The sequence below is a fragment of the Rattus norvegicus genome, chromosome 7 (genome assembly GCF_036323735.1).
Source record: "Rattus norvegicus strain BN/NHsdMcwi chromosome 7, GRCr8, whole genome shotgun sequence".
NCBI classification, from domain to species: Eukaryota; Metazoa; Chordata; class Mammalia; order Rodentia; family Muridae; genus Rattus; species Rattus norvegicus.
The window spans coordinates 48,812,429-48,883,620 of NC_086025.1; the positions used below are offsets into that span (position 1 = coordinate 48,812,429).

The 71,192-nt window shown below is 42.5% G+C and overlaps 2 protein-coding genes and 1 non-coding gene across 8 annotated transcripts; all 3 read left to right on the forward strand.

The window, feature by feature from the left end:
* Positions 1-7,035: 7,035 nt before the first annotated feature.
* Positions 7,036-31,680, forward strand: Nap1l1 (nucleosome assembly protein 1-like 1). Of its 6 annotated transcripts, XM_006241342.2 has the most exons (16): positions 7,036-7,265; positions 14,283-14,319; positions 18,755-18,840; positions 20,017-20,119; positions 23,728-23,869; positions 24,076-24,156; positions 24,777-24,905; positions 25,714-25,785; positions 26,454-26,593; positions 26,908-27,053; positions 27,175-27,194; positions 27,785-27,907; positions 28,381-28,410; positions 28,912-28,962; positions 29,628-29,693; positions 30,292-31,680. In XM_006241342.2, exons 2-15 carry the CDS (start codon positions 14,303-14,305, stop codon positions 29,661-29,663), a joined length of 1,176 nt encoding a protein of 391 aa, XP_006241404.1. In that variant the 5' UTR covers positions 7,036-7,265; positions 14,283-14,302; the 3' UTR covers positions 29,664-29,693; positions 30,292-31,680. The 6 variants fall into 6 exon arrangements, with proteins under 6 accessions (XP_006241404.1, XP_006241405.1, XP_006241406.1 ...); NM_053561.2 differs by having other exon boundaries at positions 7,121-7,265; positions 29,628-30,428; XM_006241343.3 differs by lacking the exons at positions 28,912-28,962; positions 29,628-29,693; positions 30,292-31,680 and adding an exon at positions 28,636-28,731.
* On the forward strand, positions 14,493-14,635 carry LOC120093965 (small nucleolar RNA SNORA48). The gene has a single exon (XR_005487674.1). It is a non-coding gene; the product is annotated as a small nucleolar RNA SNORA48 (small nucleolar RNA).
* Positions 31,681-41,261: 9,581 nt separating the features above from the next.
* Phlda1 (pleckstrin homology-like domain, family A, member 1) lies at positions 41,262-43,466 on the forward strand. The gene is made up of 2 exons (NM_017180.2): positions 41,262-42,509; positions 42,904-43,466. The coding sequence occupies exon 1, from the start codon at positions 41,263-41,265 to the stop codon at positions 42,481-42,483; it is 1,221 nt and encodes a 406-aa protein (NP_058876.2). The 5' UTR covers position 41,262; the 3' UTR covers positions 42,484-42,509; positions 42,904-43,466.
* Positions 43,467-71,192: the final 27,726 nt, after the last annotated feature.

Consider the following 71,192-nt stretch of genomic DNA (forward strand, 5'->3'; position numbering starts at 1 on the left):
TCACGGTGACATGATGACATGTGACACGCAACAGATGTGATGACGTTAACGTGGTGAAGTATGATGGCGTGACGTAACGTGGTGATGTGCTGAGTGAAACAGCAATTATCAACAGCGTTTTAATTTACTGTTTCACAGGTAGCTCTTTGATGTCCTTCAGAAAGCAAGTCAATATTAGCATTTGATAATTAGGGTTGGCCCCATACCTTAGCTGTGCCACGCATGGCGCCTGGCGTGCTTTACGATCTGCCTTCTGATTCTCTCTGCAGCTGTAGTGTGGGAGATGCAGAAAACCCTGTTTTCTATTTTCTTGCCAATTAATTTCGATAATAAAGTAAGTATAGTAACTTATCTGGTGTTTTTAATCCAAATCCACAAAAATTTCAAAAGAAACAGAACGCTTCAAAAGGAATATTACAGAGGAAGGAAGATGGTTCAGTGAAAAGTGTGCAGGTGACTACTTATTTCTCAAGGCAAGACGCCCTTGGTATTTAGGGGTTTGTGCAAGTTGTTGGTGATGTCGTCGTCATTGTCGTCGTCGTTTTCTTCTTCTTCTTCTTCTTCTTCTTCTTCTTCTTCTTCTTCTTCTTCTTCTTCTTCTTCTTCTTCTTCTTCTACCTCCTCCTTTTCCTCCTCCTCTTCATCCTCCTCTTCATCCTCCTCTTCTTCCTCCTCTTCCCCTTCTTACTCCCCCTCTTCTTCTTTTTCTTCTTTGACTGCTCTCTCTATGTGGTCCTTATTGTCCTGGAATCTGCTATGTGGAATAGGCTGGCCTCCAACTTACAGATGTCTACCTATCTTGGTCTCCCACTAGGCTTTCAGCTCTTATTCCTCAAGAAATAATCTCTTCTTGATATATTGGGAATTTTTTTAGGTTTTCTTCCTCCTATTCCTCCTCTTCTTCCTCCTCCTAGAACTCACCAAGAAGCAACAGCAAGGGAGACCCTCTGCTACAACACCTAGCTTTTGTCCCCATTTTCAAAAGCTATACTAGGCAAAAAAAAAAAAAAGGCATTTAGTGCATCTTAAGGATTCCATCCTAAATATAAAACAGTGGAAAAACATGTGTTGTACGAGCTAGTTTTGTGGTAGTTTATAGAGAGCATGGCACATATAATATATACCACAAAAAAGGAAGATATTTCTAAAATCAGTTTGTCTCACCAGAATGGAGTTAAGCAAATTGAAGAGATTGAGGCCAAGCTTAGCTCATCCTTTTAGTCTCTGTCCTCCAGGAACAGAGGTGAGTGGATCTCTGTGAGTTCAAGACCTAATTCCTGCAACTATTCCTGATCCTCTTCTGTGAAACCATTTTCCCACCCAGGCTAAGAACCACTGTGACACCTGGAGGTTTTGCTTCCAAGTCAGGGTCATCCCCGATCTTTGTGAATAACCATTCACCCAGACTCCCATACTCCTATTAGTGACTGTAGGGAGAAACAACAACAACAACAACAACAACAACACAACAACAACAACAACACAACAACAACACAACACTCCTTCACCAAATTGGACTTTGGAGAAATCATTGCCTTGGTTTGTTCTGAGTTCCTTTTCTAAAGTCAGTAGGTGGTGGTGGTGGTGGTGGTGATGGTGGTGGTGGTGGTGGTGGTGATGGTGATGATGGTGGTGATGGTGGTGGTGGCAGTGGTGGTGATGATGACTGATGGTGATGGTGGTGGTGATGATGATGGTGGTGGTGATGATGACTGATGATGATGGTGGTGGTGATGATGATGGTGGTGGTGATGGTGACTGATGGTGATGGTGGTGGTGGTGGTGATGATGATGATGATCTATGTCCCCAGAAAAGTCCGTCATGCCCTGCCTCAGTCCAGTTGTCCGGTTGTTCTGTATGTTTCTTTACCTAGTCTATGGTTGAACACATTCTAGTATTCCCACACACAACTCATAAAGTTATCCCCTTATTTTTTTCTTAAAATATTCATTTTATTTTATGTGCATTGTGTGTTTTGCCTGCATGTATGTCTGTGTGAGGGTGCCCCATCCTCTGGAATTGGAGTTATACAGACAGATGCCCATACACATACAAATAAATAAATAAGCATACGTATGGGTCATAATAATATTGTAAATGTATCTATGGATCATAATAATATTGCAGCCTTCCTCTCCCAGATCTATTTCCCAGCTTGGTTTTTACTTTTTCAGTGTCGATCCAGTTCCATCCCTCAGTCTCACTCACCCTACGTTTCTCCCACTCCCAGTCTCAGCAACTAAAATCCTACGGATGCATCACAGATCCTTGTTCATTTATTGACGTCAAGGGAGCCACTGTCGTTAGTTGGCTAGTGTCCTCTTTGCATAGTGGGCAGATCAAGAAGCTATGGTTGCTTCTCACCATTAACATTCTACTCTTGGAATAACACAGAAGCCAGACCAGGCCCCCTGAGTTCTTGTACTGAGCACATAGTTTCTGAACTGCACAGGTTAACTCTGCTCCAGTCTAACCCCATTTGAACACTTGAAATACTTCTGCAGAAAGAATATAGCTGATTTTTAAAGATCTAAATAATGAAAGAATTCCAGAGACCTAAGTCTCAACATAGGAATAGAAGTCACACGAAAAGCCAAAGCAGTGGAATGCCTCCCGAAGTTACTAATCCCACGGCAGGCATCCTCAGTGGGAGCGAATTAGATAAAAATCCCAGACAAAGAGCTCTAAAGGGCAGTATTATATATTTTTTAAAAAATTAAAGAAAATAAACTCCTGGGTGAATCTCAAAAAAAACAAAAAAAAAAAAAAAAAACAGCGTAGAAGGGAAGAAATCAATACAAAACAAGAAAGAAGAATTCAGTCCAAAAAATGTTGAAAAACCAAACAGTGAACTGGAAAGGAAAAAAATAGTATGCCAGGGATAAAAAACTCCACAGAAGCTTTACCACTCGGAGGATCTGAGAGACGACAGAGTATCTAGGCTTGAAGACCAGGCAGAAAGGTTGGAATGTTGTAACAGAGGAAAATATAAGGAGGCACATCGGAATGAACGTTTGCAGGTAAGCATGTGTGGACGGACGGATGTACCGTGGGACACACACTGACATACACAGTTTCCACGATGAGATGTGTCCTACGCTTGGCTGTGTTTGTGTTCGAGGGTGCGTATGTGGTTTTATTCTGGGAGGGGCATTGCAAAGGCTGATATGAGGGGGCGGGGAGATGAGCCAGACTGGGTTGCATGATGTGCAACTCGCAAAGAATCAATAAAAAGTTTAAAAACTTAGAAGGAGGTAGAACAATGTCAAGGAGTTTGAGCTACTATGAAAGAAACAAATCTAAAAAAGGAAAATAACAATGACGCCACATAAGTCACCATCATGCCTGGGATTTCCCAAAGGCCAAGGGAGCAAATCACCACCAATTCCAGGAATCCTTTAAAAGGGTTGATGCCGATGTGTGATGGAGGCATAATTTACCTTTGGAAGTAATGAAACACATGTAGTGGTTTTTGACATTTTATCAAACCATTTATAGTATCAGCACCACTTTGGGTGGGGGGGGGGCAGAATTCAACAATAAAGAATCGAGTACTGATTGTATAACTCCGTAGAGATCTTCTGTTTTGTTTCGTTTTCATCACTAAGAACTGATTTCAAACCATGTGTGGTAGCTCATGCCTTGAATCCTAGCACTGGGGAGGCTGAGAAAGACTGATCTTTGCTCTTCATAGGAAGTACTAGGCCAGTCGGGGTTCCAGAGAGAGTTCCTGTCTCAGTAAGTAAAAGACATAATTAAACAACAAAGGACAAAACAGAGAGTGATGTTTAGAACAGAGGCCATCTGATATCTGAAAAGAGGGAATTGCGAGTACGTACGAATTTAACTGACGAAATATCAACCTGCATTAGTTACGTTTTTAAGTGGCTGTGACAACATGCCTAACTGAAACAACGGGAGGAAGAAGGATTTATTGTGGCTCAGAGTTTGAGTGTGTGATCTGTCTCTCATGTTGGGGACAGCATGGGGACAGCGTGGGGACAGCATGGTGGCACTGACCATACTGCATCTAGTCAAGAGCTAAATAAAAGGCAGCTCATGTTGACACTCTGCTTGCGTTCTCTTTTCTATTCAGGTCGAGACAGCCTGTGCACTGATGCCACCAACACAAAAGGGGGACTTCCCACTTCAATGAGCACAAGTTAGAGACTTCCTCACAGGCACAGCCAGGCTTTTCTTCTCGGTCCTGTCATGTTGACACAAGCTGCCACACAGCTCATCTCATGATGCCTACCTAGGCTTGAGTGTTATCCTAAACGTGAACTCTATACCTTGGCAAACAGGAGGTGATCATTTGAACAGTTCTAGATTCGATCCTAGATTCCCCATATGACCTTAAACAACTTGACTCATGCTAATTACAGACATTTTGATGTTTCAGGGAAATTAATACTTAGATGTCTCAGGATCTTTCCTTTAAAAAAAAAACACCTGAAGATTCCAAAAGCTTTGTTTAGCTTTACAATAGGGTCTCGCTACGAAGCCAGGCTGGAGTAAAGTTCAAAATCCTCCTGTGGGGTTGGGGATTTAGCTCAGTGGTAGAGCGCTTGCCCAGCAAGCGCAAGGCCCTGGGTTCGGTCCTCAGCTCCGAAAAAACAAAACAAAACAAAACAAAACAACAAAAAAAAACAACAACAAAATCCTCCTGTGTTTATCTCCAGAGTTCTGGTTTAACTGGTGTGTGTGACACCGCACCCAGAGAACTTTATGTGCATTATTCCATATGGCTGCCATTTTGCCAAGAACACTGTGGGTCTTAATGTCACAAAGCATTCTTCTCTCTTGAGATTGTTTTCAGTGTGGATCCTGTAGTCTCACCCTAGGTCTTCTTCCACACGGGAAGTACTCACACTGCAGGGTAGAACTGGTTGCTTGCACACCTGTCTCTCTGGAAGGGAATTCTTAAAGCCACAGAACTACATCCATGCAGTTAACTGGAGAGACTCTGTTTAGGCTCTGATGCTGGGTTACCTGCACAGGGAGTCTGGCTTTGCCTCCAATGGACTGTGCCCTGAGACAGGACTTTGATCAGTGTGAACTCACCGTTTGTTCATCCACTTTATGGATATAATAAGAATACACCATTTTTCAGTCCCAAAGACTCACCTCTGAAGCACCCAAACAAGGGAGCACACTGAAGCATATATAGAGAGCTAGAAAAATAGTCTAACTGTACTAAGGTTCGAGAGTACCAAAGGAAAAAGTTCGAGCCCATGGTGCGTAGCACCAAGCCTGATGACCTCAGTTAGACCCCTGGGACAACGTAGCAGGAGACAGCTGACACCAAGTTGTCCTCCTGCCTGGACACTAACATACTTAGTGGGTGAGCATACACTCAAGGGTACACACATACCATAATAAATGAGTTTGTTTTTTGTTGGTGTTTTTTTTGTTTTGTTTTGTTTTGTTTTTGTTCTGTTTTAGGATTTTGGTAAACGGCTTCATGCATTGGTTAATGTTCCTGAGGACAACTAATAGGATTACAGGCACTTTGAAGTTTCAAGGAAATTAATATTTAGATGTCCTAGGACCTTTCCTTTTTTTTAGAAAACAAACAAAAACAAAAAACCAAAAGAAGCCTGAAGATTCCCAAAGCTTTGTTTAGCTTTAAGATAGTGTCTCCCTATGTAGGCAGGCCACACTAGAATTCAAAATCCTCTGGTATTTATCTGAAGAGTTCTGGCTTAACTACTGGTGTGTGACACACCACACTCCTCTTTCCCCCAGAGAACTTTGTGTGCATTCCAGATACTGATAGTTATCTTGTTGGAAATTAACAGTGACTTTTTTTTTTTTTTGCTATAGAGCCTTAAGTATTCCATGCTGTCCTGGAACCTATGTCTATGAACCTAAATTACTTATCCTTGTGCCTCCAGCTCTGTAGGGCTGCAACTCCAGCAAGTGAGGCCATTCGTGGGTTATGTGATGCCACGGTTTGAACCTGGGGGCTTCATGCATCTTAGGCAGGCGCTCTTTACCAAGTGAGCTGCATCCAAAAACCTCAGAGTAGTTATTCTTTCCCTAAAATAAGAATAGCACGCAGCCTTTTATATGCACATATTACTTTTTACCAAGTTCTTCCATGCCCGATTTCACAACAGATAACCAGATTCTCCTGTCTGTCTGTTTTTATTTCCAATGTTGCCCTATCCTACGATGTGTAATGTGTCTGAAAGACTCCAGTGTAGGCTTGTGGGAGAATGGGAATGTAAAACGTAGACAGCGCCTTAGTATTATAGACAGATTAACCTTCCACCATAAAGGGTATGTGGAAGGCCAGACCACACTTGGAGCATAGCTGTCTTATTTGTAGATCTCTGCGTTGTGGCACATACCCAAAGACTTAAAATTCAATACCTGCCTGGGCTTCACAGTGTGGTCCTGCTTAACAAAACAAAACCCCAAAGCACCAAAGACAAAAGGTTTAACAGAACAGGTGATTCGAAGTCAACTGAAAAATAGCTGCAAGATTTCATAAGCTTAAGGGTTGGTTAACTTTTTTCAGGAAGATGAAAAATTGACGCGCTGATCATTTCCATTACAAAGCTGTAAGAATACGCAAAATAGTTCTTTGCTTCCATTCAAATGAGCTAACGCAGAAACGAAGGGTTGCATATCAAGTAAACATGATGTGGAACACCCTGAAAGTTGTAGAGACACCGCTGCAGTGGTCACAAGGAAAGAGCTGTGGTTCTTAGCCAGGGTGGGAAAATGGTTTCAGAGAGGAGGGAGAAAGGAGTGCGGGGATTAGGCCTGGATGCGGATGGGAATCCCAGCCAGGCAACTGCAAGCCTAATACTAGGCTTCTGTCCCTAACCCAAGGGCAAGGAGAGCCAGAGGCGGGACGTAAGCGTCGCTGCAGTGAGATTGGGATTCCACCCTAGCTGGGAGGGAAGAAGAGGTGGGGAGCAGAAGACCGCCTCTGGCGGGAAGCCTAAGGAGCCGGGGAAGAAAGACGGCTCTGTTACCAGGCAACAAGGCCCAGGCCCGCCTCCCGCTCCCGTTGCTAAGCAACGCCGAGGCCAGGGGGAGGGCGGCGGAGCAGCCCTACGTGCTGACGCTAATTGTATATGAGCGCGAGCCGCGGGCTCTCGGGTCTTTTTTAGCGCCATCTGCTCGCGGCGCCGCCTCCCGCTCCTCCCGCCGCCGCCGCCGCCGCCGCCGCCGCCGCCGCCGCCGCCGCCCTGAGTCACTGCCTGCGCAGCTCCGGCCGCTCGGCTCCGCGTCCGAGCCTCCTGGAACGGTAACGGCTGGGACTGGGATGGCCGGGGAGCGGGGCCTGCGAGGTGTTGGGCTGAGGCCGTGGGTAAGCGCTCCCGAGGGGCAGTGCGGCCTGAGGGACCCGGAGGAGCGCCGGCGGCTGCGGGGCGCGCGGGACGGCGAGGCCGCGGGAGAGCGGAGGAGGAGGCCACGCCGCGGGGCGCCCCGGCCTCCTCGGCCTCGGTGTACCCCACCACGAGGGGATCCCGGCGAGGCAGGCCGCGGGGATGGGGGACATGGAAGGAACGGTGGCCGCGAGTTCCGCCCGCAGGGAGGGGCTGCGCAGGCCGCGGCCTCCGCGCGGAGGAGCTCGGGCACGTGGGGACCACGCCACAGGCGGCCGGAGACCCCTGCGGGGGCCCACCCGACCTCCCTTGGAGTTGGAGGAGGGGTCGCCAGGAGTACCAGCCCCCCAGACGGTCTCACTGGCTCCCTCGGTCTTCCTGGAGGAAAATGTGCTAGCGGATGGGAGGATGGAGGGACGAGCAGCCTCCACCGCCAGGGTTCTAAGGGGTTAACACGTGCAAAGCGTTCAGCTTAGCTATTTTTTTTTTTTAACAAAAGAATTGTTTTGTGTCTCACAGGTACAGTTAGAACTTCGATGGGTCCCGCGGCCGGGGTATATTTGTGGAAAGATTTGATCCTAGTCTCCTTAAACCTCCAGATGGTTCTGAGACGAAAATGAGAAGGGCTGGCTTGTTGGGGGGGGGGTGGTTTATTAGACCAACAGCGTAGTTCTTCCTTTCAGGAAGCCCCCAGGATTCAAACTAGGAATGGAGTGGAAGGGCCGCGAGACCAAGCTCAGTGCGCCACATTTCTATAAAGCTCTCTGGAGTGGCTTTGAAGAGAGGGTGGAGACGGGTCCTGTCTGGAGGGCAGGACTTCTCAGATTCAAAGGATGCCTCAGGCACCCAGGCTGTCTCCTGACTCCCAACACTTCTAATTTCAGGAGAGCCAACATAAAGTTTGCTAATTTTGAAAGTAGATGCCATCAAAACATCTTTTCAAACTTAATATCCAAAGAATACTTTGAGTTAGGGGAGTACCTAAAATTTAATTTATTTTAAAACTACAAGTAAGCGTGGGGGGGTGTTAGTGGTCTTGGGGAATTCTTATTTCTCAAACTTGTTTTCTGTTGAAGCATACATCCCAGATCTAAACTGTACGACTACTTTAATTCTAAGTCTGGATTGGAGGGATTTAATTTAGCATTAGTAAGGACTTAGACATCTGTCATAAAATCTTGACTTAATACATGTTCTTTTCAAGTCAGCGTTTAGATTATTAAATAGAAGTTAAAGACCCGTGACATCAGCAAGAAAAGTTTTGTTAGACTTATCTGTTGCAAAAAATCTGTTCTTTTTTTGTTTTTATCTTTGGCCCTATAATTGACAATACTTTAATACTGATTGTGGCACCTCACTTGTCCTTTCATCAGATTAAAAATAACACTCTTGGCAAAGCCAATGTGTCTAAAATTCTATAGTTTATCTCCTTATTTCCTTGCTTGTGTTGGCTTCAGGTGACCTAAACCAATAAATACTGGAAAGGGACTAAAAAAGAATTTGATGATGTCAAAATACATTGCTTATTTTGTTCAGTTAAAGTTCTCAAAGGATTAAAGAATCTTATTTTATAGGAATACGTGTGATCATTCTAAAACTAAGCCTTTTCTGATCTGTATCTCATACCATGAGCAGATAAGTGATTTGTCTGGGTATGAAGTGTTAACCTGTGAGGATTGGGAGGAAAGTTGGAAAAGGGTAAGGTAATTATGGTTTGCTTTACAGAAAAACTGTTGAATTGGTTAAATTCAATTCAACCTAGTTTAATTCAAGTAGCAAGTTTTTGTACGTGCTAGAGGTAAGGTCATGGGAGTGGCTGCCTTACACATCCTTTGAGACCACTGGACCATGTTACTGGGTTGACAGGAAGGAACCACTACATCTTGGGTTAGCAAGATTGGTAACCTCATTGGTAAACCTGTACAATTTGGACTTTTTTATATTCCAAAGTTTCACATTGTTATTTGTTTTTAAAGTGGAAAAGGAGCTGTAGCTTATTAATATTGCAGGGGCTGGAGAGCTGGCTTAAGAGCACTCACTGACGGTTCTTCCAGAGGACTTGGGTTCAATTCCCAGCACCCACATGGCAGCTCACAATTGAAACTCTGGTCCTAGGGCATCCAACACCCACATGGTATACAGACACAAATGTAAGCAAAACAAAGTTACAAAACAATTTTTTTAAGGATGATACTACAGGGGAACAGATTACTGAGGCTTTATGACAGGTTTTCTAATGTAGCTCTACTGTCCTGAAACTGTGTACAGACAAGACTGCCCTTGAATTCAGAGATTCTCCTGGCTCTGAAGTGCTGAGATTAAAGGCATGGCATTATTTAAATTCCACATGGATCATTTATTCAATGCTGTCAGATAGCATTAACTTTTCTTTCTTTTTGAAGTTGTCTCAGGGGTTGGGGATTTAGCTCAGTGGTAGAGCGCTTGCCTAGGAAGCGCGAGGCCCTGGGTTCGGTCCCCAGCTCCGAAAAAAAAGAAAAGAAAAAAAAAAAGGTTTGAAGTTGTCTCACTGTATAGAGCTTAGGTAGTAGTATTAACATTTTAAGTAGAAAACAGGTCTGGCGTGGTAAAAAGCTTATTTAGGGTTACTGGGTTTTTGCAGTGAAGATATACAGGTTGATTTTAAATTTTAAAGCTTCATTTTGTGTATGAGGGTGTTACCTACGTGTCTGTACCATGTGCATGCTTGGTACTTGTAAAACTTAGAAGAGGTGTTATCCTCTCAGATTGGAGTTTCCGACAGTTGTGAGCTGCCAAGTGAGTCGGCTTCAGGTTGTGCAGGGAAAACAAGGGTTCTTGAACATTAAGCAATCTCTCTAACCCCTTATATTGAGTTTTAAAAGATGGTGTCTGACTTGAAGTGCTGGACATCGGTGTGAAATTTAAAAGCACTGTCCTGGGATTTGCTGTGCGGAGAAGCTACAGTGTAGTTAGGTGGTTTTGTTTCAATATGGAGTTTGCCTGCATTGTAATTCAGTAGTGGCTGCTTAAGAGCCTTAGTGCATGTCTGAGCTACCTGTGACACATACTTGCATATGGACAAATCGTTACTAGTGAGTGAAGGTAGCTAGTCCTTTCTATGTGTACATTTGCTGTTGGGTTCTTTTTTACATGGAAGGTGGTGGTCTCAGGTAGTCATTTTGCTTGGGAGTTTAATACCTGGCCAGTTGTGACTTGATTTGCTATCACTAGAATGGATAGTGAGTGTTTAAAACAGTGCTGTTTAGGCTTGAATTGGAGCCATGTTTGGTGCTGAGCCCCGAATTAAGGAGACTGTTCCAAAAGAACAGTCAACATCTGAAAGTCTTGGGATGGAATGAGGTCTGGGAGAAAGAAAGGTCCAAGTCATTGAGTTTCTGGTTTCTTTCTCATCATGAAATGACTGCCTGCTTCACCATGCAGTCACTATTTTTCTAAAGAGGAAAAATTTGTCTGCTAATATCTCAGGGAAATTTCCCAGAAAGTGATGATGCATCAGAAGGTGGTAAGTAGTTTTGATACTGGATGCTTGGACATCTGGCTATTAGAAGACCACAAACTGGATTAGAGTGTTTTGTGTCATCAGTTGTTTTGTGGTGTTTTTTCTACTTTCTGTTGAAGATTTTACTTAATTCAGATGAATTGATTTAAGGAAAATTAGAAACTAGCATCCTTTCCCATTGAGGTGGTTTGTGCACTCTTGGGTTCCACACTGAAGTTTTTCTGTCACATACTGGTCTTGAGTTTTCCCCCCATGGTAGTACGGTTTGGTTAGGGTTGTATATTATTTTACTGTTGTAATGATGGTGGGATTCTTATTTACTGGATAGGGTGACACACACCTATCACTAGGTGACACACTAGGGTAAGGGCCAGACGGTCACTTAAGCTCAGCAGCTTGAGTACATCCTGAACAACATAGTGTTGCCATGTAAAAACATTTAGATGTATGCCCAACTCTGTCCCAAGTGTTTTTTAGACTGTACCTGCAGTCACTTCTAGTTAAAGCTATTTGTAAGAGAGCATTTCTAATGACATTGCTTGGAGATATTTTCTGCTTCCAGTTAGCTGCTTCCCCTTCATTTAATTTTCTTTGTTTTTTAAAGGCTTTTGGTTGCAGATGGAATAAACCATTGGTTAATACACTCAAGGGTCAGCATCTAGCAAGCATGGGTACCACTGCCTGTCAATGCTTTGCCATTTCCTGTTGTCTCAGTTGTTTATCTTCATTAGGAGAGTAGGGTTTACTGGATTCCTTTGAACTGTGGATTGGTGTCTTTCATCACTTCTAGACATTTCTTAATGTTCTGTCCTTTATACTTCTTAGCCTGTGTTGTGTCCAGTCTCAGACTTTGTTACTCTAGCCCTCTCCAGGACTTCCTCACTCAGGCCTGGCTTGCTGCAGTGTGGCTTCCCAGCTTCCTCTGAACATGGTCCACTTCTCAGCGAGTCCAGTTTATCCTTAAGCCAACCTATTTAGCTTGATGTCATTATTTTTATTCCGGACGTTCTATTTCGTTATTCCCTATATTTGGTATCTTATAATAGATGGTTGTCTTGTTGTAGAGGATGTTTTCTTCCTTCAACTCCCTTTACTCTTCCTCCCTGAGATCAAACTCAGACCTTTTGAATGCTGTGGGGGAAAGTCTTTGAATTAAATATTTAAACTTTTGTAGTATAGGACCAGTTTTCTGCTTTTATGAATTAGAGACTAAGGAAGAAGGTATCTTTCACTTTTTGATCTGCAAGTGCCTTTGAATACATTATCAGAGCCCACTAAGCTAGAGTTTAAAAATTTAGGGGACCGAATAGTAGATGAATTAGGGCTATTAGTCCAGGAGAGATAGTGTATTTTTTTTTCTGGGATGTAGCATTTGGGATTTCTGTTTAATTTGGTAGGGTTGCTGTAAAGGTTTTATGGGGCTGGGAATTAAACCCAAGGCATTACACATAGTAGGGAAGTTGAGCTGCTAACCTGAGTGCCCAGGATTTTGATAGCTCAGGGCTGTTAAAACTGAGTTTCCATTCTAGGCTGGGTGGCACCCACATAGTCTCATTTAAAGAGGAACTACAAAACATTCAAGGCCATCCTTGGCTCTGAACTGAGTTCTAGGCCAGTTCAAGTCAGTGCTGTGTGAGGTGCTGTCTCATTGCACAGGGAGCTATTGAAATGCTTCAGGTTTAGCCAGTGGCTGTGACTTCCATGCTTGTGCTGTGTCAACTCCTCCCCAGATAAGTGAGGTTTTGGGTTTTTGTTTTTTAAGTCTGATAATGGCAGTTGACCTTTGAGCAAAAGTAGCTTCCAAAGACATCAGCTTTGGCCTTAAGGATTTCTTAACTGTTTTGCTAGGGCTTCTGTGCTTTCACAATTCACAGTTTTAAAATAAAATTTATTCTGTACTTTGGGTTTTCAAAAGTCATCTGAATGAAAGTTTTTCACAAGAATACTGTTTTTATATGTGTCTGTAGGATGTCTCCCTGGGAACCGAGGCTTACTGATTTCCTTTAAGATGAATGGCTACTGGCCCCCAGGATCTGTTGGTCTCAGCTCCTTCCCTAGTGTTAGGATTGATGGCAATCCTGTCTGCATACAGTATTACTTGCTCAGTGATGAGGGGCAGAGCTCAGACTCCTAGTACCCATGGATAGCTGTAACTCCAGAAGCCCTCTTATGGTTTTCCTGCACACACATTGTACTGGTTTGCCTGTACTCACGTTGTACACTATACAATGAGCTGCATGTTTCTTAGTTCTTGTCAATACAGTGATAGCAGAAATCATAAGTGCTGCTTTTAGGCTTCAGTCCTAAGGCATTCCCATGTTCTCACTGTTTTTTGGTGATACAGCATAGCTGTTTTGGTGGCTGGGCTGAGTCTTCAGCAGTGCAAAGAAGCCATGTCCCAAAGGTTTGATAATACGCCACAATGGAAGGCTGAAGTACAGAGAGCAAGGCCGCCCTGCTGGTCTGAACCACCTTTATGATCACGTGACTGAGAAGGAGCCGCCTGTTGAGGTTGCTATAGTGTTGGGTTTCTGTTGTAGTTCTCTTCATCCTAACCCTGATTCAGTAGTCTTCAGACGCTTCCAGATGCTAAGAGGAACCTAAGAGGGTTGCTGTAAGAACTAGGTTTTTAGACAGTTTTCTCTTAGCTCAGGCTGGGTTCCATCTCCGAATGCATTAGCTGTTCTTAAGTACGGGGGCCAGTTTTCATAAAGTAGCTGAAAGAACTTATAGTTACACAATGCTGGAGCTGTTAAAGACTCTAAAAGTCATAGAAAGTTTTGCTTTTTGAAATGAATTTAAGTTAAATTAATGGTTTGGGCTGGCAAGATGGCTTACTAGGTAAAGTCTGCTACCAAGCCTGATGACCTCAGATTATCCCAGGATCCGTATGGAGAGTGAACACCAGCTTTTGTAAATTGGCCTCTGAACTCCTCAAATGGAACACACACAATAAATAAACACCATTTTAAAACAGTGTTAAGAAACAAAGTGGGTTGTCTGGGTGTGGTCGTGCACACCTCTAGTTCCAGTCTTGGAAAACAGGGTCTCTCTTTGGGTTGAGACCAGCCTGGTCCATGTAGTAAGTTTCAAACTAGACAGGGTTACATGAAGAAAACTTGTCTTTTAAAAAAAACATTCTAAGGGGCTAGGTAAAAGTTGACTTTTTACTATCATTAAAAGTATTTGAATAAAGGTCACTGATCTATAAATCTGTTAAATGTGGTTTCTTTGAATTATAAAAGCTAGCTTCTGAAACTTGTTTTCTTTTGTATAATAGACTCTGTTCCATAATTCCTAACACTTGTGATTTTTAAAGGGAATATAAAATGACTAGATTTAGTGTTTTATTGATTCCTATGGTTTCACTTCGAGTGTTTTTCTTTAAGCAGAAGTCATGCTTGTTTTTAACACTGTTCTCTCTTTTTTTTCTTAGATATTTGGAGTTCTTAAAAGATGGCAGACATTGACAAGTAAGTGGGGACTTTGGTCCTTTTTCAGATAATTTGTTGTGATGTAGTTAATAGGGCAGATTGTAGATTATAGAAATGGATGGTGCTTATGTCCTTTGGTACCTATTATACTATTGGAAGTTAGGTGGAATACTCTTAAAATACATTATATAATCATTCAAATAGAGTACACCACCCCCTGGCAATGGGCAAAGAGACCCCTTGTTAATGGAGTTGTTCTTACATCAGTCAGGGGCAGAGCAGACACAGGCCTTTGTTCATCCTAGCTTGATGCCTGGCTTGGTGGCCAAAGCTGTTTCATGCCTAGGGCACAGCCGTGGCCCCCCGCCCCGCCCCGCCCCAAATAGTCAGTACTTGAAAGGCAGAGTTTCTGGGAGTTTGGAAGCTAGCCTGGTCTATCTGGTAAGTTCCAGGACATCCAGAGCTACATAGTGAGACCCTATCTCCGAGAATACCAAAAGGAAAACATACTGTTTGACAGTATTTGTTCTTAGAGAGTACTGACTGTGGTAATAGATCATAAGTACTTGGGAAAGTTTTTATCATGTATATATATAATCTCAAACCATACTCTTATTAACACTGTGTGTAAACATGTAGAATTGAAACAGCAACTATGCACGTACTTGGGAAAGTTTTTATCGTGTATATAATCTCAAACCATTCTCTTATTAACACTGTGTGTAAACATGTAGAATTGAAACAGCAACTATGCACATGAAGAGTGGACCCCTCTCGGGTGTATTTTGGTTCACTTCACTTTTCTTTAGAATGTTGATGCTGGCTTGGGGAGGCGGGTGGGGCACTACTGGCAATAGAACCGAGGGAACACATACTAAGTAAAATCTCTGCCCCTGAGCTGTCTCCAGCTGAGTAGGTTTTGAAGAACTGAATAGGAAACACTGACTTGAAGCAGTGTTGGCTTTTAGTGGCTTGAACTTGATTTTCTACAAGGGTTCTTGATAGCTTGGAACATAGGTGTAAGCAAGTTTTCACAGTGTGTGTTTCAAGTGTGGATGGATGTCATACAGAATTATGGTCTGGGAGAGTGGAAAGGCTGCCCAAGATTTGTCACATTTAATTTGACAGTCTTAAAATTAAAATACAGCACATTAATTAAGGTCGGCAGTAGCTTTTTAGATACCAAGGGCATGTATTGGGAGACAGGAATTTACCGTAAGGCCAGCAAATAGGAAGTATGTATACCAGTTCTTACCTGTCTTCATACATGCTTGCTCTCTTTGGAAGAGGACAGGAAATTATAGAACATTGACATGGCATGACTGAAAGATTGTTTATGCTTGATAGTTACGAAGTAGAATTCTGAATGAACATTTTTATTCAGAATTTTGAAGGCACTGTTCCTACTTTGCCTCTAGTGTGATACTGAAATTCAAAGCCACAGTTCTGATCACTTATGCATTGTTTCTTTTGGTAAATTTCACTAATTTGGCTTTAGTTTTTAAAATGTCTAGTTTTGTCTAACTTATCACTTGATAAATAACCTTACAGTGGTGGGCCCTTTGATTCGGCCGAGTTGGGCGACTTTCAGTTGTACTTGTCCATTGGCTTGTGTCTTCTTCTGTAGCTCTTGTTAGGTGCCTTGTGCTCCTTTGTCTCCTAGCTGGTCCTCATCCTTGTCTCCGTGCTCTTCTTTCTGGACAGATATATAGAAACTTTTCTGTCTGTGTTCTCAAATCTATAGCTTTAGTCTCTCTTGCTTTTCGTTTCTCTTTCTGATTTCATTGCTTGTCCTGTCTTTGAGTGTTTCTTTCCTATTTAGTCTTATTTACTCTTAAGTTTTCTTTTCTCCTTTTGTTTTAGACTTAGTTTGTAATAGACTTTCCTAATGAGATAGGATCATCTGCTTGTTAAGACTGCTGTTGAGGGATCTGGATGAGAGAGAGCATTGAGAGACATTAGCAGTAGTTGATGAGAAAATAAGGCTTGGTAGAGGGTCTTATTATTGTGGGACTCTGCCGACGGCTCAGGAGTGTTTGTTTTCTGTAAGAACTCCCTAATGTCAGTGGTTTTCCTGGATGAGCAGTGTTGGATGTACAACTGCCTTCTAGTGTTGTAGGAATCAGCTTAGAATAAGGCAGCTAGGGAGGCCTTCAGCATACATATATATGTGTAAAACTAGTCATAGTAGGTACTCAATGTCTCCTTCCTCAGGCCAAGTTGTGAGCTCCATTTCCAGAGTAGAAACTGCCATGTTTCTGAAAGGACTTAGGGACTAAATTACTTAGTATTTTAGCTCAGTCATCCCCAGTTTGCCCACTTTCATCCTTTGGCCCTACTTAGACGTGCTGTCACTACCGTTATTTTATACTGTCCATCATGCCAAACATTCACGTTTCCAACTCAGATTTCAGTTCTTTGAATAAAGTTGATTGCTGCTTATGTTTTCTGGCTTCACAATTTTGCTGTTCTCCTTGCCTTGACACTTAGTCCTAATTCTTTATCTTAAGTAACACTTAAAGACTCTTTCTGTTTTTGTTTTGTTTTAAATTGATTGTAGAATTATTTTATGTATGAGTGCTCTATTGGCATGTACACCTACGCACCAGAAGAGGGCATCAACCCCATTATAAATAATTGTGAGCTACCATGTGGTTGCTGTGACTTGAACTCTGAACCTCTGGAAGATCTGAGCCATCTCTCTAGCTCCTTGATTTTAGAAGTATTAAGTTAGATACTATCTCGTCATCTTAGCTTAATAGCCATCATTTTGTAAACAGAAAAACTTCAAATTGATTCTAACAGCTTGATTGCTCTCCCCTGCTATTTAATTTTATATGGCAGTTAGGCTTGAGAGAAGTGACTCTTCAAAGAGCCAGGGAATGAGAAAGGCTTAGAAGTGAGTGTTCTAGGTATTTTGAGTATTAAAAACTACTCAAGTAGTTATCTCAGCTGTTTCTTATGTCTTATGTTCTAATGCTAAATTTGTAGTATTTATAGAAACAGAAGTAGGCTAGATTTGACCATATGATAATAGGTTGTGAAATTTTTTAAAGACTTAAGATAGAGTTCAGAAAATATTTGAAGATACTAAAGGAGCAACTGATGCATGCAACCTCCGTCTCTGTGTGCATGCACAGAAGATCATAAGGAGTCAAAGAAACCGAGTTTCTAGGACCATAGATTTCTATTAGCCTAGTAAGTTTACACACAAAAGCAATTTAACATATTAAATCTAGATGGTAAATAGGGCCTGTGTCTATCTATAGTCCCAGTAAGCACTCTGAAAATTGAAGCTGGAGAATAGTTGGCTTTGTAGGGTGCCCTGTTAAACATGGCAAAACCTTGTCAAGCAAGCAAACAAACAAAACCCAAAGGAAAATTGTCCTTAATCTCACCCCTTCCAGTGCTAGATGGAATCTCATATAGACAAAGTAGGTGATTCTCCAAGATGATGAGAAAGATATTACCTTTCACCTAATGGAACCATCCTGGTTAAACTTTAAGCAAGATGTTAGGTCAAAGATCTTAACATTTCTTCTCCATCGTTACTATGAAGTTTTTGAAAAAATGTCCAAAGATAGTACAGTCCTGTAAGTAGTCATAACCCTCAGTGTTTAACAGGGTATCTTGGTTTTTGTTTGTTTGCTTGGTGTTTTTAGACATGGTTTCTCTCTGTAGCCCTGGTTGTCCTGCACTATAGATAGACTAGGCTGGCCTCTAACTCACAGAGATCCACTTGCCTCTGCTTCCTGACCACCAGCCAGGATCCTCTGTTTTAGATCTAACATCATTATTCTTAGATTTAGTTACTTAACATTTTCTGGGATATCTCATGGTCTAATGTGGCTGCTAAAGCTATAGTTGTCTTATGCAGAATGGAAGCTATCTACCATTTTGCAAGGATTCCTAAAGTTTTAAATTATTTGTGTTGTATATGATCTCACTGCCACAGCCAGGGCTGCATGGTAACAACACATCCTATCAAAAACAAACAGGATAAAAGAACTCAATAAACTCACTGTTGAAAATAAAATCAGGCCAGGTAGTGTAGACCTGTAACCCAGCACGAGGTAGGAGTGTCAGAAGACGTTGAAGCCTATCTCCTGCCATGTAGGATGGATACATGAAACAGATGTACAAAACCAGCAGCAAATAAAATACCACTGTCAAAACTCTAGTCCTAGATAAAAAAGAGGCAAGGTATTTCGCTGCCCTATTTATTGAAATGAAGGTTCTTTATTACAAGGATACAAGAATGTAGTCTTTGGATACGTAAAGAAGGTTACAGCTTTACAGGTTGAAGAATATACACTGTTGTTGGCTAGATGGTTTTAAGTAGTGGTGTTAAACACTTGAGTTAATAGAAGACTGAATTTCGGTCCTGAAAGAAGCATATTTATTTAGCCAGTTTCTCTAATCTTGTTTTGTAATTCATACATTTAAACTATGGTGTGATGCTATGACATTGTAGCAAAGAACAGTCTGAACTTGATCAAGATTTGGAAGATGTTGAAGAAGTAGAAGAAGAAGAAACGGGTGAAGAAACAAAAATCAAAGGTATTCTTTTAAATTACTTCAGGAGCCAGTGACGTGCTGGCATTTGTGTTCTAGTGGAGAATAATGAGAACATCCCCCTTTCCTGGACTCTGCCCTTTGTCCTCCACCTCCTGGTCCTTTCCTTAGGTCAGTAACTGTTTGTATACAGAGGAAGCAGTAAGCAAGGACGATGGGAGTATGTGCAGTCAGTCACTCAGCGTTTTCCCACTACTGCTGGAGTTAAGAGCATCTAGCCGTGTCAGTAACTGACTTTACTCTTTAAGTGAGACATACCGGAAGGTCTGGAAGTAGGCTTTACTTGGCAATGCTTCTAAGCTGTGTTTACTATTTAATTGTTAGAAAGCATTGTATATGTCCTTCAAAGTGCATCCTCTTAAACACCAAAAGGGCGCTTGATCGTGTACACAGCAATAATTTGTACAAGGAGTAGTACTGATGGAGGAGATGTGGTCCAGGAGTACCAAGGTAACCAAGTGACTCACTTTCATTTCTAGCCAGATGGATTTTAATTGTGAAAATAAGAGTTTCTAATTGATGTTGCTAAATGCCTATTGTTATAATTGTATATCATGTAGTTACTAAACTATCACTAAAAGCTGATTGGTCTCCAAGAATAACTGATAAATTTTATAAATTCAGCTTATATTTAAATTAAGTATAATTGTAAAAAGTCACTGGTCACTTTTGGCCTTAGTTACAGTAACCTTTGACTATTTTTGCTACTAAGTTAATATACAGGAAAGGGAGAAATTATATAAAATTTGTATGTTATAATCTCAAAATTACACATGTACATAAGCAACATTATCAACAACATCCATATAACCCCTTTTTCTGTGGCCTAAAATTGTTGGTACACTTAGAGATTTCTGGTGTTGACTGCCTTCAGATTACTGTCATGTCTCAGACACCTGGATGAAGTTCTGGGCTCCAAGGTGAAAGATGGATGAAATTTAAGATATTAGAACCAGAAGAGATTGTGTCCATTGAGCTTGTGAGACAGGCCTAGAGAGATCCTGTGTATTAGAGATCTTAGAAAACTGGACATCTCTACATTTCTCATCAGAGCAGACCAGCATTTTATGGGCCTGTTAGGAAGAATTTGTGATTGGACTGTCAGTGGGAAAGAAACAATGTCATAAATCCCTCTTTCAATGCCCCCTTTCTTTTTAAAAGCACGTCAGCTAACTGTTCAGATGATGCAAAATCCTCAGATTCTTGCAGCTCTTCAGGAAAGACTTGATGGTCTGGTAGACACACCAACAGGATACATTGAAAGGTACAAGATCTTTTTTTTTTTTCTACCTTCCTCATTTATCTTTTGCTAAAAAGCCATCTAAGTTTATCTGTGTGATCCTGGGAAGCTAATGTCTATTAGTATCTAGTATAAGATTTGGGGAAGTGACGGTGGAAACATCTTGGGTCTTGCTTGGTTCAGGTCTGTAGGAAGTATATGATCTTAGCCGTTTCTATGATAAGTTTGTTAGAAATGGTACAGAATTAGAAATACAGATTTCTTTTTTTAAATACGGATTACTTCTTGTAGTTTAAAGCTTAAAGTTCCTCAGCTTTCTGTTTTTAAGGTCCACGTGTACTCTTTCCCTGCTTACTGGAAGTGTTCCCTGGCTCTGTGTCTCCTGTTATGTCACCTCCTTCCCCTTTGCTAGGACTGTCTTGACACAGATTGTAGTGGATGGACGAACATCACTTTGTATATCCTTGTAAGGAACTATAATGGTTTCTTTGAGCTGTTTCTCTCATAGAATTGTTACTCAGAGGCCAGCATTCTTTACCTGTACCAGTCTTGTAGCAAGATTCCTAGACGTGCTGAGTGTTTAGTGTGAGAGTGGCTTTATTCCCGTGTCTGCCAGACGTTGGCATCCAGCTTTCGTAGGTTGTTTCTTGTGAACTAGTCTAGAAGCTATGATCTTGTTTTACTTGTATTTTCTGGCAGCTGCTTTTCAGAAAGTGTGAGCCTTGTCATCCATTTTGTATCCTCTGCCCATTCTTACTGACGTTACTTTCATTTTGTTAGAATATTTTATGGAAGTCTTTGCATAATCATTTTCATCTTTAGCATTGTAAAATATTATCTATGGAGTCTTTCAGAAAACAGAAATTTTTAAATTTTATATTAGCAAAGTGGCTGGCCTGTTTTTCATTTTATGTTTGTGGATTCAAATTGCTTACGAAGTCTTAGCTCCTATATTCTTCTTGTTGGCTAGTTCTTTTGTGTTTTCTTTTAAATTTAGGTCTTTCATTTCTTCAGAGTTCAACTTTGTACTTGGTACAGGTAAACATTCATTCCTTTTTAATAAGTTCTTACAAAACTCCATTAACTGAACTATTCCTCTTTTCTATTACATACTTAGATACCGTGGCTTCATGGTAATGTCTGAGGGCAAGTTGCTTCCACTCTCAACGCTAGGCAGTGTTCAAGGTGATCAAGGTGTGACTCTTTTGTTCTTGTCACATTTGACCTTTCAGTAGATCTGGCAGACAAGATGTTTCCTTTCATACTGTCCTATGTATACATAACGATCTAAACTCCCTTAACCTTTATGCTACGTGTTTGACAGGGTTCTCAAGTTTTTTTAATTCGTAAGGTTTGATATTGGTTACATTCAAGTTCATGGGTTGGCAGAGTTAGTATATCTTACCATCATCTGGTCTGTATACTTGTATTTACAGCACATGCTGTCTCAGCTTTGTGGTTTTTTTGCATGTGATATTCCTGTTGTGAATAGTATTTTATATTGTATTCCTGCTATACAGAGAATTGCTGTATTTTTCTAGTAGTATTGCTAAAATCATTGGAATAATTTCTAGTCCTGGCCGGCCTGGAACTTGCTAAATAGACAAAGCTGACTTAGAATTCTCAGAAATGTTGTCTGCCTTTGCCTCTCAAGTCCTGGGAATAAAATCATTCTTTTTATTTTATTTTAAAATCTAATTTGGTTTGTCTTAAGTCTTGTGTTAATTTTGGTTTGCTAAGTTCTAAACATATATGTAGGTTAGGTTTAAAATGGGCAATTGTCTTGATCTTACTAATGTATCTTAGCACCTTCATTCCTCTCCCCTCAGAAGGGGCTTCTCTGTAGTCCTTGCCATCCTGTAATTAAACTCTGTAGATCAGGCTGGCCTCCAACTCAGATCTGCCTGCCTCTCCTCCCAAGTGCTGGTTAAAGGTGTGCTCAGTGACCAGGCTCTTAATTTACCTTGGATTTCCTTTGCATTTCCTGCTGCTCTCTCCCTTATTTCTGGCTGATTGTGTACTTAGCTTTGTCTCTCAGTTTAATCTGTCCTTCATGGCATTTGAATTCTTATTTTTATGTAGGTGCATATATGTACGGGGTGGGGTGCTAAGAAAGAAAAGTGGGTCCTAGAAATTATAGGTGGTAGTGAGCAAGCCCCATGGGTGCTGGAAAAATAAATGCAAGAGCAGCAAGCACTAAGGCACTGAGCCAGAGCTTCAACCCTGTCTTGTTTTTGTAGCTTTTGTAAATACTGGTGGGTAGCAGATGCATTTGTGATACCTAGAATTTAATGCCTGGAACCCGAACAGAAGTGAACCTTCTCACATCTCAGTGTGGTCATTTGACCTATGCACAGCTCCCCCACCTGGGCAATAATAATAAAAACTTAAATGTACGTGCAGAGAGAGGCCTTATCCTGGTGGTAATAATTCTAGTGTGACCGTGCTGTGTAAGCCGTCTGTATTTCCGTGTAATAATTCCTGCCTTGGTCTGGAAGTTTGTATGAAGGATATGTTAAAAACATGGGTTTATGCCTTTGTATTTTCTAGATTCTTTTATTCTAACATTAAGGTTCATATTCAACTTTTGCAATTTGAATGTGGTTTTTATTTGGTATTATAAGTTAAAGCGGGCTGGAGAGATGGCTCAGCGGTTAAGAGCCCCGACTGCTCTTCCAGAGATCCTGAGTTCAATTCCCAGCAACCACATGGTGGCTCACGACCATCTGTAAAGAGATCTGATGCCCTCTTCTGGTGTGTCTGAAGACAGCTACAGTATACGCACATATAATAAATGAATTTAAAAAAATAAGTTAAAGCACTAAGTTACTTTTTTATGTTTCATTTTTTTAAAAAAAGGTTTATTTATTTATTTTTGTATTAAAGTGTTGTGCCTCCATGAACATAATGTACACGTAAGAGGGCTTTGGAGTCCGTGAGTCTGGACTTACAAGTGGTTTGCAAAGTCTATGTGGGTACTAGGAATTGAACTGGGGTCTTCTGCAAAAGCAGTAAGTGCTCATAACCATTGAGCCAACTTAGCAGCCCAAGTTTCTTAAGTTCCTGTGTGTGTTTTGAGACATGAAGCCAGTTTGTTCTGTCCTCAGGCTCACCTTACTATGTAGCTTCTTGGCGCTCTGTTCTGCCTATAGATTCTGGGGAATCCAACATAAGTTGTCAGGCCTGTGTAAGAAGTAGGAAAAAAACTGATAACAGTTGAGTTCCTTAGTTTTAACTACTTCAGTGGTTAGGTAAGAAAATTATTTTACAAAAATTTAGAAAGAAAATTCAACCCGGATTAAGGTTATTCCTTGTTTTTATCTAGTTATTTGGGTATTTTTTTCTCCTATTGATTCATTCTACCTGCTTTTATTTTTTTATTTTATTTTTTTCTTTTTTTCGGAGCTGGGGACCAAACCCAGGGTCTTGTGCTCGCTAGGCAAGCGCTCTACCACTGAGCTAAATCCCCAACCCTCTACCTGCTTTTATAATGAAAGGATCTGTATGTCTATTTTGAATTTTAGTTACTTTAAATTCCTTGTTTCAACTCAAATGAATCCAGTTTTATGTTTTAGTTTTAATGTATGGAAAGTTTGACTTGTGTTTTTCTATTATTTTATATAATTTTTCAGCTTGCCTAAGGTAGTCAAAAGACGGGTGAATGCTCTCAAGAATCTTCAAGTTAAATGTGCACAGATAGAAGCCAAATTCTATGAGGAAGTTCATGACCTTGAGAGAAAGTATGCTGTTCTCTATCAGCCTCTGTTTGATAAGGTAATGATTTATACTACTTTCTAAGCTAACTCAGAGAAACAAACTTGCAGGAACTGGTTTAGATATCTCAGTGGAATGGGTATTAGAGGTACATGTGAAACATAGTAATTATTAAAAGTTGTAGTATTTACTAAGTAAATCAGAAACGAGTAGTTTAAAATTTTAGGTGCTATTGTTTTTACATAAACTCTTTTTTTTTATTTTAGCGATTTGAGATCATTAATGCAATTTATGAACCTACAGAAGAAGAATGTGAATGGAAACCAGATGAGGAAGATGAAGTTTCGGTTAGTACCTTACAGTTTTCTGTAATCTAGATAGGACCATAATCAGTGTTTAGAAGTAGCATTTATGTACGTATTGTGTATGGTATTAGATAACAACTCTGGAAGTGCTGGGGCAGCAGATGAGCTGTTGTTCAGCCGGCAGCGCCTACTTTTGCATTCCAAGTTTCTCATAGTTTCCTTTGCCCTTTTGATGGCTTGTGAGAGAGAGAGACAGAGAGACAGACCATGAGGTTCCCCAGTGACCAGCCTGCACTGAGTAATGACAGCTGTGAGGGAAGGCTGTACTATGCCGTGTGGCCAGGCTGCCTCCTTTAGTATCACCACTTCTGCAGGGTATAATCAGGGTTATTTTGAATAAGGATCTCAGAGACTGAACATTGGATACGTTTCTGTTTGCTGTGGTTAAAAATCTTGTTAGTGACTTTATTCTTTTTCATATGTTCCTAAAGTTCTTGATGTGGGTGGTGGCTATGAGAGCATTGATTGCTATGTATGAAATAGAAGTTGTCCAATGAGTGACAACAGAAGTTACACAATTAAACTAGAATACTGTTGATTGAAGGTTGAGAGTTTATCCAAAGACCCATTATAGTCATTCCATTGTGTGCTGTCTTTTCAAGGAGGAGCTGAAAGAAAAGGCCAAGATTGAAGATGAGAAAAAGGATGAAGAAAAAGAAGACCCTAAAGGAATTCCTGAGTTTTGGTTGACAGTTTTTAAGAATGTTGATTTGCTCAGTGATATGGTTCAGGTAATTTAATTCATAAAACTACCTATAGTTTTATGATAAGATTTTAAGAGAAGTTTTTTGATATTTAAATATCTGGTTTTCTCATGGCTTACTTACGGTTTTATATGAAGAAAATTCAGTTTTGGTTAATCAGAATATTTTAAAGTCATTAATGAAGTGGTATCTTTGACCATCATTATTAGTTGGTGCTTTCTCATTGTTTACAATACCTTCTTGTTTTTCTGTGCTTAGTATCCAGGTAGGGTGTTTAATTTATATTGCACTAAAAAATCTTTTCAATTTGAAACTTGTTAATCCAGGGGCAATTTGCATCTTAAACTATAAAGCTACTTAACTCACTTATAATGTCCCTGGAAAACCAACACAGACATCGCCTTCTTTGGAACTTCCCGTCTGGTTCCTGAGCCACTGCCATCTGTGTAGTCCTTGAGCCCTAGTTTGTGACTGTTAGGGTTACCAGCGGCGAAGAACTGATCTCAGTGACGAGTGGCAGTGCATTTCTGCTCTGCCAAAGTAGAGAAGGGACACGCAGCTTGAAACCACAGCAGATAATCAGGAAGTATTTTAAAATAAACACAGCCTTTTATAGATTTTATTTTTCAGACTGGTCAGACAGTGTGCTGAAGAAGCACAGTAATGAGGTGGCCTCAGGCAGCGTCAGTATAAACCTTGTGGTGAAGAAGTAGGGTTCATAGTTACTTGTGTAACAGACATTGCCTATATCTAGTCTCTAGTTTTTGTGTGGTAATTAATAGAACATTTACCCTAAAATGCCAGATTAGATGCTAATTGTTATTTTAATTTGAAGGAACATGACGAACCTATTCTGAAGCACTTGAAAGATATTAAAGTGAAGTTTTCGGACGCTGGCCAGCCTATGGTAAAAGAAGTTTTAAATGCTTAGTTTTGTAGTATGTTGTTAAAGAAACGTTTTAAACATGGCATTCAAGAGTTTTGCTGAAGTGTGGTATTAAAGCTGGCACTGGGTACTCTTAAGTATGTGCATGTTTGGTTTTGGTGCTTGTGACTTTACACTTCCATCTACTCCTGTGGGATTTAAGCCTTTTAGAAGTAAAGATAGTGATCTTAGATTAAAGTAGATTATTTTTAGAACAGGGAAATTATTAAAGGTGTCTGCCCAGGAATGACTCCACGCAAATGATGCTTGAGGGGATAGAGATCAGCTAATAACCCCTTCTATGTCAACTACAGGCAATGCTATTAATGAAGGATCACTGTCTTAAAGTCAAGTCTTTTCAAGGTTGGAGTTGAGGGTGGAAAGAAGGGACACTTGGTCCTTTATTTAGTTTTACCTGACCTAAATAAATGATAATTTAAGTAGAAACCATATTGTTCATCTTGTGCCTTTATTTAACTTTGCCTGTAACAGAACTAAGGGTTTCTCTAGATCCCTGTTAGAGTTGTATTTCAGAGTGAGGTAGAGCATTAGGCTTTGGTGTATGCTTAACAAAAACAACAGGTCAGAGTGTTTACTAATGCACTGAAATTTACCGTTTAAGAACCTAACTAACATTTGTTTTCTTTTAGAGTTTTATCTTAGAATTTCACTTTGAACCCAACGAATATTTCACAAATGAAGTGTTAACAAAGACTTACAGGATGAGGTCAGAACCAGATGATTCTGATCCCTTTTCTTTTGATGGACCAGAAATTATGGGTTGTACAGGGTGAGTTAATTGTACCAGCGTGTTTTGTGTTTAACTGTAGGTAGAGTTTTCAGTATGCCCTGTGTTGTCCTGTTGGGTTTGTTTGCAGCCTGACATTTTAGTCTCTTCTGTTTTCCTCTGGGTCTGACTATCATATATATTTATGGGAAGGAATACACTATTCACTTTCTTTATAGGTCATGTTAATGCTATTTTAAATCAATTTTAAAATTTTGTTTAGAAAATCTCAAATTTTAATTTGACATGTAAGCACTTGTAAAAATCTAGTAATCACATGTGCTAGAATATCATAAAAACATGTTGTGTTTCCTAAGGTGCCAGATAGATTGGAAAAAAGGAAAGAATGTTACTTTGAAAACCATTAAGAAGAAGCAGAAACACAAGGGCCGTGGGACAGTTCGTACTGTGACTAAAACAGTTTCCAATGATTCTTTCTTTAACTTTTTTGCTCCTCCTGAAGGTAAGTAGTGAGTAGTATTTCAGTTTAGGTCGGGCACTGATGTGTGTTGTGTTGTACTTTGTGCTTAATTTCTTTCTTTTTTTTTTTTTTTTTCTGATTTGGATTTCTTTTAATTTTGCAGTTCCTGAGAATGGAGATCTGGTAAGTTGAGTTTCTAAAAGACACTGACATTGGCTGGTCTTGAACTGAGATCCACCTGCCTTTCCTTCCCCAGCCACTGGGATTAAAGGCATGTCCGGCTATGCCTGCTAAAGACTCAGTGCTTTATGTGTGTGTGTTAGTGTTTGCCCGCATGTGTGTATGGGTCCCGTTTGTGTGACTGATGCCCACAGGAGTCAGAAGGGCATAGACTGAATCTTCTTGAAGAAAGTTAATATATATACAGTGTTCTTGTGGGTGCTGGGAACTGAATCCTGGCTCTTCTGCAAGAGCAGACAGTGAGCCTGCTAAGCCATCTTGTCAGCCATAGTTTTGTTATTTCCAAAGGAATGCACTAGTGTACCAAAGTTTCTTTTTATGTTTTGCTCTTTAAACCCAAAGTTCCATATAATAAACAGTCCTAATGTCTTATTACAATTTTTCTTGGTGTATATGCTGGCTTGCTAACTTATTTCTGAGTATCAATAACATGCAAATCCAACACATATAGATGGCTTACTTGGTAAGTGACAGGCAGGCAGAGTTGGAACTTTATCTCACAGGCCGACTAACCGGACAACTCTCTTTAATAGGATGACGATGCTGAGGCAATACTGGCTGCAGACTTTGAAATTGGTCACTTTTTACGTGAGCGTATAATCCCAAGATCAGTGTTATACTTCACTGGAGAAGCTATTGAGGACGATGACGATGACGTGAGTACATTTAAATCCTGCTGTGGGGTCATCTATTGGGGTTATCATACATAGTCAGGATTGGTAAGAAATTAGATTCACTTTTCATAAAGTAGGCTATAGAAGGGTTCATAATGAGTCTAATCTCTGGATAGCTTTTCTCAATTGTGAAGTCTCTTTAGGGTATTTGCATTCGTTTACAATTTGATTTTGTTTTTCTGTTAGAAATAATATTCTAAATTGGTGAAATGTGGTTCCCTTTATTTATTTTATTTTGATGTCATGAAACAAGTAGAACTCTTGACTGTTCATGGCAACACTGTTAGGTGATGAAGAGGCCCTAGGGAGGCCTGGAGCAGAGCTCGCCACTCACAGCAAGGGCAGCGTTATGCTTGCTGTTTCTTTTTGATCAATTTTAGTGTTCCAAATTATGGGTGTTACTGATCTGTGCTTGCTGAGTCGTTAGTCACTCACACTCACTTGTCTTTTTTCAGTATGATGAAGAAGGTGAAGAAGCTGATGAGGTAATGTTTACCAAATGAGCAAATAATTCACTGTATGACACTGAGGAGCAAATTGAGTGATTAATGTATTCCTTTGCTTATAATCATTCTGTGATTTGGGATAAATTTTGGAAACTGATTTTAGAATTCTACAGCCAAACAATGTATGTATAAGGTTTCAATAAATAAATTGCAAAACTCAGCAACATTTTTTTTTTTATTTCAAATAATTTTGTTCTGCTGCAGGGTTATCAGCTCTTTGAAGAAGTCAAAAGCTGCAGTAAACTTTTTCAACGTTGGCTGCAGTAAATCTTTTCAATAAAAGCTGTCTGGATGTCTCAAGTTGTGTTGGGAAATTTTTCATATTAGAAGCTTTCAAATTAAATTGTATTATCAACAAACTCTGTAATCATGAAAATCTGTTGACCCATAGCTATAACTTGTATAAAATTTCCATACATTATGAGCCAGTTTTTTCTAGTATGTACCTACTTCATGGATGCATTTTGAACTTTAATATAGGAAGGGGAAGAAGAAGGAGATGAGGAAAACGATCCAGACTATGACCCAAAGGTGAGCAAAGCTGGCTGTTCTTCCCTGCGCTAAAGAATAGATGAGATGGTACTCGCTTAATTGCTCATTATTTGGTATTTGGCCTTTTTAAAGAATTATACATATTGCATAGATTGTTTTCCATGCAAAGAAAAGTTATAATTAGTCAGCTAAAGGAAATCTGGATGGAGGAATATTTTGAACTTTGGATTTTCCAACTACTGTTAAAATGATTTGATTCCTAAAGGTGCCAGTTTAATTCTTGGAATTTTAGTGTTAGTAAAGCATTTTCTCTTTCAAAGTATATAATAATAGATTTCGGGACTCATTTGAAACCTAGAATTTCCTTTATTTTGTTCATCTACCATATGCTGTAAAATAATGGAAAGAGACTTTAAGTAGAAGTGAAGTTAAGAAGACATTTTGATATGAATTAGTGTTACAGCTAGATATAAACAAACAAAAATTGACAATGTCCAATACAGTGGTTATTTTAAGGTTATAGATTCTCTCAGGAAATAATGCTTTATTAATGTATACTTCAGTGACTTTGAACATTAATTTGTTGCTCTCCTATATTTTCTGTCTTCACTGTCTTTACAAGACAAGATATTTTGATAATTATTGTTTGAAAAATGCATTAAAATCAGTAGAAGGTAGATTGACATGTTGTTTTCCTTTAACAGAAGGATCAAAACCCAGCCGAGTGCAAGCAGCAGTGAGCAGTGACTGGCCTTGAGGACGGCCTCCCTGTAATAGCCTAAACATGACTCATTTACTTACAGCCTTATGGTTTTGTATTTTCTTGATAGAATCAGTAAGTTTCTAAGGGAAAGGAAATTGATATTTTGCAGACCAATTTGTTCTAACCAGCATCCCAACTCTAGCTCTGTCAGCCACGTTACCGCATCCACCCTTTACTGCATGCTCAGGTCGCTGCAGTCTGGTTCTCCTGGGAGATTTTCATCATGTAGCTATTGGATACAATTATGAAAACCAACTGTTGAACATATTTGGAGTAGCTGTTTCTTTCCTAGAGAACCAAAGCTGTTTCAGCTGGTAGAACAGGTTGAAGCCCGCCTGCATTAGCTGTGCTTTCCGTTATGTTTAGAGGGATGCACAGGCACGACATCATTCCAGGAAGGAAAATTGTGGTTAAGAATTTCCAGTAAGATCATACTTAATAGCTGAGATTTTTAAGGCATTTTTATGTTTTCAATGACATAACAAAAGTCAACTCATGCTTATAGCAAGGTGAACAAACCCTAGGTTCTCTTCAGACGTTAATTGATAGTATTTAATGTACGTTGAAAGTTAACCTCCATTAATGACATCTTTTCTTTGTGGTAGGGCCTACCTTCTGCTTTCCTGGAAAAGATGAATATACATCATTTGAACCTATTTTGAGTTTTTCTGTTGTTTTGTTTGCCTAATTTTGTTTTTATAGCTTAAAATAAAAATATGACACAGTCTTAGCTCTCACGGGATGCTGTCTCAGTTTGTACTGATTGAGGCTATTGCAGAGGGTGAGTTGGAGTTCAGGGTGCCTAGTTGTCTATTGAACAGTGTTGAGGAGGTAATATACACGCTTTAAGAATGTGAAGTGTGCTTAGTTGTTTGAACAGAAATTGCGCTTGTTAGAGCTGACTGTTTACTCTGGCCTCAGTGCTAAGGGTGAGGAGTGTCATGATGAGCCCTGCTGTTTACTGTGTATGACTAAGGATGGATGGGTAGTACTGTTGGTTCAACTACCTCAGCTCTGTTACAGCATATTGGGATAAATCTCACAAATGCTCTCAGTCTTACAAAATGCTCAAAAAATTGGCCTCTGTACCACGAGTGTGATGCTCAGCGACATATTCACACCAAACTGATGATTAAACTGGAGAATGAAGTTTAAAACCCTTCTGTATCTGGGCATGTGGCTCCTGTTTTAGTGGGAATGAGTGAAAGTCGTGTATGCTTTCAAGAGATTGAAGGGTTTGGGGTTTTTTTGTTTGTTTGTTTGTTTGTTTGTTTGTTTGTTTTTGGAGTTAACTTTTTATACCCCACTTCAGATATTTCAAGCAACCACATTGTAGCAAATCCTAAGGTGGTAATGAGGCAGGGAGGTGGCATTAGTTTCAGAGCATGAGAGCCACATTTAAAATACCTCAGGCTATTTACTGTTCACTGTGGGAAAGAAATGGTCTCTGACAGGGTTTAATTGAATTGGACTTGGAGGAAGTTCCTGCTGTTAATAAAATTTACATTGAAGAAACTTTTTTTGGAGGTGATAGTTCTTTTTGTGAGATTTTAATATTAAGCTCTTAGAATGTGAATACATTCTATAGCCAATATCTTCCTGAAATTTTTAACTACTGGAAATCCTTAACCAACTATATTTTCTTCATTTTGAAAAAGATTTGGTTGCTTTTTCTTAGATGGTTTGTGCTATTTTCTGTAATCATAGTTCATCTAAACACAGCCTATTTTCTTGAACATTAAAGTTTATAACTTACAGATCTCCTTTTCAGTAACCTTACAGACTAGCGCAGTCTTCCCTTCCTTCTGTAGGAGGTAGCTGTTGCCAAAGTGCAGAGGTAGCTGGCTCTTGTCTAATGGGAAAGTGCTGTGTGGAGCTTCAGGGGTCAGTCTTTCTTGTGACATCTGTCAGTCCCCAAGTGGTTCTATTCTCCTCTAGAAGTCTGAAATATGTAATCTGAAATCCTTAATAAAATTGGATCTAATTTTATAAAATACACTGGTGATATTTGAAGTTTTTACAACTATACATAATGTTGAAGGGAGAGCTGCCAATCCTGTGCTTAAAATTCTGATCTATTAAAATTCATTAAATTTAACTCATCAAAGCAATCTTAGTACCAACATAAAGGAAGATGTCTGTTGTTCTGATACAGTGAGGTGGCAAAGGAAAAATGTTACTTACCTCATTTTGATCTCATTCACAAAAATCACATAAGAAAGGAGACATGAGCTTTGCGCTTTGTTCTGTTTAGTGTCAGTGGTTGGTGTATATGATAAGTCTTGAGGTAACATAAAAATTTTCTATCCGTGTTTGTAGTTTTGTACTATTACATCTTATAAAACAGGTGCTTTTGAAAACTTACCTTGATACGCAGGAGTATGAAATCTAATAACCACATACTTGATTTCAGGTCTTGGTTTTAGGATATAACCATTATTGTTTAGTCTTATGTGAGTTTTAGGCTTAGTTTTTAGCTTTAAATTAAAACAAATGTTGATTTAGATATACAGAATAATACAATTTAGAAGAAGCCTGATTTATAGGGAGTTTGGGCAATACAGATGTGCCAATCACTTTTTAAAAATTGCATTGTATATTTCCTAGGTAATTGAAAACTCAATTTGAAAAACCTTAGATAATTTATTAAGTCTCTTAAGTAAACGTACATATCTAGCAGTGGCAACAAACCGTACTGCTGGTTGGACTAATGAAGGTCTATCACATGATTTTAGAGAATGGAGTAGAAACTATTCATTTGAAGATTTTTTTTTTAAACAGATTTTTGCTTTCATTTGACATCTCACAGTAGTTTTAGGAAGAAGTTAAGTTGATGACATGTTTTCATATCAAAGGAGAATTGGGCACAAAAAAGTTATTACCAAGAAGTGAGTTATTGACTTTAAACTTGATACAAAGCTCAAGTTGCTTAATGTAAAGGTAGTACTTGAAACTACAGGATCAGAAATGCAAGTGACAAACCTGAAGTTTATTTTATGGTTTGGTAAAATAATTTCTGCCACAATAAAAACTTGAGGTAGGGATAAGCTGGAAATCTGGCATTTGGCTAAAGGAACCAGGCTAGAGTGCTCTAGAGCTTGGGAGTGTGTCCTTTGCCTTACAGAAGCTTTACAGTTTTATGAGATCCCATTTGTGGATTCTTGATCTTAGAGCATAAGTCATTAGTGTTCTGTTTAGGAAAATTTCCCAGTGCCCATGTGTTCGAGGCTCTTCCCCACTTTTTCTTCTATTAGTTTGAGTATTATCTGGTTTGATGTGGAGGTCCTGATCCACTTGGACTTGAGCTTTGTACTGGGCGGTAAGAGTGGATTGATTTGCATTCTTCTACAAGCTGACCTCCAATTGAACCAGCACCATTTGTTGAAAATGCTATCCTTTATCCACTGGATGGATGGTTTTAGCTTCTTTGTCAAAGATCAAGTGACCATAGGTGTGTGGGTTTGTTTGTATTTCCACTGGTCCATCTGCCTGTCTCTGTACCAATACCATGCAGTTTTTAATCACTATTGCTCAGTAATACAGCATGAAGTCAGGGATAGTGATTCCCCCAGAAGTTCTTTTATTGAGGATAATTTTAGCTATCCTGGTTTTTTTGTTATTCCAATTGAGTTTGCAAATGCTCTTTGCAAAGTGCTCTTTCTAACTGAAGAACTGCTTTGCAATTTTGATGGAGATTGCGTTGAATCTGTAGATTGTTTTTGGCAAGATGTCCATTTTTACTATATTAATCCTGCCAATTAATGAGCATGGGAGATCTTTCCATCTTCTGAGAGCTTCAGTTTCTTCAGGGACTTGAAGTTCGTGTCATACAGGTCTTTCACTTGCTTGGTTATAGTCACCCCAAGGTGTTTTATATTTGACTATTGTGAAGGCTGTTGTTTCCCTAATTTCTTTCTCAACCTGTTTATCCTTTGAGTAGAGGAAGGCTACTGATTTGAGTTAACTTTGTATCCAGCCACTGTCAATAGGACAAAAGGCAACCAACAGGTTGGGAAAAGATCTTTACCAATCATATGTCCAATAGAGGGCTAATATTTAATATATACAAAGAAAAGAACTCCAGAGAACCAAGTAATCCTACTAAAATTGGGATATAGTGCTAAACAATGCCCAAGGAGCACTTAAAGAAATGTTCAGCATCCTTAGTTGTTAGGGAAATGCAAATCAAAACAGCCCTGAGATTCCACCTCACACCAGTCAGAATGGATATGGAGAAAGAGGAACATTCTTCCATTGTTGGGGTTGCAAGCTGGTACAACCACTATGGAAATCAGCCTGGTGGTTCCTCATAAAATTAGACCTAGTACTACCTGAGGACCATTTCTGTGCATATATCCAAAAGATGCTCCAACATAAAACAAGGACATAGGCTCCACTAAGTTCATAGCAGCCTTGTTTATAATAGCCAGAACCCAGATGCCCTTCAGCAGAGGAATGGACACAAAATTGTACCTTTACACAATGGAGTACTACTCAACTATTAAAAACAATGACTACCTGAAATTCGTAGGCAAATGAATGGAAATAGAAAATATCCTGAATGAGGTAACCCAGTCACAAAAGAACAAACACTGTAAGCACTCAACTGAGAAGTAGATATTAGCCCAAAAGCTCTGATAACCCAAGAAAGCTCAACATATGAAGCTCAAGAAGGAAGACTAAAATGTGGGTGCTTAACTCATGGGAGGGAGGAAATACAGTGACAGAGTGGAGCACAGACTGCCCCACCTGGGGATTCATCTGATATGCAGCCACCAAACCCAGTCACTATTGCTGATGCTTACTGACAGGAGTTTGATATGGATGTCTCCTGGGAGGCTCTGCCAGAGCCTTATTGATACAGATGAGGATGCTTGCAGCTAACCATCAGACCGAGCATGGGGACCCCAATGGAATTAGAAAAAGACTGAAGTACTTGAAGGAGCTTGCCACCCATAGGAAGAATAACATTATCAACTAACCAGAACCCCCTAGAGTTCCCAGGGACTAAGCCACCAACCAAAGAGTACACACGGAGGAACTGATGACTCCAGCTGCATATGTAATAGAGGATGTCATTGCCTGACAGAAGCCCTTGGTCCTGTGAAGGCTCATTTCCCCAGTGTAGGGAATGTCAGGGTGTTGAGGTGGGAAAGGGTATACAAGAATGGGAGTATCTTCATACAAGCAGGGGGAGAGAGAATGGGATAACAAATGTAAATACATAAAATATTCAATAAAGAAGGGGGAAAAAGCTGGGGAGTGTTCTAGGCACATGGGGAACTGAAGACAGAAAGTGAAAGTACAGCTGGAAAGTGGTGTGCAGATAAGGTGAACAGCCTGCAGTCTCAGCACACACGATGTTAGGTTGTAGCCCATCCTGTGCTACAGTTGGTACACTTTAAAATGCTAACGTGAAACTTCAGTTAGTTTCTCTAAGTACATGACCTCAGGCTTGATAGGTAGTACTTTTGGTTTTGTGTATAGTTGAGTACATTGAGGCCTAAAGTTTTCCAGGGTCATAGAGCTCTCCTTAATTTCTTAGAAGTGCTGGGTGAGTATCATTTAAAACTCACTTCTTAAGAGTAGGGGAAGGAATACTATTTAGAAATATAGCCTGGGTGAGCCTGAAGGGATGGCTCAGTAAGAGGCATTTGCTGCTTTTGCAAAGGTCCTGGTTCCCTTCCTAGCACCTTCACAGCGTCTTTACATAACTCCCATCCAAGGGAGATGGCAGACACCCCTCAGAACCGTAAAATGAATCTTTAAAACAGCAGAAAAGCTTGCGTGGTAGGTAAGCTTTTTCTTGGGTGATTTTAAGGTGTAGGATAGAACATTACAAACACAGACTGCTGTATTCCTCCCTTCCCAATAAATCTGTTGACATCTAGGAAGTTCCTTTGTTGGAAGGATGAGGATGAGAAAGACAAAATTATGCAAACCTGAATAATCCGTGTGATAATGCTTTTAATGGCCAGGTATAAGAATATGTCATAAGTGGGTAACATGATTAAACTTGGGTTTTTGAGTCCAGCTCCCATTTGTTAGGAAGAGTCTACTTTGTATTAAGACATGAGCAGTAGTAAAATATATCTAGAACCTGATGTAACCATAGAAGTTTTATTAACAGAAGTATACTTAAACTTGGTTGTTTGACTTTGAGCATACGTTGGAAGAACTCAGGTGTTTTTAGTGGTTTCAAAGGCTTGCTAGATAACAGGTGTGTAGGTACACGTAAATACTACTAGACTAGGTAATGGCAAAGCCATGGCCCCGTTGAAAGCTTTTCATGTTTGCTACCTTCATCTTTAAGGTGACCTCGATTTAGACTGTTTGTGTGTGTTTTCTTTGGTCTTTGGTCTTATCCTGAGAAGACAGAAAGGAAATAACGTCAATTCTACTGTCCTATCTTTAGCCTGACATCGATGGAGTCACATCACCTTTGAGGTATAGAGCAAAACTGAGATGCCTACTCTGTCCAGTGTGATTTTGGACTTCGCATTTGGTGTTTCCAGCATTATGGCGAGGTTATAGTTTAGTTGGACACACACACACATTCAGTAGATTCTGATATGAATTGGAATAGAATTTACAGTGACAGCAATAGCTGCCGTCATTTAGATTGAAGAAGGCTTAAATAGTTACTTGGTGTTTAGTGAAGTGCAATTTGTTAACTTGCATTTTATTTAGAGGAAATTCCCATTGTGTAGGTCTCACTGGCCTGGGACTCACTACATAGACCAGGTTAGTTAGCTTGCAGGTCTCTTCCTCCGGGAGTGCTGCATATAGAGACATGCCAGTTCTGGTCAAAAGGTGATGGGAAGTAAAATTAGGAAGGAATTAGCCCCAGCCTAAGGTGGAATCTAAACTGCTTTGAGTGACAAAAGGCTGCAGGATTTGGGAAAGGGAGTGGAGTTAACATGGCTTGGAGGGGTTTGGATGCTGTGCTTCCCAGGATTCAAGTCAGCTACCTGCCACTCCAGTTTCAGAATATCTGATGGTGAGGATATCTGATGGTGAGGATATCTGATGGTGTGCAAACACACTTTCATTTTCATCTACCCAACCCATTTGAAGGATTGCCTGGGAAGAGTGAAACCGAAAGGCAAGTTTGCAGGAGCTGGGGCTAGGGATTGGAGTCTCATGGGGGGTAGAGAAAGAAGGTAAAAAATGTGTAGTTCCTGGGTCTGGCCAGGTGTTGGGCTGGAGATGTTGGCTACCTAGTGGAGTACTTGCTGAGTTTCTACAAGGCCCTAGGTCCCATACTCAGCGTAAGAAAAATGGGGGATGGAGTGGGTATGTGCACTGCTTGTCCCATAAACAGAATGCTGGCTGGGCGGGTGTTGGCCAGAGAGCAAACCTCTGTAGGTGCTGTAAAGTGATCTTGGATCTGCAACCTACAGTACTTGAGGATTTATTCTAGAGACACTTAGGTGTGCTACACAAGTTGGTCACTAGGGGGCAATAGCTCACCAGTTTGTATTGCAAAAAGCTGTAGACCTGGGAAGTCTATTAAAAATTAACTTCTAGGGCTGGAGAGATGGCTCAGTGGTTAAGAGCACCGACTGCTCTTCCTGAGGTCCTGAGTTCAAATCCCAGCAACCACATGGTGGCTTACAACCATCTGTAATGAGATCTGATGCCCTCTTCTGGTGCATCTGAAGGTAGTTACAGTGTACTCATATACAATAAAATAAAATCTTAAAAAAAAATAAATTTAAAAAAAAATTAACTTCTAGAAGTTAAAATTAAGAATTTTTGAAGTTCTTTTTTCCAGAAAACTAGGAAGTGGCTGAGAAATATACCCATGTAGCTGGGATTATTTGCGTTTTAAACACAAAACCTGATAATTTCATGGTATAATAGCTTTTTAACTTTCCTGTGCACACAATAGAGTGGCAAGGCCACTCAGTCTGCAAGGCCAGAAGCTTTAACCTCAGCCATTTTATCAGACCTTGTTACTTTTGCAGACATTGGGATGCTCATGTAGATTCCTAAAACTATTGCTCAAAACAAACAAATGAAAATCGCCAACCCCAGTGGATTCGATGTGTATGGACTTAGGGAATAATATGAGTCAGGTGTAGTGCATGTTGTAGTTCATTTTAAAGATAAACCATGTGCATAAAGGGTTTGATAGGTAGGTATTGATAGAGAAGAGTGCTGAGAGGCAGGTGTGCTTAACACATCTGCAATCTTTACGAGCCATGTGTTGGAAGTAGTTAAAAGGAAAATCTCGACACAGGAAACTGGGAAACAAGGTTCAGGATTACAGCAGAGCACAGCTGTGCACAGAGCCACACCCCACCTTGGTCCCCTCCCTCACCTCTAAACTGGTGTAAGAAGGTGCCTTCACATTTGAGCTGTACATGAGTGTACAGGGTGCTGATGGCGCTCGTTCCCTGACTGCCATGTAGATGGGGCACTTGGAGTCCTTAGTGGGAGTGTCCCAAGTAGACATTTTCCCTGAAATTCAATCCTAAGGCTCTAGGTAAGAGCTACTGGGCCCCTTACTAAAGCGGTTCCATCCAAGAAGTTGTTTTGTATGGTTAGTGATTCCTCCATTGTAACTAGAATGTTAGAATTTTTTTTTCAGGCTCCTTTTAAGTAAAATATCCTCTGTCCCGTTTTCTGTAACTCAATCTTTATAGGAGTTACTGAGTATTTAACTTGGATGTACAAGACAGGTGGAAAACAGACAGTGTCCTTAAAGACAAGTTGAATGAGCCATTATGTAAAGTAAAACATTTTAATGATTGTTTCCTTCATTGTTCTGATGATTTATCTTTTTTGTTGTTGTTGTTTTTGTTGTTTGTTTTTTTCTTTAGGAAAAGAAAAAGGTCGCTATAGCCAATTAAATGAGGTGGCTGTTGCAATCAATTGAGCAGAATTTCAATCTACAAAATTCTGAAACTTAAATTTCCAATCAAACTCATTGTGGTCAATGTGCACTTAGTGAAACAGGCAGAGGGAAACAGGGAGTTTAAAAGTCTTTAGTCAGAATGAAATAGGCACGTTTGAAAGCAATGATGACTGGGCATTTGCAAGTATTTTGGGAAGACAGTGCCTAGTTTCTCTGAAAAGCCGGGCTACAGTTCACAGTCCAGTGTTTTGCCGATGGAAAACCAGTATGTGTCTGCCACACAGCTGTACCTGGTTTACGGTCAGAGAATGCCATTCTGCTGAAAAAGACAAACAGCTGGCAGCGTAGGAACTCCGACATGCTGACCTGTCCTACAGAGGTAGGGGAAACTAAGGTGGTTAATAATCAGAATTACAAATCTATTCTTGGTATGCACCAAGATATTGTTAATGCATAATCACATTAGAAATCTTTACTTGGGCTGGAGACATGGCTCAGTGGTTAAGAGCACTGACTGCTGTTCCAGAGGTCCTGAGTTCAAATCCTAGCAACCACACGGTGGCTCATAACCATCTGTAATCAGATCTGATGCCCTCTTCTGGTGTGTGTGAAGACAACTATGGTGTACTCATATAATAAATAAATCTAAAAAAAGAGAAATCTTTCCTTTTTTGGATTAAAAAAAAAAGCATTGAAAAAGCCCTGAAATACAAGCCAAATTTAAAACTCATTTAAAGTTATTTTTGAACTGGTCCATTTGATCAGAACCTTTAATGAACTATTTAATGAAGGTTCAAGAACCCTGTTTTTTGCCCCACATGTGGCCCATACATATACTGCCACCAAACTAGATAAGATGGATGAAGCAAAGAAGTGCAGGCTGACAGGAACTGGATGTAGATCTCTCCTGAGAGACACAGCCAGAATATGGCAAATACATAGGTGAATGCCAGCAGCAAACCACTGAACTGAGAACGGGATCCCAGTTGAAGGAATCAGAGAAAGAACTGAAAGCTTGAAGGGGCTTGAGACCCCATATGAACAACAATGCCAACCAACCAGAGCTTCCAGGGACTAAGCCACTACCCAAAGACTATACATGGACTGACCCTGGGCTCCAACTGCATAGGTAGCAATGAATAAAGCCTAGTAAGGGCACCAGTGGAAGGGGAAGCCCTTGGTCCTGCCAAGACTGAACACCCAGTGAACGTGATTGTTGGGGGAAGGGTGGTAATGGGGGGAGGATGGGGAGGGGAAGGCCATATAGAAGGGGAGGGGGAGGGGTTAGGGGGATGTTGGCCCGGAAGCGGGGAAAGGGAATAACATTCGAAATGTAAATAAATACTCAAGTTAATAAAGATGGGGAAAAAAAGAAAAGAAAAAACCTATTTTTAAAGGGACTCTTCTGCTAGCTCTCAGATTAAGTTCGAATTTCTTAGCAGGACACACAAAAACATGTGCGTAATTCATCCTCTCCATTTTCTTCAATTGGATTCTTGACTTCTCGCAGTGTGGCAGCAGCCCTTGTTTGACCGAGACTGTTTTATCCTATCTCTTTATTATGAGAGAAGACTTAGAGGTTATTTTCCTAAACTGGAGACTATTTTTCTTTTTTTTTTTTTTTTTTTTCGGAGCTGGGGACCGAACCCAGGGCCTTGCGCTCTACCACTGAGCTAAATCCCCAACCCCTCAAACTGGAGACTATTATCCATGCCTTTTATTCTACCTTATCAGGAAGCAGTGTCTGAAAGGTTTAAATGCAAGACTGGGACTAGGACCTTCCCAGAGTCAGATACCCATAGGTGTTTATAGGATATTCGCCAAGGCTTATGTGTGGGATCTCCCAGTACTGGACAACTGCCTACCCTGCTACTGCTATGGACTGACTGCAAGGTCTGATCTGAAAGGAAACCTGAGGAGCTAGAGAAATTGCAGCCCTAGCAGAGGACCCTCGTTCAATTCCCAGAACCTGTAGGGTGGGTCACTACCGGTTCCAGGGACCTGCTGATTTCTGACCTGCATTCACATACAATATACGTACTATGTAATGTATACACACAAGCAAAATATAAACACGAAAACCAACAAAGCAAAACAAACACCCCCTCCCCCCAACAAATAAAACCACGAGAGCTTGGTGAGTCTGGCTATTTTGCCTGTGCCCTGTGTTGGAAAAGGAAGTCAAGAATATATACCTGGAGCGAGTCCACCCTTCTTTTCCTGCCACTACATCAAATCCTCAGCTTTATTGTTTTGACTTTGCTAATTTCTCCAGGAAGGATTATTTAATGACTGAAAAAAGCTCGAAGCACACTTGGGCTTTGTTCCCTGAGGTGTTTACATAGGTATGGGGGGAAATGCACACTATGGAACTGGGTTCCCTAAGTTTTATGCCTTGGTCTGGAACCGGCTCCGCGCTAACCCCAGGGATGGCTCCCCAGGCCTGCCTGGATCTGCTACTCGCCCCCGCAGCGGAGAGCCCACCCGCCTGGGAAGGGCGGGACTGTGGGGTTGGCCTTTCGGCGCCCTCTGGGCGTCGGCAGTCGCCGCCCGGCAGCCGCGGCGACCTCAGCGACCGCGTGGAGCCGCCAAGAGTTTCCGGAGCCCGGCTTCCAGGCGGCGCGGGAGGCCGTGGGCGGCGGGGCGGAGCCGGCGGGGGCGGAGCCAGCGGCGGGGGCGTGTCCACGGCGGGCACTGGGAAGGCCCCAAGTTAATGAGGCGTACGCCGGCTGCCGAGCGCCTCTCGGAGCTGGGTTTTCCCCCGCGGCGCGGGAGCCAGGAGCCGCCTTTTCCGCTGGGTGTCACTCGGGGGTGGGGAGGGTGGCCCATTGAAAAGCGCTGCGAGGGGCCCCGGCCAGTGCCCTTCAGTGAGCGCTCCGCGGAAGACGGCAGAGAGCAGCCCGCTCACGGCTCCGGGATCTTGTGGCGGGTCAGGACTCGCCTGTCCCTCTGCCGGGACCCCGAGCCACCGCCGCCACCGCCACCGCTCTGTCTCCTGCGAGTCAGCCTTCTCTGTGCGCTCCGGGCAGGCGGCCGCGGAAGCCGCTGGAGCGAGGACAGCGCACGGCTGCTACTGCTACCCCCAGCCGGAGCGTCTGGAAGCCTAAAGGCCGAGCGGAGCAGCAGCACCCCTTATGCCGGAAGGATGCTGGAGAGCAGCGGTTGCAAGGCGCTGAAGGAAGGAGTGCTGGAAAAGCGAAGCGACGGGCTGCTGCAGCTCTGGAAGAAAAAGTGCTGCATCCTCACTGAGGAAGGGCTACTGCTCATACCGCCCAAGCAGGTACAACATCAGCAGCAGCAACAGCAGCAGCAACAGCCCGGGCAGGGGACAGCCGAACCGTCCCAACCTAGTGGCCCCGCCGTCACCAGCCTTGAGCCACCAGCCAAGCTGAAGGAATTGCACTTTTCCAATATGAAGACTGTAGACTGCGTGGAGCGCAAGGGCAAGTATATGTACTTCACTGTGGTGATGGCGGAGGGCAAAGAGATCGACTTTCGGTGTCCCCAGGACCAGGGCTGGAACGCAGAGATCACGTTGCAGATGGTGCAGTACAAAAATCGTCAGGCCATACTGGCGGTCAAGTCTACGAGGCAGAAGCAGCAGCACCTGGTCCAGCAGCAGCCTCCGCAGACGCAGCAGATCCAACCCCAGCCCCAGCCGCAGATCCAACCCCAGCCCCAGCCGCAGATCCAGCCTCAACCCCAACCCCAACCCCAACCTCAGCCCCAACCCCAGCAGCAGCCCCAGCCCCAACAGCTCCACTCCTACCCGCACCCGCATCCTCATCTTTACCCTCACCCTCACCCTCACGCGCACTCGCACCCGCACCCGCACCCTCACCCTCATCCACACCAACTCCAGCATGCGCACCAGCCTCTCCACTCGCAGCCACAGGGCCACCGGCTTCTCCGCAGCACCTCCAACTCTGCCTGAAGAGGGCGGCACCCGGGCCACTCAAGGTAAGGTCCTGGCAACTTGGGACTCCTAGAAACCTGCCAGCATGACTGTTGGGAAGAGAGGAAAGCTTGTTGACCGGTTCCGCTTCCGAAGCAAAGTAAAAAGAAATCGTTTCAAGTTTGTGGAGAGGTGGCAAAAAGATAGGCAGGCTGGAACTTGTAGAGGCCGGGCGGGGAAGGAAGAGCGGGAGGAATTTCACCAGGGAGCTGGGCACGGGGGATAGACCACCTACCCCGCAGCACTGGATCACTCTAGTTCACTGCCATCCTCCTTAGTGCTACTTTATTGTGTGCCTGCGGACCTGGTGTCCTTCTGGGCACTCCTTTGTCCTGGCCGGGAGGGACCAGGGTCTTGACTTCTGAGTCATCCATTTCATTCTGTGTTCTTCCTTTCCAGGTTTTGAGGACTTCGGGAAGTGGGAAGAGTGCATTACTATTTAAGTTCACTTGGATCAAAACCAACGGAGTCTCCCCGCCCTGTGCCAGATCAAGTAGTTTGGACATCACCCTACGGATAACGCGCGCTTGCAGTTCCTCGTAGTTTTTTCTGCGTAAGCTTCATCACAGTGCAGGAAGCGATTTTGAGTCAAGATGACTATTTATGAACCTTTGGAAGGATCACCTAACGTAATGGACCTTGTAGGAGCAATTTATGTACTGTAATTTTATTTTAATGTATTTTGGTTTATGATTATTTATGTTTTTTTAATGCCTATTCTAAGACATTTCTGAATGTAGGCCACCTCCTCTTCCCCTTCTCGCCAAAAAAAAAAAAGAGACTTTATTTTCAGAAACCTATTTCCTAGTAAGCCCTGATCTTGGAAAAGAAAAAGGGGAAGAAGAGTGGTGGAGTGGGGCAAACATGAAAAATGGATTCATCATCCCCAGAACATTCTCATAAAGTCGACTCTTTTTCATTGTATTTGAAGAAGTTGAAATTAAATTCTGATATTACTTTCACTTTTTAGAGTCTCTTTCATAGATGTGTAGTGTGTGCAGATGTTTTCTTTTAAAAAGCTAATGGGTTGGAAGGTATGATTATGAAAACCTGGTGGTTGAGATCATGCTTTTCTAGGAAGAAATCAGTAAGAATGACACTAGATTTTAAAACATTTAAATACTGCCCAGCCGGAGGCGTGATCCACTGTCTGGACGATGTGGTGAATGGAGTCTGCTGTGAGGGGAACTTACTACTACGAGAGGAAAGCAGAGAGTCCTTTTGGAGCCTAGAGCTGGGCTCAAGTGCCCCTGGGATTCAATCCTAGCACACCACCCCCACCCCCAAAAGTAATTTTGATTGTGAGTATTAATGTTTCAATTTTAAAATTATGGGGTGCTCCACCTGAGAGTATTTTTACCCCTGTTCAGAATCCCATACCCTTCACCCAGATCTCTGCATACTCAGCTTGGGCCACATTTTCCTAGCCTAGCCTTTTACTTTGTCATAGATGCACTCTGAAGGGGATTTGCAAATATTTCAAAAGGACTGACTGGGAACCATAACATTTTAAATTTCATTCTGAAAATAAGACTGGGCAGAGAAAGGCCACACTTGTCTCTTTATGGCTCTGGGGGATGACTGGGCCTTCCCTGTTTTGATTAGGTGACTAAATTCCCCATTAGGAAGGAAAGACTAGAGAAGCTGAGATCAGTGGTTCTCAACCTGTGGGGTCTTGACCCCTTTGAGGGACAACACAGAGGTTACCTATCTTCATTATGATTCGTAACTGCAAAGTCACTGTTAGGAACTGGCAATGACTGGGGACTCACAGCAACATCACAACGTGAGGAACTCTATTAAAGGGTCACAGCATTGGGAAGGTTGAGAACCACGGCTCGAGGTTGTCAGTAAGAAAATAAACTCTTGTTTAACAGTCAGGATGTTGCGGGGGGTGGAGGGAGAGGATGTGCTTTTAAAGGTAGAACAAACCCTCCACTGTGTAAAAATCAAAGGGACAGTCAAGATTCACAAAGGCAGACACTACTGCCACTTCAGTGGAGAAGCAGTCCCAGATAATACCAAAGTCTCTAGGGATTGAAAGTCACTTCCTCACTGCCTGACTGCTAACTGTTTGCCCTGACCCTTTCTCAGTATCTTCTAGCATCTAAACTGGAACGCTGGCTTTACGAAATAAGGTCTTTTTTTTTTTTTTTAACCTTCTGTACAGAAAGATCCAGCGAGACAGGTGCTGTAATTTTGAATTCATAATTTAGTTGGAAAGTTGCAGGGATTTGGGAAGGGGAGGGTTGTAACTCAAAACAGGAAAACCTGAGTGAATTCTCACCTTCCAGGCTGCCTGATTTGTAGTTGCAGAAATATTCTGCCAAAGGTTTAAAACAGCATGTATGTGGGGCAGCCCCCAAGAGCCATGTTGACACATTTCCCAGTCTGATGTGGCTTCCTAGGGGCTAATTCTGGACTTTCTGATAGGGTGCAAGCACTCAGTACTGTAGTCTATGCAAGCAAATCATTCAGCCCGTTAACTGCCAGCTACTCCCAGCTGCCTCACTTTCTCTCTAAGTTTATGTATTATCAGGATAGTAAAGGTCGTACCAAATGACTTGAAATTAAGATTTAATTGAAAAGTTGCTGAGGGGGGGAAGGGAGGGTTGGAACTTGAAAATCTGGGGTGTGATGACTGGCTTGATAATGTGGTGAACTACTGGGTCTGTTGTGAGAAAATGGGTTTTTTTGTTTGTTTGTTTGTTTTTTAGACATGTCTGTTATTGGCTTATATATAGAACTAGGTCATCACATTGCTAAAACAAAACAAAAAGCCAAAATCACTGAAAAAACAAAACAAAACACCCCCTCCCCCAAAAGATCCCCAAACATCAAAACATCTTAGTTGCTAGAATTTTCATAGCCCTGTATCGGCAATGATATGTTAAGCTGACCCTCTCCAAGACTTTCTCCTGACATTAAGCTGTGAAATCTCAGTGGTTAGAAAATTAAACATGCGAAACAAAACAAATTACAGGTGCACTTGATGGCTTTATTCGACCTGTAAGAAAATGATATAAACCATCCGAAGCACTAGGAGATAAGGAGATTTCATCTTTAATCAAGTCTGAAAATACTTTTACCCCAAGAAAGAGATCATAGGGGCAGGTCCATTAAAAAAAAAGAATCCACCCTTGAAACAAGAAATATAAAATGAAATGAAAAGGAATGTCCCATCTGGAAATTGAACTTTTTGTCCTTGAGTTCGTGTTGGCAGCCTCCCACACAGCCGTCTCACTAATTCAGTAAAGGAGGGCTGGAGAGATGGCTCAGTGGTTAAGAGCACCGACTGTTCTTCCCGAGGTCCTGAGTTCAAATCCCAGCAACCACATGGTGGCTCACAACCATCTGTAATGAGATCTGATGCCCTCTTCTGGTGTGTCTGAAGACAGCTACAATGTACTCATATATAATAAATAAATGAAATAAAAAAAAAGATTTATTAATTCAGTAAAGGAAAGGAGAAAAGACGCAGAGCTTAGGGCTCTGGGGGTGGTTTCCCTTGCTTCCCTGTTTCCTTGCTTTCCCGTTTCCTGAGACATTGAGGGACAGGCTGAGTACTGGGACCTTCCTGAGTGGCACTTTCTCAGCAGCAATCCATTTGGATCTGCTTTGTCCCAAGGTCAGAGAATAAATGTGCATGAGGTTCTCTCAGAACGGGTGTGCTCATTAAACAAGCAAAGATTCTCTGATCCTGGATGAATCAAGCCAAAGTTTTCATTTCATATTTTTTCCTTAGTGGTGGTTAAGAAGCAAGCAGTGCATATTAAAGGAGTTTCCTTTCCATGTGAACAATGGTAACAAGTCCGGCTGAAGCTGAGAGACCCACCCATGTTAGCTCCTTTTGGAACTCTTTTAAAAAGTCCCAACGTTAAATCTGATACGGAATAAGTCCTATCAGCTCGTGACTTCATCTATGTTGTTTCTGTCCACAGTGAGACGCTTTATTTTGGCTGCAGATGTTAACAGTGTCATGTGTAGGGCAGGGTTAGAAGAAGGGCCTGGGAATTTGAGGGGACATAGAGCAGTGCCATGGATGGTAGAGCTGTGTGGGTTGAAGGAGTCAGGGAACATGTGTTTATTTATTTCTGTTTAACTGTCAATCTCCTTGGGTTCTAGTCAATGAATAAATACCCTTAGCAGAATGTTAAGTTGGGAAACTAATAAGACCTAGATCAGAAGTTCTCAACTTGTGGATGGAGACCCATCTGGGGGGCGGTCAAACAACCCTTTCACAGGGGTCACCTAGGACCATGGGAAACCACAGATATTTACACTATGGTTTGTCACAGTAGCAAAATTTCAGTTACAAAGTAGCAACAAAATAATTTTATGGCTGGGGGTCAGCACAACATGAGGAACTATATTAAAGTGTTTCAGCATTAGGAAGGCTGAGAATCATTGATCTAGATACTGAGACAGAGTCTCATATAGCCCAGGCTGACCCCACACTTGATAAATACCTGGGAATGACTTTGAACTTCCAGTCGTTTTGCTGAGATCACAGGCATGTAGGACCACATTTATTCCATGCTGCTGGAGGGCTGACACAGGGCCCTGTGCATGCCAGGCAAGCACTTTCCCAACTGAAACACATCCACAGTTCTAGTTTTTAAATTCTTGACCTAGTTTTTGAAAGTGACTTTTTCTTTTTCTTTTTTTACACCTGCAGTTTGAATAAACAACCAATGGATAAGATTGGGTGCCAAAGATATCTGTGTCTTAGCCAGCAAGTCATTGACCAAAGGGGAAAGAGGGCATTCTTAGGCCTGGAAGTCTAAGTATAGCAGTAGACGGAGTATGTATGTAAAGCTCTGGGTTCCATCACCATGAAAAGGAATTTTTCTCCCATGAAGGGGAGATCTCTTGTGTTCAGACACATCCCCCTTAGTGGTCAGAAGCTGACCCTCTTGCAAGTGACAAGGCAGTGGGGAAGTAGAGTTTTCCTCATTAATCTTAGCTCCATACCTCCCACCTGTCTTAAACTTTAGTGACTAGTCCCAGCTAGCCCCTGCTAAATGCTCCTAACCACCCTGCTATAGGAGCAGCCTTTGTAGCCACTCCATTTTGAGATCTCACATGGCTCTTCAACCCTTCTCTATCAGAAGGATGGCCAAACTCTGTCCCTCTCCCCTGTGTCCTTCTGCTTGCCTCCCACCTGGTCCTCTAGCCTCCCAGCAATTGGCCCATGGCTTTCTTTACTGACAGATCAAGAACCGATAGGGGAACAGGACCTTAGCAGTGGAACCACCCCTAGAACCAATTGGGGAACGGGACCTTAGCATCAGAACTGCCCGTACACTACTTGGTTGTGACATTAAAAGCTGGTCAGGGGGCTGGGGATTTAGCTCAGTGGTAGAGCGCTTACCTAGGAAGCACAAGGCCCTGGGTTCGGTCCCCAGCTCCGAAAAAAAGAACCAAAAAAAAAAAAAAAAAAGCTGGTCAGAATTTGTATGAATAGGTAGAAAAGAGTTTTTTTGTACTTTGAAAATGCATCCCCCTCTCCAGTGAAGTATCTTTTGAGACAATTTACTTGTGCATCTGAAGAGCTTGGCTTATAAAGACTGTGACCATTCTTGGATGAAAGGGGACATTTTTGCGGCTGTTGTCAGACATTTTTTTTTTTTTAAGACTGAAAGCTTTGAATCTAGAAATTTGTTGTTCTTTTGTTGATAGCTTTCCAAATGCTAATTATGTTTTGGGGCTTTACCCTGGACCCACTAGCCCACCCTCATTATTGGGAGTGTGTTCTTTCTCAATAAACTGTATTTCTGCTTCTAAAAAGGAGGATGGATGGAGGGAAATGCTAATGAATTTCAGCTGAATTATCTTTCCCCCAGAAGATGAGAAGCAGTCCCTAGGGAATTAGCTTGAAAGCAATTTTTTGTCTTAAGTTTCTAGGAAGAGTAAAGCTTTGGCTAGAGAGATACCTTCAAATAGGTATCTGTGAAGCCTCCTGTTTGGAGTTGAAAGCTGTACGCCTCCGATCTGCCTTGGCATCTAAATGCTTTTAAATATGAAAAGTCTTTAAAGCAGATCTTTGAAGGCTGTTTTTTTTTTTAATCCTCTGGCACAGTCTTAACATGGGCAGCTTTATCTGTTATGTTTTTCCTAAGAACTCGAATCAGAAGGTAAATTTCTGATGTGGAGAGGAAACGTCAAGGCTACTTGAAATACATGGACGTAGGTTATCGGAGTGTGTAAGAGCCAGGATCGGGGAGAGTCACGGGGTCAACTCTCAGGTCTACCACTTCCCTGCTATATAGATCTCAAATCGCTTCACCAAGTTTTCGGTGAAATAGGACTAATAAAATGCTTATCTTAGAGTTACAGGCATCTTCCGTGTTCCAAGTGTTTAAAAGGTGCCTAGCATTTGTAGGAAAGGAAGTTTCCTGTATTTCGGGTCAGATAGCACAGACTTGGAACTCACTACAGCTGTGTGGATATGTAACATGGCATTTTGAAGCCACGAATTACATTTCCTGTTGCACTTTTTCACTTGTTGGTAGCAATGTTGAAAATGTACGTAATATCTCCCTGATGTTGAGACAGGAGCTCACTATGTAGTCCAGACTGGCCTTGAACTAGCGACCCCACAGGCCCCTTCCTCCTGTATGCTGGCATTTTAGGTGTAAAACATCATGTCCAACTTTGAAAAACAAGCAGAAAATAAATTATTTATAGTATTAATTTTTTAAATGTTGTAACAATTTATTTTTTAATTAATTAATTAATTAATTTGCAAAGGAAGTGGGCACGACATGCATTGAATTGAGGGCCAAAGGACTATCTGTAGGAGTCAGTTTTTTTCTACCATGTAAGTCCCTGGGATCCGACTCATGGCTGCAGGCTTATCAGCAGGGATCTTTAACTACCCCAGCATATCAGTTTAATGACTGTTTTGAAATTATTTTCCATCCTTCATCTAGGTACTTATGTATTTTGCAGTCTGTGATTATATAATCAATAACATTCATTTCAATGACTTCTAGACTCCACCCAGATGGCCAGTTAGACAGAGGGCAAACACTGGGCTGTTTGTGGTTATCATGTTCCCCAGAATTACCCTCATGGAATGTCACCTCGCCTGAGAACATAACCCTCCTTTGGGTGTTACCAAATCTAGGGAGCAGTGTATGGGACAGGAAATAGAGTGAGGCCCTGTTACGTCCAATCAACCCAACTTTAAAGGACGGTCTAGCTCCAGATCCCCCCACCCCTACGATGAGTTGGCACCATCATTCAACTCTGCCCAGTCCTGCTCCCCTCCTCCCTTTAAAGGTGACATTCTCAAAACTTCTGTGCCCCACCCCTCACCTTTTATATAGAAATGCTAGTTTCTGTGCCCATCCCCCTACTTCTAGACCAATCGTAGTCTCAGAGCCTGTTTCTCAAGGAATCCCGTGTATGATTGTCTCTGTCACGCCCACAGCTACTTTGCTGTAAGAAGGTTGCCGTGGGTGCTGGGAAAAGAGCCTGTGACATCATAAGGCTGGCTTTAAGGGGTAGTCGTAACTTGGAATGATTTGGTTCTGCAGGAAACATTTAGCCATACTTGGAAGTATTTCTGCTTCTCACAACTGCCAGACACCAAAACCGCTCTGCCACCTGACCCCCTCTTCTCTCTGGCTTCACTTCCTGTTTGTATGTGACCAGGTTTCTTCTCCCAGCCCCTAACACCTGTCACCACTTCCTCACAGGTCCGAAAGCAGCAAGGCCAGGCTACTGTGGACAGAGACCCTCCACAGAAGCCAAATAGCCTTGCTCCTTTTGTGCGAGTTAGGTCAGCGATGAGGGGCTTAGACACTGGTAATCCGTGCGTCTTGAGCAGAGTAAGCCAGCAGGAGAACCATAGTGAAGTTAGTGTCATGGCACTGAGTGTCCTAGAATCTAACCCTACCTACAAAGAGAGCCAGACCTGAGCACAAAAATTCCATTTTGCTGTCCCCGGATAGAGTCCGATTCAGTGCTTCTGAGACAGAAAGTGTGAGAATGGCTTGCTCCCTGCCAAGCCATTCACCTGAGCACTTTCTGTTTACTTAAGACTCTGGAAATGGAAACTTGAAAAAGAAAAAGAAAAAGTCAGTGCGATCATGTTGCATGCTCCCAACCCCTGCCAGAGTCCTTTACAATAGGGTGAGCCAACACGGTACTCAGTCCTTAAAGACCACACGTCCACATCCTGTGCTTTCAAAGCCACCGAGCAGTCATCCAGCTAGTGCATAGAAAGAGACAGGAAATGAGTCTCAAAGTTTCGAAGTTTGAATGATGTCACTGTCCTCTGCTCACTTCCTCCTGACGCTGGTGGTTCATTCAGGTCAGCTGTGCTGAAGCTGATCCTTCACTGGCTTGGAAGTAGTCTGAGCTTTGCAACTTCTAGCCAGTTTGCCAGGAGTGAGGCTCTGATCAGGGCTGACTCATCACCTCAAAAGGGCAGACTGGCTTCTTGATTCACTTAGGGCCAAAGGAGCTTCCCTCTGAGTCTCAGCGTCGTGTTTCTCTCTCTCTGTTTCTGTCTGTCACTCTCTGTTCTATAAATTTTGGCTACAGGCAGTACATACTTACTTTTAATGACTCTTCCAAGTGACCCTAAATCCGTGATCCGTGTGTGTGTGTGTGTGTGTGTGTGTGTTTTGTGTGTGTTTGTGTGTGTTTGTGTGTGCTTTATGTGTGTTTGTGTGTTTTGTGTGTGTTTGTGTGTATGCTTTATGTGTGTTTGTGTTTTGTGTGTTTGTGTGTGTGCCTGTGTGTGTGTGTTTTGTGTGTGTTTGTGTTTTGTGTGTGTGTTTGTGTTTTGTGTGTGTGTTTGTGTGTTTGTGTGTGTGTTTGTGTGTTTGTGTTTTGTGTGTGTGTGTTTGTGTGTGTGTTTGTGTGTTTGTGTGTGTGTGTGTGTTTGTGTGTTTGTGTGTGTGTTTGTGTGTTTGTGTTTTGTGTGTGTGTGTTTGTGTGTGTGTTTGTGTGTTTGTGTGTGTGTGTGTTTGTGTGTTTGTGTTTTGTGTGTGTGTTTGTGTGTGTGTTTGTGTGTTTGTGTGTATACTTTATGTGTGTTTGTGTTTTGTGTGTGTGTGTTTGTGTGTTTGTGTGTGTGTTTGTGTGTTTGTGTGTTTTGTGTGTGTTTGTGTTTGTGTGTTTTGTGTGTGTTTGTGTGTTTGTGTGTTTTGTGTGTGTGTTTGTGTGTTTTGTGTGTGTTTGTGTGTTTGTGTGTTCTGTGTGTGTTTGTGTGTTTGTGTGTTCTGTGTGTGTTTGTGTGTTTGTGTGTTTTGTGTGTGTTTGTGTTTGTGTGTTTTGTGTGTGTTTGTGTGTTTGTGTGTTTTGTGTGTATGCTTTATGTGTGTTTGTGTTTTGTGTGTTTGTGTGTTTGTGTGTTTTGTGTGTGTTTGTGTTTTGTGTTTTGTGTGTTCGCGTGTGTGTTTGTGTGTTTGTGTTTTGTGTGTGTTTTGTGTGTGTTTGTGTGTTTGTGTGTTTTGTGTGTATGCTTTATGTGTGTTTGTGTTTTGTGTGTTTGTGTGTTTGTGTGTTTTGTGTGTGTTTGTGTGTTGTTTTGTGTGTTCGCGTGTGTGTTTGTGTGTTTGTGTTTTGTGTGTGTTTGTGTGTTTGTGTTTTGTGTGTGTTTGTGTGTTTGTGTTTTGTGTGTGTTTGTGTGTTTGTGTGTTTTGTGTGTGTTTGTGTTTTGTGTTTTGTGTGTTCGCGTGTGTGTTTGTGTGTTTGTGTTTTGTGTGTGTTTGTGTTTGTGTGTGTGTTTGTGTGTTTGTGTATTCGTGTATGTGTGCTGGGTGTACTGTTCCATCTTTTCTCCCCCCCAGTAATTTTCATGGCCCAGAAAGACAGACAGGTCGGCTTTAAGGTGTGCAGTTTTACATCTTAGAGCTTGGGACAGCACCAAGAAGAGAGCTGGCTTCTTCAGAGGTTTGAGGGCCCTGCATTGAGGGTTGGTCCTAGCACTCTAAACATTCATTACAAAACAGAGACCTGTTTTGTAGCAGAGGTGTGGGTCCTGTGTAATTTCCTGTGGCGGAGTTTCAAAACTTGCTGGAGGGAATAGCTCTCCTCTGCAGCAACTCAGTGACTCACTCCTAGAAACAGACAACAGAGGAGACTCACAAGGTGGCCATTACTCTCGAGTTGTAGTGGCAGCCATGAGAATGAAGGTGCTTACAGCAGGCAGGCTTAGAATGGAGAAACCGTGACTATCGCCAGAGGTTTACATGAAATCCCTGGTGCCTGTGACTAGTGACAGGCAGTGATGGGTGGCCTGAGTTTCGTGATTCCACAGCTGGATGCTGGTTTGTATTTATGCCTTTCCTTGACCTGCATAAAGGGTGAATTTGAAGTCAGAATCATAATAACATATGGAAGTCTAGACAAAGCATCTTGAAGCCCACCTCCCTTTATAGAGGGGAAAAGGAAGCATAGAGATACCAGCTCTCCATCCCGGGCAGCAGTTAAAGGGTTAAAGTCACAGATGGGATAAGACCTTGACAGATGTTCTGGTCTTTCACGGCCCTACTCTGTAAGGCTGGAGGAGCAATTTATGCAAATTGAAGGTGAGATTTAAAAAAATTAATTACTGTGGGGTTGGAGGACAGAGAGCCACTTCCTGATATTGAGTCTCCTCCTCCTCCTCCTTTAGGCATTTTAGGGATCGAGCTCTGGTCATTAGGCTTGCAAAGTAAGAGCAACCACTTTCTGAGCATGCCACTGGCCCCGAAGGCCGTAATTCTTACACAAAATCACTTGAAGCTTTTAGACTCATTTGTGGTCTTATCAGCATCCAGATAAAGATTGGTCACACTTTATCCTTCTGGAGTATTGATTTTTATTTTTATATTTCATAAAATATTTAAGGCTTTTACAAATATTGAAAAATAGTCTATTTAATTTTACAGTTTTTGCATTGCTCTAGCCCTTCCAAATGTTACCTGCCAGGGTGAGCAACAATGCCTTAAACAACAATGGGGCCAATTAAAAAAAAAAAGCACATATTAAAAATAGACATAGTTTATCTGTTTAGTCCGTTATTATTTTGGAATTTTTCAAGTCAGGGTTTCTCTGTGTAGCTGTGTCTATCCTAGAACTTACTCTGTAGACCAGGCTGTCCTTGAACTTAGAGCTCTGCCCGGGCTTGAAGGGCAGTCAGCGAAGGTTGGGGACCACCTAGGAGAGAATGGAGGACAAGGGACTGGAAGACTAACTATAATATTAATGTCAATAATGGAGGGTTTTAAGGGCACAGCTCCCAACAGAGCTCTACTTGCCTCTGTCTCCCTTAGTTGGTGGGACTAAAGAAAGGCTTGTGCCCCCAGGACCCAGCAAATAGATACATTTTAAGTGTGATTTAAAAAAAAAACCCACTATATTCTTTAAATTCTTTTCACTAAAAACTATTAAGTTTGCAACTGGATTTTAAAAGCCATTTAGAATTTCTTAGGACTTGTCAAATATTTATGGACTGTTTCGGTGTTGTTAGTCACCCTGAGGTCTTGAAATTATCTGCGGTGTTGGAAAATAGTCACGCACTTTGACTGTTCTGTTACTTGAGGAAGGATCTGACCAATGTCCCTTGCTTCCTGGGCGTCAGAGGAAATAGTGCCTGAAAAACAGTCTTTCTGGGTTTCTGTGGTTGATTTGGTGATGGGGTTTTAACTCAGAGTCCCCTGAAAGCTAGAAAAACATTCTCAGCTTCATCTTTATACGACAATAGGTTGCTGAGCCTATTAGCTCTAAAGGCAGTGGAGAGATCCCCACAGAGCATTCGCTGCTCTTGAGAGGCATTTGCTCAGCACCAGATCACATCATTGACAACACTTCCTTTACTGAGTTGTGTAGCCTATGCCCTCAGGAGCCAGAGGCAGGACAGTCCCTGTGTTTGACCCCAGCTGGGGCTACATAATGAGACCTTGTCTTTAACTGAAAGGACAGAAGAAAGACAGAAGGAGGGAGAGTGTTAAACAATCCCCACCCCCCCTATCTAGGACATTAATAACCCCAAATGACACATGTCCTCAATCTTTTGACTGAAGGGTTCAAGTTGGAGAAGAATTCAGAACTGGGAAAGAAGCTGGGAGCTGGGTGTGATGGTACACACCTTTAGTCCCAGACCTTGGGAGGCAGAGGCAGGCAGATCTCTGTGGCCTCCAGGCCAGCCTGGTCTACAGATAGAGTTCCAGGACATCCAGGACTACACAGAGTACACAGAGAAACCCTGTCTTGAATACCAGCCCTCCACCCCCCACACACACACATAGAAAAAGAAAAAAGGAAAAGAAAAGAGAAAAAATTAGAAAAAAAAAGAAAAGCTAAAAAGAGAGGGGAAAAGTAGAAAGAAAGAAAAGAAAAGAAAAAAAAACCCACACGTTCCTCAGTAACTGTCTTGGGTTTGCTGTTAACCCACTTTTTAATTCAAAATTATGAACGTGCTGCCGGAGATGCTATATTTCCTCTGGCATAAAATGACCTTTCCTGGGGTTTCATTCATAGCACTTGGCTCTGTCTCTGAGTCACAGTGCTTGTCACAAGGCAGCAGGTTGCCTGCTTGTTCTTATTGGAGTGACAACTGGGCCGTGTGACAGGGGGCAATGCTGACAGGCTGTCTCTCTGACAGCAGATTGTCAGCGTTCTTGACCCGGGCACTCCAAGAGCCTGGGAAAACACTTTGATTTCAATGCGGCTTTCAAACAGAACATCCAGCTCAACCGAATGACTGTCAAATAGGTCTGCTGGTCGGCTTTTGTGAAATTAGTTGATTCTCAGCGTCCTCAACCAGCTGATGGCTATGCCAGTGGCATAATCAGGGGGACATTCTTCTTTGCATGCATTTAACCTTGACATGAAAAACCAGTGTTTTAATTTTAAATTTACCAGCTAGAAATTAACGAGAGGGATTGGGTGAGAGACAACGGGTGTCTGTGAATTAAGAAGAGGGACATAGAAGGTATACAATTGGAAGCATGTGAGTGGCAAGGTGGGTGGGAGGACACCCCCCACCCCAACCCCCTACCCCCCCCACCCCCCCCACCCCCCGGTACAGAGGAAGGGCAAGGACTGCCAGCAGGCCTGGGAAGGAGACAGAGAGGAAGGAACTTTCCCATTTCCTCCACTCAGGCTTTCCGAAGCACCCGTGACATTGCCCTTTTGTGAGAGGATTTAAAAAAAAAAAATCTTTTCTAGGATGTAAACTAAAGGCTTTGGTTCATTTCTGACAACCGGTTATGACGAATACTGTTTAGCGGTGGAGGGAAGTGGAGAAATGAGTGCCCCTCCCCCACCACGCTACCCCGCAACAATCATGCAACCGTAAGCATGGAACACGCACGGGTGTTAATGCATTCATCTGACCTTAACAACGCCGTTTAAAAAGAGTCCAACATCTCTCCCTAAACAAGAGTCACCAGAAAAGGAAATAAACATCAGATTTAGCGGAGCTGTGTGTGAGCGTGCATTTCTACAGGCCTGACTCTCTCTCTCTCTCTCTCTCTCTCTCTCTCTCTCTCTCTCTCTCCTCTCCTCTCCTCTCCTCTCCTCTCCTCTCCTCTCCTCTCCTCTCCTCTCCTCTCCTCTCCTCTCCTTTTTTTTTTTGGAGCTGGGGACCGAACCCAGGGCCTTGCGCTTTCTAGGCAAGCACTCTACCACTGAGCTAATCCCCAACCCCGCTGAATCTCTTAAGAAACATTCATTGTGCTTTGATTTGAGTTGGAAGAGCAGCCATTCATTAGACGGTTGCCACCTGGATCCTAAACCTCTAGTAAGAGACCAAAGAATCATATCTCTCCCGTAGCAGCCCGCTTGGAGGTTATTTCCAACAGAGCAACAAAATGCCAGCCTCTCACGGTGCTCCCTGTGAGTGCTCCACAGAGGAAGGTGACAGTAATTATAAGGCAGCTGGAGACATTTGACAGGGTGCCGCCGCTGGCGCTCCCAGTCTATTTCGCCAGACTTACATGATTTTATTCTAGACGCTAAACTTTTCTGCAAAAGATTACATTTTTATTTTAAAACCGCAGCAGCAAAACCAGTTGCAATTCTCTCTCTCTCTCTCTTTTTTTTTTTTGGTTCTTTTTTTCGGAGCTGGGGACCGAACCCAGGGCCTTGCGCTTCCTAGGCAAGCGCTCTACCACTGAGCTAAATCCCCAACCCCGCCAATTCTCTTAAAAACAAGAGGAGACCGGTCAAACAAAACCCAGCGGACAGAGGGCTCTAAATATTGGAAGTTATCCCTCCACCCTCTTGCTCTTACTATTAATGATTAAGTTTGACCTCGTGCTTTCGTTGTAGAATTCTGTAGGACAGACACCGTGGGTGTGAGATTACAGATATATTCATTTGCTTCACTTCAATAGCCTTCTACTCATCTTTCCCGTTAAAGTATTAGTTACCATACTCATTACTGTGATACAATAACCTGCGAAGAAAGTATCGGAAGGCAGGCAGGCAGGCAGGCAGGCAGGCAGGCAGGCAGGCAGGCAGGCAGGCAGGCAGGCAGGCAGGCAGGCAGGTTGGCTCTATTTGGGCTCAGGGAACCACACTGCAGCCAGAGGTGGGGAAAACAGCAGGAGGCCAGCGCTGGCTTCCACTCACTTTCCTTTAGTCTGGACCACAGCGGTCCAGATGGGACCGCACACAATCAAGGCTCATCTTCCTTCTTCCCCTAAGTCTCCCTGAAAACACCCTCACAAACACACCTAGAGGTGTATTTCCATGGTGAAATCCGGCAAGTCTGGCTGACAGTGAAGACGGAGTCCTTACGTCGTATACCTAGACTACACACAAGGTTTGTTTAAAGATTTAATTTAAAAAGTGTTGTGGGAAGAGTCCTGGATTTTATATGACCCTGTACATGTGACCACCTCTCTGGACTCTAGTCTGGTTGTCTTTGAAGATGTGCCATTTGCCCTCCCCCCCCACCCCTGTAAACTATAACATTTTGCATTTATCAGTCGTTTCCCTACATATTCACATTTCTTTAGAAAGGTCCCCAACGAGGGGGATCTGGGTTTGAATCTTAACGTAGTCTTCCATAAGTTTGTGTGATTTTATACACATGGCTCAGTTTCCTTACCAATAGTAGATGGGGGGGGGGGGTAATAAAGTCTGTCCTAGGTAGGTAATTTGAGGCTAAAGTAGAAAATATATGTGAAAGTACTTTGTACTGTAGTAAATGACAAATGAATGTGACTGACAGATGGGCTGCCAAACGACTGTTGAAGAAAAAACACAAGAAATACATAGAGATGCAGAGACAGCCATTTGCACACTCAGGAATCCCATAAAACATAAATCCTGAAGCCATAATACACACACACACACACACACACACACACACACACACACACACACACACACACATATGCAAAGGACCTATAAGGTATAAAAATGCCCAGACTTAACATTATTGCATAGACTGACAACATGGCCTCTTCATAGTGTGGTTAAGGGGAAGATTTTTATTATAGATGAGAGAGAGAGGGAGAGGGAGGGAGAGGGGGAGGGAGAGAAATAGCAGGGTTATAAGGAGAATGAGCAGCTGGGGGAGGGGGATGGTGAGCTGGGGAAGTTTAGGGTAGGGGAGCAGGTGAGAAGGCAGAAGGGCTAGGGTACCAGCATGGACTCTATAATGTGTAACAGATGCTTGTGATCCTGAGGGAACCTGGAGGCCAGCATGAGCTTTGGTGTGACGATAGACTCCGGATCCACGTGTCCCTTCTGCGTTTTGGAACTTGAGGGGAGGGAGTTTCCTTTGGATCTGACAATTATAAGACAGAGAACCCACCATGGTGTTGGGTTCCTTTGGTGTTGGCCGTCTACTCCTGAGCATGGGGTCTGCTCTTAAGAGTGGTTTTGTTTCCCTAGTGAGACTCCCTGGAGAAACCAATGTGAAAACCGAGTTCCCAATTGCAAATGGCTGTCAGTCTGAGGTAACTTCCGCCTAGGGATGGGAGCGTGAGTCATTTCGTGTTCTTTCAGCATGAGGACCTCTGATGTAGATTCATGCAGGCCCTGCACATGCTGCCACACTCTCCATGAGTTTATATTACCTCAGCCCTGTGGTGTCTAGAAGGCCTTGATCCTTTGGCATCCTCCATCTCTCTGGCTCTCACACTCTTTCTACCTCCCCTTCTGCAGAGTTCCCTGAGCCCTGAGGGAAAGAGTTTGATAGAGACATTCTCTTTTGGGCTGAGTGTTCCAAAGATTCTCACTCTCTGAATATTGTCTGGCTGTGGGTTTCAGTATTTGTTCCCATCTGCTGCAGGAGGAAGCTTCTTTGATGATGGCCCATCAAGGCACTGATTTATGCATAGAGCAGAATGTTGTTAGCAGGACAATAGCAGTTGTTTTTCTCCTAGACCCTGGATTTTCTTAGCCACCCAAGAAGCGTTGGACATGGATTCCAGCTCATGGAATGGGGCTTAACTCAAATCGGATATTGATTGGTTTCTCCCAAAGGTTTGTACCATCATTGCACTGGGGTGTCTTACAAGCAGACAAACACTGTGGATCTAAGAGTTTGTAGCTGTGTTGGTGTTTCTCTTTCTCTTTTGGTCGTGTGCAGAACGCCTTCCAGTACCATGAACAGCAGTCGGTAGGGGTGAAGACGACAGGTGGGCACCAGCTCTAACTCTCCATTTCCAGGGAGTCACGTCCTCTACCTGCGAAGTGGCTTGGGGCTTGGGGCATTGCCCTTATGTGACTGATGGTCACAAATCTATGGAGGGCTGTGAACCAGTGACTGGCCCAGTTTCCTGGAAGTCAGACGAAGGTCTCTGGGGTTCAAACCTCCTCAACCGGGAACCAGGGCGTCTTTCACTGTCCCACACATACCATCAGTTTGTGGGGATCCACCAATAGCCTTGGTAAGAGCCTGGGTTGTTTGAAGGCTCCATGGAACCCCCTTGGCTGAAATATGATTGTATGAAACCTATTCTCCTTATGGGGAGTCTCATGAGAGACGTCCAGCTGGCGCTCTGTCTCCCCTATGATATGGTGATTTCATCCAGGTCACCTTCTTTTATGTATGTATTTTAAGAAGTTCCTGTTTTAGGGTTCCATATGACTCCTCAGATGCTATTCCTTCTCCTGTTCTCTTCTACCTTTTCTTCTTTCCGTCTCCTTGATTGATACTCCTGTCTTTTTAATCAAAGATTTTAATCAGCCTCGACTGCTACTTTGTCCTGGATAGAGCAATCTACCTGATCCCCCATCCTCCATCCCCCCAACCAGGGCATTTTTGAGATCTACAGAGGTGAGTCTGGCTTTTAAAGTTCACAGCGTTGAGCCTGTCTTAAAGTGTCCTTCAGTATGGACTCCTACATAGCATCGGCTCTCAACTGCTTTTGCCTGCTTCGGTTGCTTCGATGATTAACGTGTGTTCTTTTCACCTCCTGTTCTGAGAAGACAGGGCAGGATCTACCTCCCCTTGGCTGAGTGGTGATAATCCTAGACTCTCTCCTGTCTGTCAGGACTCAAAGTTTGGCTGTTTCTCTCCAGATAAAGGAATCTTACTGCCCTACCCCATTTCTCAGAGTTTCCAAAATAAACACAAGATTAGCTGCGTACACTGACATATAATTTGAAAAAGTAAGAAGCAAAATAAATCTCCCTGAGTAACTTGTAGAAACCAAGCCAGACTTGTGTTTTTAAGCAAAATCAGGCACTGTTTCAGTGAGGTCTTGCTAAGTAAGCCCTGGTTTATTTTTAAGGTTGTTTGCTGGGAATCCTTTAGAGGGTAAAGGCAAAGTCCTTTTGGGCACATCAGACCACCCCCAGAGATACAAAGTGACTCCCAGAGGCATTCCAGAGGGGCTGGGAAAAACCTGACAGGAAGTTTTCCCAGAACATGCTACTCCCAAAGTCCCTGCTGGCTAATGACTAGGGCACAATTGTAAATAAAGCAGATCAAAGAGTAGCCCTCTGTGTACATGAACATCAGCCTCAGCGAATAGGAAAATGCCCTCCCGACTTTTGGCAACTCATAGGATCTCTTGTGCCAAGGGCTTTGCAAGTTGAACCAAGAAAACGCACATGTTCTGCCTACCCAGGGCCATGTTCTAAACCTTGACAGGAGCCCCAGAATCCCCTTACTCCCCAACACAAGTATTCTCTGTCTCTCAACTAGAGTATCTGGGGTTGGAAAGTTAGGGATGGAAGGAAAGGGGGGAAAGGATCCGTTTCTCGGTGCCCTCCAACCGTCAGTGGTAGCCAGGGTACAGATCTCCTTTTATATCCTCAGAGGGCAGATCCCTGGTGGTCAGAGTCTTGATGTAAACTTGTGCACATCCTTCTGTTAATCCAGCTCAGTGTAGGCTGGTCTGCCAGGGCAAAGCAAATATGAACTTGAGCGTCAGATAACCGAAGCTCTAAATACTCAGCTCCCTGGACCAATACACCGGACCTGATACCGTTGTACGTTTGCTTCTCTACCAAATGGAAATAACAAATCCTGGTCAATGGCTAGACCTTATTTTGACATTATACATACACCAGAATTGCCAACGTTTAGCGCCTTGTTCACAGGGGGAGCATGGCTACCATGCCCTATATTTCTGAAACCCATAACTGGCTACTGAATTGATATTGGGTTAACATTTTGTGTTCCCGACTTCTCGTAGGAGACCCGTTTGTTTTTTAAAGCCACAGCTTATGATACGGTGGAACATTACCCAATGCCAATTGAGTTGAATAAGGATCTCACCTTAGAAGGAACTTTAAACAGACTGACAGTTGTGTTTGCATTTGCTTACCTGAAATTCTCTCGCTATATTTCCACAAGCAATCTATTCCTGAGCCAGGCCGCAATATCGGATTTCAGCAGGTGTTAATCCTGAGCTGTCTAGGCTTCTAAAGGGATCATAAGGGTGGAGACAGTTGACTCTATAGGGTAGATTAAACATTGATTCAAGGTTGTTGTCAAGTCTAACAATTATAACAATTGGTTTATTATCTGACACAATCATTTCTTGATTGATTCCAGACACACACACACACACACACACACACACACACACACACACACACACACACAGAGCAACCTTCCCCATTCCTTTATTTCACTGTTGGGATTAAATTCAAGGCTTCAGGCATACTAGGCAAGCATTGTACCAGCATGCTGTAAACACCATGTCTAGCCATAGATAGAAAGTTTTATACACACACACACACACACATACACATATATATATATGTGTGTGTGTGTGTGTGTGTGTGTGTGTGTGTGTGTGTGTGTGAGACAGAGTTTGACTATTATAGCCTTGGGTGCCCTGAGTCTCACAGTGTAAAACAGGATTACCTGGAACTGAGAGATCTGCCTGCCTTTGCCTGTCCAGTGAGTCTTGAGATTAAAGGCATGTGCCCCTGTGTTTGTCTGTATATGATATTTTAACACAGTTTTTGTTGTTGTCTTGTTTTATTTTTTGTTTTTCAAGACATGGTTTCTCTGTGTGGCTCTGACTATCCTGGAACTTGCTTTGTAGACCAGACTAGCCTCTAACTCACAGAGATCTGCCTGCCTCTGCCTCCCAGGTACAGGGATGAAAGACATGGTCCACCACTGCTTAGCCTAATACTATTTTAAAATAATACTGTGTGTAAAATTTCTCGGTGACCCCCTCCCCTCTTTTTAAAGACAGGGTATTATTGTGTATCTGGCCAGGCTGGATCTTTTTTATAACCCAAGCTGGCCTTGAAGTCACAATCTTTTTCCCTAAGCCTTGTGGGCGCAGAGGTTACAGCCATGAGCCACAAGGCCCAACTTAGAATTTCGTGCTGTATTAAGCAGAAAGGAAACAGTTATTGTTTTGGATCGTGTCTATAAAAGCCAAGAACCATGAACCTTCAACATACCATGAGACAATGATGTTCTGTGCAGCGAGGGGAGGGCTGACAGGCTGAGCCTGTTGGTGAGAAGCCACTGGGCGACATGGAGGGAGCCATCTGGGCAGACACTGTCTGTGCTTCAGTCCAGCGTTTCTGGTGACAGTGGCCTAGCTGGTATGTCTCTGGGATGGAAATATCCTGCTTTGTCTTTAAGTGGAACGATTTGATCACCTTGGTGAGTCTCCTTTTCTTGGGACACAGATGTGGATTTAACACATTTTTCTCTGACATTTTATTAATGGAGAAAGGCTGCCATGGTGTGGGAGACATTATTAACATCTTTGTGGTGCTAGACACTCTGGTAGAAGTTCATATATCTTACTATTTTACCTTACATTGTTGTTATTATTATTGTTGTTGTTGTTGTTTGTCGTTGTTGTATTTACTTTATTTTACTTTACTATATTTTACTATTTTACTTCCTTAGAATGAATCTGCAAAATTAGTTACGGTGATCTGAATTTTAAAAATGGGGAATGATAGGGTAAATAACTTTCCCTTCTTGGTTTGTACTAAAAACCAGGCTTGCCCTGGCCCTTTGGAATCCAATATTCCACTCTATCAGGTAATAGTCAGTGTGTTCAGGAGAGCTGGCGCATTGGTAGTAAATACATTGGCTTTTAGACTTCATAGCTCTTTTTAGTTCCAGCTTCCCTGCTGTGTGACCCTGAGTAATTTAATGCCGCCAGACAGTTTGTCATCTATAACAAAGGTACCGTAATAACAATCCCTCGCCTAATGAATTGCTGTAGGGATAAGTCTTGACACCTGGAAAGGGCCCAATGTACCACCTGTTACAGTTCTGTTTCTATTGACTTGGGACACCACTGCTTTTATTGTGATGGACCGGACGCTGCCGTAGGTAAGGTGTCCTTGCACATCCTCCCAGAGACCCCTTCACCGGAAGTGAGAATAGACAGGGTATTTTATCTAGGACGAAGGGCTAGAGCACCCGGTGGTGATGGGAGGGAACTGAAGAGCTGCAGAAACAAAACGTGTGAATGTCTACAGCAGGAAAGGTCTGAGGGTAAGAGACATCTGGAGACATCAAGAGAGGTAGTCAGGAGACCTGCTTCACTCCAACCAGTGGCAGTGAGGAGTGCGTTAGGGAGAACTCAGGGACCAGGGCTAGAAGATTGCTCCTGCTTCTTGCAAGGTATTCCTGAGCTGGCCCCTAGTGAGCTACGGAGTATGCGTGTGCTCATGTGTGGGGAGGTAGTTATATGTGTGTGCTGTCTGTGAGTATGCATGCACTTATATTTGTGTGTTTGTGTGGTGGTGGATGTATGTGATTTGTGTGTGTGGTTTCTGTGTTATCCATGCGTGTACTTGTATGGTGGTGACTATACAGGGTTTTTTTGTATCTGTGCACACATATGTGAATATATGGTGTCTGCATTGGAATATCCATGCACTGTTTGTGAGTGTGTAGAGGCACACATACATGTATGGGTGGTGTCTGTGTGGATGCATAGAGTTGTGTATGTGTGCAAATGAATGTGTGTTTGAGACAGGAAATAACCGTTGTGTGTTCTACACTGTCCCCTTCCCCCTCTTTCATTTATGCATTTCATCCAACAGACATTTATTGAGTAATTTCTACTTTCCATGAATTTTGATAAGACCCATGATTAAAAAACTGGAATAAGCCAGCCAATGCCCTGATGAATAAGTAATGAGCTAATAAATATGTCTGGGGATGTCTCGCAGAGGCCTTTTCAATTATTAGCTCCCAACCTGTCAGGGGACCACACGGAATTCAATTACTAGGATTTTGCTCCCAAATCAGACAAGATTAAAGCTGTAAAAGACAAACGGTACAGCGATGCATTGAACTGCATTCACGTTACAGAGTGATCCGCCAGTGTGGCTGGAAGTGACTCAGTTTCATCCAATTCAGACAGAAGACACGGGGAGGCTGGAGGAGGAGAGCAGCAGCTGCTGATGGGGTGAAGATGGCCTAGAAGACAGACCCGAGTGTGCTCTGCTAATCCTCCGCCGACGGCAGCTGCTGGAAGAATGCCCCATGTCTCTTTGTGTCACTAGTGCGTATTTTCTTTGCAGTAGAAAAGAAGGACAATTGGTTAGAAAGCCATTCCTTAAGAAGTCCCTCAACCAAGCCCTCAGTGTTAATTCATCACCGGGGGAAGGCCTCAGTCTTGACTATAGCCATCTTCACGGGAGAAAGTTAAAAGCAGCCTTGGGTACCCTCGGGACGCAAAGCACCATGGGATTTTCGCAGACCGGTGAAATCAAGCCAAGTGTTTATTCAGTTGAAGACTACCAACTCAAGTGAGAATTGGCAATGTGGAACCCACTTCCTTGTTAGGTCTGACACTTTTATAGAGAGATACCATTCTTGACCTAATAGCTTCACTCTATACCTGGCAAGGAAGAAAGCTACGTGCTGATAAAATCACGGTGGATGGTGTGCGAAACGGTGCAGTGGAAACTGCATGCTAGAGGACTGGGACAGGAGGATGGGCTGCATCAGGACTGCAGGTCATAGGTCATCCTCTCTAAGGTCACATTCCCTCCACCACACGGAGGGTTAGAATAGTGCACACTTTCCCGGTTACGGTGAAGATTATGTTTAAGTGTCTGACGTGTGGGTTCCCATCTGTCTTAGCTTGCCAGCCAGGGTCCACTTCTCCCTCAGTGGAGTCAGGCTCACCAGGCTGGACTGGAGGAGAGAAGCTCAGCCAGGCCAGTGGGTTCAGGCAGGATCATGGTGAGTGCACAAACACCACAGAACAGCTTTGGAGAACTAGTTCTACTTATTGAGGGGAACAGGGAGCTACTTAAAACCTTTTCAGGGTGAGTGTACATTATTGGGTGTACAGCATCGAGCCAGCTTCCAGGTGCTGTTGGACATGGTCTTATAAGGGGAAAGGAACTTTAACCTGGTCACCCTCTATGCGACCTTCCCTGGTGAGGCAAGGGTGCAGGCCTTGGGTAGTGAGGTATTGATCCTACTCCTGCCAATCTCAGGATAAGATTCTCTGAGTTTGGGCATGCCTCAACTCTACTCTTGCTCCAAGCCAGTACCTCCTGGTCCCACAGCTTCCTGGCCCCACATTAACTCAATCAGGATTTGCAGTAAATGAATAGAAAGTCTATTGAGAAGAAACCAAATATCTGGACATGATTTTTATAAATTTATTTTTTTTATTTGTGTGGTGGTAGTGGTGCATGCCTTTAATCCCAGGGGTTGGGAGGGAGAGGCAGGTGGATCTCTGTGAGTTCAAGGCCAGCCTGCTCTACAGCGTGAGTTCCAGGACAGCCAAGGCTACACAGAAAAACCCTGTCTCAAAAACCAAAAACAACAACAAAGTTTTATTTTTATTTTATGTGTCTGGGTGTTTGCCACATGCATGAATGGTACCCAAGGACATGAGAAGAGGATATCAGACTCCTTGGAACTGGAGTTACAGATGGTTGCAGGCTACTCTGTGGGTGCTGGAGACTGAACTTGGCTTTTCTGTTCTCTTCAAGAATGGCAAGTTCTCCTAACCACTGAGCCATCTCTCTAACCCCGAACATGTTGGGCACTTTTGTTGGGTAAGGAGACCGGAACAAAAGATTTGCATTGTAACTTCCCATGTTTGGTGTCAGATATCTGACTGGAAATGTCAGCCCCATAGTTGCTGATAGGATCTTAGCTGCCTTCCCTTGGAGACCCTGAAGCTCCTGAGAGACTCCATATTCTCAGAGCCCAAGAATCAGAATGGAAAAACTTTGGTCTCTTGTGACCGTGGCCCTGAGTGGCAGTGGTTGGGGAGGTTGTATTGCTTTTAGTGTCACTCTGGTACAGGTGTTTGTAATACAATGATTTACAGATATTTACAACTAAATAAATGGTTACAAATGTTGAGGGGACTTCGATGTGCTCTGGGTCCCTCACAGCTCGGAGGGCTGCCTCCTTTTAATTAATTTAGACGCAATCAGGTTTGCATTGCAGCTGTGCAGCATTTGTTTATCTAGAACAGTCGTGGCCATGGGCACCAGAATAATTAGGTCTAGAAAAAAAATTGAGGAAACCTTTCTCCCGCCCCCAAATTCCTGTGTTCCTTTTATCATTAAAAAGAACGGAGCAAGTAATGTTTGAGCACTTATCATGTGTTGGTTGCTTGGTATGATTGCATTCACTCGTATATACTATGTCTCTCTCTGTCTCTCTCTTTTAATGGTTCTAATTGTATTACTGTAGAGTCAGGCGAAGGCTGAAGTTCTGCAGAGTCAGAGACGATGACAATGATGTCAGACACAGGAGAAGACAACTCGTGGGAAGGGTGTTATTGAGAGGGAAATGTAACAGATCCGGCTAGCCGGATGCTGTTTCATTTCCCCCGTTTCTGTTAGAACAGTCTGGAACATCACATATCATCTGAGGTCTGATTCGAGCACCATCTTTACTTTTCATATGGTCTCATGGAATTTGGTAGGCTACAGATTTCTCTGAAGTAGATTTTCGCCGAGTTACTGGTTTGCAGACGGTGAATCTGGAGCCAGGCTTTTGCAGGTGAAGACCTGAAGTGTGGGAGGTTCTTTGGATGTCTAATGCTCCTGTTTCTTTCTCCCTTTAATACCACCCAGCTATCTTCTTACACTGAGTAAGGAGATACATTTTAAAACTACTTGACAACCCAGGGGATGGCACCACACACATGCATTCTCAGCACTTAGAGTGTGGAGGCAGGGGGATCAGGAATTCAAGGTCATTCTTGGCTACATAATAAATCCGAGGCCAGCTTGAGCTTCATGAGACGCTGTCTTATAGACACAACAACACCCCGCCCCCCGAATTTTTACTTAAAGATTTACTTAGCTAGCTAGTGAGTTGGTTCATCGTGTAGAGCTTCCCCCTCCTTCTATCAAATATTAGCTTCCCCTTCTTTCTGAACAGTAAGGAACACGCCCACATTGCTAACAGATGGTTGGCCTGAGGGATTGGCTCACAACAGTCCAGCCTCGAGTCCGCCCACAACCTGCCCATCCATTTTCTGGTCTCTGGTTATTTCAATGCTATAGTGGCCGAGCCGGTCAGGTGAAGCCAACAGGACTGGCTACCCAGTGTGATCAGTGCAGGTCTACAGATTCAAAGTTTCAAAAGCTCCATGCTTGGTACCATGCTCTCCTGTCTTAAATTTTTTAGTAATTTTGGATAAAGAGTTTTCTCTCTCTCTCTCTCTCTCTCTCTCTCTCTCTCTCTCTCTCTCCCTCTCTTTCTCTCTCTCTTTCTTCTGTCTTTATTTTATTCTTTCATTCTTTCTTTCTGCATTGGGCTCTTCAAATTATATAACTTCTCTTGGTGGCAGAAACTACAGAGCAAAATTATTAAAGTTAAATAAAAAATGCAAACATTGGGTCCTTAGCAGACGTTGCCTAATTCCTGACTCCCTGGACCATCTGTTTCCTTACGTCTGCAGTTACATCAACATTCCACGTTCACATCAGTCGGTTCAAGTAGTCATAGCTTGAGAATATTTGGAACAAATTCCTTTTCTGACCATGTACACATTTTTTTCTTGTCACTGTTTTCCCCCTCTTTCTTATTAAATATTTTATGAATTTACATTTCAAATGTTATCCCCTTTCCCAGGTCCCCCCTCTTCCCCTGCCCCTCCCCCTTTTATGAGGATGCTCCCCCTCCCATCTATCCACTTCCACCTCAATGCCCTGGCATTCCTCTACACTAGGGAAACGAGCCTTCACAGGACCGTTTTGATGCCAGACAAGGCCATCCTCTGCTACATATGCAGCTCGAGCCATAGGTCCCTTGTCATTGTTTCTAACCAGTACACTATAACACAACATCTACACGATGCTATGAGTTATAAGAAGAGCAGAGTTGATTTCAAGAGCATTGGAAGTTATGGGTATGCTATGTGCAAATGTAATGTTCTTTTACATAAGGAACTAGAGTACTTGAGATGAGATCTCACATTGTATCCTCACAGACACTAAGACCTGATCACACTTAATATGCTGAGTGACAGGGAATATGTTCAAAATATAAATACTTGAACCTTAGTGTAGAGATTCTGGGTCATTGGAGGCCTAGTGTAACACAAATATTTTATTTTCAAAAAAGCCTAACGTTGTGACAGGAGGTGGTGGTGCATGCTTTTAATCCCAGCACTTGGGAGGTAGAGGCAAGTAGATCTCTGAGTTCAAGGCCAGCCTGGTTGACAGAGTGAGTTTCAGGACAGCTAGGGCTATAAAGAGAAACCCTGTCTTAAAAAACCAAACCAAACCAAGCCAAACCAAACCAAACTAAACCAAATCAAACCAAACAACAACAACAACACACACACACGCAGAGAGAGAGAGAGAGAGAGAGAGAGAGAGAGAGAGAGAGAGAGAGAGAGAACAACAACAAAAAAAACCCCTAATGTTGGTTTTCATGTGACTGCTCCCCTTGGCCACACCTGGAGGAAAACTGGCCCCCATGACCTCATATTTACCCTGTCTCATTAGAGTCTGACTGGCTTCCTCCACACCAGCCCTTCCCTTTTCCAACCCAGTTTTAAATTGGTGGCCAGGTTAATCACCTCCAAACATTGCTTTTGAATTCTTAATCCCTGGCTCAAGATCTTTTAAGTAATTGCTCGATTCCCACAGAATAGAGCCTCAACTTGTCTGTTTGACATTGCGTGGCCTCCCACGCTGGCCGCCACAAAATACCATCTGAATGCTTTCTTGTCCTGCTCCAGTGCAAAAGCAGTGAAGGGCAGTGAAAGGCAAACTTGATTGCTCATGCAAAACTCGCCGTGTAGCCTCTTATGAACATAGAATCTTCACCTTGAAAATAGAACTTCCAGGTGGTGGTGGTGCATGCCTTTAATCCTGGGCAGGGTTACACAGAGAAACCTTGTCTCGGCAACCCCCACCCCCACCCCCTCAAAAAGAAAAGGAAGAAAGAAAAAAGAAAATGGAGCCCATGTAACACAGAGAAGTCTGCTGTGCATCTCCCCCAACATATGCTGGTTCTAGCCATAGGGAAAGAGGCAAACCTAACCCAGGGAACATCTGACAATAACTTAACGGTACTATTCAAGTGTCAAGGTCAGAAAAGGCAGGGACACTTAGGGACACACACAGGAGGAGACTAAGGATCACACGAATGCAATATGATCCTGGGTTGGTCAGGATATCTGAAGACCTGCTTTGTAGTTGATGGAGATACGCTGATCTTAAGACCCTGTCCCTGATGACTGTGCTGTATCTTAGGGGAAGCAAGGTGAGGGATAGAAGGACATTACCATTTTTTTTGTGACTCACATAAGTCTAAATATACAAGGTCAATATAAAAGGTTTGATTGATATAATTATGTCTACATTCAAGAGCAATGACAAGGTCATTGCTATAGTCTTGAGGACATTAACTGGGTGCTAGATACAGGAAGTCCGATTCCATGCAATTAGTCATTGGAGTGAGACCAATGGTCTGGGTAAAGCTTCCTCACATACCACATCTCACACTTAGTAAGAGTTCATGGATTCCAACAAACTTTAGGTTTGTTTTTGCCTTGGCGATGATTTTCTGTGGCTATAGTAGGATGCCAGACCCTGAGACTGTCACTCCTGTCATGGCAGAGAATGCATAGCAAATGGCTTTGAAGGCACTAGCCAGTCAAACCATAGCATGCTCATTCTTAAATTCTACTTCTTGGAGTCTCCATGAAGCCGCCTGGGCCCTCTTGGCCACCTCACCCTTCAGGAATTCCATTTGTCTTGGGGTTTCCATTCATTCAGTGCTAATTCAGTCTGACTGACCACTGTTCATTTTCTCTGCCTTGCCATCTCAGCTAGGAATGAACTACTTGAAGCTGAAAACAAGATTACACCGCCATCTGAATATTTCTTGCTTTGCACCAAAACTTTGGCTATGGCCCAGGGCTTGCCCTTGACTCTCTTACACATCCTGTACTCCTCTTCAGCAATAATCTTGACTACCTCACCATACACATCACCAAGAATTTCTCAGGTACCTCACTGTCCTCGAGAACTTCAAGAGTAACTTACGTTGTCTGTTCTGGGCACCGGTTCTCTGCCCTTACTAGAGAAGGAGATGTTTATCTCTGGTAGCGAGGAAATATTAGGAGCTGGCTTCTCGGATGATTTCCTGGAAAAGGACAAATTGTGACAAACTGACTTACAGAGCAAAATTCAGCAAGTTATATGTCTTTTAAATAGTACAGCTAAAAACCTTACAACATATATGTCACAATGTAGGTTTTGGAAGAAACAAATGGATATCCATGGATAGAAAAGAGGAAAATGAAATGTAACCCAAATAAAATTACTGTCCAGTTCAGTAGTATGATTCCATTATTGTGAAACATATCACAGACATACTTTTTTTTTTAACCTCAGAAAATAGATTAGGAGTGTAAAATCGATCAGGAATGAAAGTGTGTGCTGTGCAAGCCTGGTGACCTGAGTATGATCCATGAAACCTACATGAAAGTAAAAGGAGGGAACTAACTTGACAAAGTTGTCTCCTGACCTCCGCTTATGTCCCACAGCACATGTGTAACCACACACACATCATCTTACTTCCCACACTAACACAATATAAGAGGACAAAGACTAAAACACTTAATAACCCATAGGTTAAAGCCTTAAAACCAACATTTACCTATGAAGAGTTACAGATATCAGATAAATATCCAAAGAGAAAGTCAACATAATTAGTCATTATTACACATGAGAAGGTTGAAGCAGCTAGAGGCGTATTACACAGAGTTAAAAGTGCTTATAAGAACCCAGAATTACTGTAACAATAATATTTTGTTACTTGCTTGTGCAAG

What these genes read in the sequence shown, in the direction of transcription:
- Phlda1 (NM_017180.2), top strand. Translation starts at nt 41,263, where the DNA reads ATGAGGCGTACGCCGGCTGCCGAGCGCCTCTCGGAGCTGGGTTTTCCC.
- Nap1l1 (XM_006241342.2), top strand. An exon ending in CCAACAGGATACATTGAAAG is followed by an intron (nt 20,120 to 23,727) that starts GTACAAGATCTT and finishes ATAATTTTTCAG; the next exon opens with CTTGCCTAAGGTAGTCAAAA. An exon ending in TTCCTGAGAATGGAGATCTG is followed by an intron (nt 27,195 to 27,784) that starts GTAAGTTGAGTT and finishes TCTCTTTAATAG; the next exon opens with GATGACGATGCTGAGGCAAT.